Here is a 60,948-nt window from a genome sequence, read left to right on the forward strand (position 1 = left end):
TAAGAAGAGACGAAACGACCATTTGTCTGCAGTGGTCTAGGGTCCCCTGATTGATCAGGGGGCTGGACTAGAAGACCTCCAAGGTCCCTCCCCGCTCTCTTCTGATTGACTGTATCAATCCTTCTTTTTGGGAAGGCAGGGAAGATGCATACAATCGCACACACTCTTAGACACCCACAGACACACGCAGGTGCAACCCACACGTGGTTTTGTGGGAGGGGGGGGGGTCTCCACTAAAAAAAAAAACCACTGACCTTTCCTTGGGCCACCAGCGAGAAAAGGAGAAGGCGGATTCTGCTGGTTTTTCTCTACCTTGTCATTTGTCTCGTTTCATTTATTTTGGTCCTTGGGGGTACTTTTAAATAGATAAAAGCGGATTTTAAAATAAGCGCGCTATTAAAAAAAAAGAAGAAAACAGCTTCTAAAAGCAGCCGTTGCAACAGGGACAAGAAAAGCAGCTAAAAATGTTTCTTTGGGGTAATATAGAAGGGCGGGGGGACTTGGAATGGCTCTCTCCGAGGACAAATCCTGTTGGAATCCAGTGGATTCCCCCCCTGAAGGAGCAGAGGGGCTTCTGACCTGGATGTCAGATTGAGCGATGTTTTAAAAGATTTCCGAATGGAAGGACGCAAACAGCCATGTAGATGGCGGAAGTCAGTCTTCTCCTCTGCTTAGCTCTGGTCACACACGCCCCTCTTTAAAAGATGGAGGAAGTTTGGGGAAGGGGGAGAGGATGGAGAGGAAACGAGCCCTGGGAAGAAGGGGACAGAATCTGGCTAGGGAAGGGGAGAGAGAGATAGGCAGGCAGGCAGGCAGGCAGGCATAGACAGACGGACAGACAGAGACGGGATGGATGGGCAGACAGACAGACAGGTAGACAGAGACAGATGGATAGACAGACAGACAGATGGGTGGATGGGGCGGACAGAGATAGATAGACAGATGATAGGATAGATAGATGGGTGGATGGATGGATGGATAGATAGATAGATAGATAGATAGATAGATAGATAGGCAGGCAGGCAGGCAGGCAGGCATAGACAGACTGACAGACAGACAGAGACAGATGGACAGACAGACAAGCAGGCAGACAGAGACAGATGGATAGGACAGACAGACAGGTAGACAGAGACAGATGGATAGACAGACAAACAGATGGGCGGATGGGCGGACAGAGATAGATAGACAGATGATAGAAAGGATAGATAGATGATAGATAGATAGATAGGCAGGCAGGCAGCATAGACAGACAGACAGACAGAGACAGATGGACAGACAGACAGGGATGGATGGACAGACAGACGAACAGATGGGCGGACAGAGATAGATAGACAGATGATAGAAAGGATAGATGACGGATGGGTGGATGGATAGATAGATAGATAGATAGATAGATAGATAGATAGATAGATGGATGGATAGATAGATAGGCAGGCAGGCAGGCAGGCAGGCATAGACAGACAGACAAGCAGGGTAGACAGAGACAGATAGATAGACAGACAAACAGATGGGCGGTATGGGCGGACAGAAGATAGATAGACAGATGATAGAAAGGATAGATAGATGAAGGATGGGTGGATAGATAGATAGATAGATAGATGATAGATAGATAGATAGATAGATAGATAGATAGATAGATAGATAGATAGATAGTCAGTCAGTCGGAGCAGACGGACAGACAGACAGACAGACAGACAGACAGACAGACAGACAGATAGGTGATAGATAGGTAGATAGAGACCGACAGACACACAGACAAAAAGACAGGAAGGCAGGCAGGCCAACATAGACAGATGGATGGACAGCAGGCAGGCAGGCAGGCACGATAGCGAGAAAGAATTTTTAATTGGCCACGTGTGATTGGACACCCAAGGAATTAGACTCCAGTGCATACAAGCCGCGTGACAGATCGTAGATCATAATTACAATCATTAATCTAAAGGCACAAAACAACAAGTGACAGTCACGCATACCAGGAGGAGAAGGTAGCAGGAAAGATGAAGATAGCAAGACAGTCCTACTACACGGGTAAATATCTTCCGGCCTAAGACAATATGGCTGTTTACAGAATGGATGATGACTGCATTGGTTATATCTGGAGGGTTGCTCACGATATCTTTGTTCTCTGTTTCTTAACCTTAGCAACTCTGTATGGACTTCAACTCCCAGAATTCCCAGTCAGGGAATTCTGGAGTTGAAGTCCTCACATCTCAAAATGGCCACGATTCAGAAGCCCTGCTCTAAACAAACCCAGATGTGTTGGTCACCCAACATGCCATCTCTGGGGAGGGGGCTCCCAAGCCAACATTTCTGAGCCTCCAAAGGCTGCAGAGAGGGGCTCTCTGCTGAAACAAGGGGGGTGGGGGGGGACTGCTGAAGTTCCCCCTCCGTTCTCGGTCACGTGATCAGGTGGGAGGCGGCTTAGAACAGAGCCAGCTTCACCACTCTGAGCTGGTGCCCGCCTGGGCGACGCGGCTGGGGATGATGGGAGCTGCAGTCCACAGCAAACGCAGCAAAAATCCTAGTTTCTTTTTCTCCCCCCGCCCCCCTTTCGGGAACCAAGTGCCCACGGCAGTTAGGAAAAGCTGGTTAATGATTCCAGGAGCCAAACCCAGGGATGCCAAGCTGTGCCAAACCAGCTGTGCCAAACGTTGCAGCTGGCTGCTGAAGTTGCCCATCGTTGGGCTAAATGGGTTCGAGGGAGAGGGCAACTATTGACTTTGGGAGGGAAGGGGAGGGAGAGGGGGGAGTGACGTCCCACTCATCCTGTCGGGCAAACAGTGCGAATGATGCCAGCCAGCAGGGAACGAAGAGGCAGCCGAGGGGGGCATCCCTTGCTTCGGTGCCAACTTTCTTACCACTGTTGTTAAGCGATTTGCTGCAGTGGTTGAGTGAATAACCCGGTTGTTAAGTGAATCTGGTTTGGCTTTGCTTGCCGTAAGGTTGACCCCCACCGGACATTGCGACCGTCATAAGTGTGAAAAACGGTCCTGAGTCCATTTTTTCCATTGTAACTTTGAATGGTTACAAAATGAAGTGTTGTAAGGCAAGGACTACCTATATCAAGGAAGCCCAGGGTTAGTTAGAATAACAGAGTTGGAAGGGACCTTGGAGGTCTTCTAGTCCAGCCTCCTGCTCAGACAGAAAACCCTACACCACTTCAGACAAACGGTTGTCCAATCTCTTCTTAAAATCTCCAGTGATGGAGCCCTCAAAACTTCTGGTGGCAAGCTGTTCCACTGGTTAATTGTTCACATTGTCAGGAAATTTCTCTTTAGTTCTAGGTTGCTTCTCTCCTTGATGGGTTTCCACCCGTTGCTTCTTGTCCTGCCCTCAGGGGCTTTGGAGAATAGGTGGACCTCCTCTTCTTTAACAGAATAACAAGAGTTGGGAGGGACCTTGGAGGTCTTCTAGTCCAACCCCTGCTCTAGCAGGAAATCCTATATCCCATTTCAGACAAATGGCTGTCCAATCTCTTCTAGAAACTCCCCAGTGATGGAAGATCTACAGCTTCTAGTGGCAAGCTGTTCCACTGGTTAATTGTTCACATTCTCAGGAAATTTCTCCTTAATTCCAGGTTGCTTCTCTCCTTGATAGTGTTTGATAAGTTGTTAATTGAAAAATGGCTGCTGCAGGGACGTTGGCTAGGGGAATTGGGGAGAACAGTCAAGATGGCAGCTGCTGCTCTGTGAACGGAGCCCCCTCTGAAAAGGGGAGCCAGCCAGGGTCCTTGAGTTGCGAATGACCCCCTCCTGAGTTTCCCGTCGTGACTCGCCAAGGTCAACTCATGCAGTGACCGGTCAGCTGAACACGGCTCTGGCCAAGACACACAACACGTGAAGCGTGTGCTGTGGAGGCAAAGTTTGCAACGGAGCCGAGTCAAAGAGAGAAGAAAAACCTCTCTCTCTCGGTTGCCTTTTCATTGGCACAGATGCCCTCCATTTTGCCCTCCGAGACCCCTTGCCTATCTACCCTCCCAGAACCATAGAGTGAGGAAATGGATAGGTTAACATTAAAGATAAAAGACAAAGAAGAAGATACAGAATGTTTTTTTTAAAAACTTGGGATTTGTCTTCTCAATGGTTAGATAATAAAGGCGGAAATTAGAAGTTGGAAGAATATTTTGATTATATAGAGTAATTATACATAATTATAGTAATTATTATTACTATAATTATGTATATGTGAAATGACCCAGACAATACACTGTACACTAAATGCTCATATATGTTAAAGCAAAATGTATAAATAATTTTTTTAAAAAACCCATAGAGTGGGAGGGAGGGAAAGGCACCTCAGAGGTCATCTAGTCTACGGGTGGCAGCTTTAAACTTGTGGACTTTAATTCCCATCTGGCTGGGGAATTCTGGGAATTGAAGTCCACAAAGCTCAAAAGATGCCAAGGATGGACACCCCCCCCCCCCCGATCTACTCCAAAACAGCCCCAGGGACTCTCACTTGCAGCCACAATTGCTACCCTCTCCCCCCAAAAAGACCTCTCCCATACCCCTGTATCTTTTTTTCTAGATTCAAGTGCCTGGGAAAGTCGAGAGTAATTCTCCCAAGCCCAGTTTGCGGGGTGGGGGGTGGGGGTGGGGTGGGAGACAGTCACCTGGTTGCCATATTCATTTATTATTTATTTATCTGTTTGTTAAATTGACTTGTCGTCTACCTCGCTGGGCTGCTTACAGTAAGGAAAAGGAAGGAAAATGAGAAGGCTGGTAAAACAGAACAGACGTAAAAATAACCAGACGATATACAACGACAAAGGAACACGGCCAGAATAAATACATCGATGTGATAACCAGAAAGGTGGATGCGTGGAGAGCAGAGGACGAGTGAGGGGGAGGGGAAAGTCGGCCTTCACACTTCCCCAAGTCCGGGGGTCTCCACGGACCATCAACTACCTCGTAATACACCCTAAGTATCTTCTGGAACAATTTGTTGTGAATCCTGGCACAGAGATTTTTAGGGAGTTGCAGGCTGTTTTTAGAGGTCTAGAAGGGCAGGAGTGAGAATGGCGATACCCACCCGGAAAAATGTTCTGTTTGTGCGGCGGCAGCCAAAAAAGCCAAGGCAATCCTAAATTGCATTAACAGAGGGATACAGCCAAGATCAAGGGAGGTACTAATACCCCTCTATAAAGCCTTAGTAAGACCACACCCAGAGTCCTGCACCCAGTTTTGGTCACCACACTATAAAAAACAGGCTGAGATTTTAGAAAAAGTTGCAGAGAAGAGCAACCAGGATGATGAGGGGACTGGAGGCTAAAACATGCGATGGACGGTTGCAGGAACTGGGCCTGGCTGGTCTAGGGAAGAGAAGGACAAGGGGAGACATGATAGCAGTGTTCCAGTATTTGAGGGGCTGCCCCAGAGAGGAGGAAGGGGGTCAAGCTATTTTCCAAAGCACCTGAAGGTCAGACAAGGAATAATGGGTGGAAACTGATCAAGGAGAGATTCAACCTGGAAATAAGGAGAAACTTCCTTAACAGTGAGGTCAATTAACCAGTGGAACAGCTTGCCACCAGAAGTTGTGGGAGCTCCAACACTGGAAGTTTTTAAGAAGAGACTGGACAAGCCACTTGTCAGAAATGATCTGCTTGAGCAGGGGGTTGGACTAGAAGATCTCCAAGATCCCTTCCCACTCTCCTATTCTATATTGTTAACCCTGTGCATTGGCTTATTATTACCTGTTAATCTGCAGCTGTCCATGGAGGCTCCATTCAGCTGACCAGATGAAGCTTAAAGGAAATTAAATTCCCGGTCCTTGCAGTTTTCAAGCATCTCCATTCCCTCTATCCCCTCCCCCCCACCTGGGGAAGTTGCTTCACGCTATGCAGGATGGGACCATACAGTACACAGGTATTCCTCATTTTTTATTTTTTTTTAATTTGATTTATATGCCGCCCTTCTCCGGAGACTCAGGGCGGCTTACAATGCGTTAAGCAATAGCCTTCATACTTTTGTATATTTATACAAAGTCAGCTTATTGCCCCCCACAATCTGGGTCCTCATTTCACCTACCTTAGAAAGGATGGAAGGCTGAGTCAACCTTGAGCCTTGGAGAGATTCGAACCAGCAGAAATTGCAGGCAGCTGTGTTAATAACAGGGTGCACTAAACCCTTGTACTATCAAGGCTCTTATTATTTAACAACGCTACTGGAATTTCGGTTGCTAAATGAAGCAGCCATTAGGCAAAGCAGCACACAAGACTGCACCACAGGCAGTCCTCGGCTGAACGACAGCTTGTTTAGTGACTGTTACAACGGCACGTGAAAAAGTGACTTATGATAGTTTTTCACACCGTTGCAGCCTTCCTACGATCATGTATCAAAATTCACTACTAGGCCACTGACTCATATTGCCCCGGAGTCACGCAATCCCCTTTTGCAACCTTCTTCTGATGAGCCAAGTCAAGAGAGAAACCGGATTCACTATGCAAACATTTTACTCCCTTCCCAAGAGTGGTTCTCCCCGGTTCGGGCAAATCGGTAGCGGCAGGGTTGGAGGCTCCGCCCACCCGCCCGGACATCATCAAATATGCTTTGCACATGTGCAGATGTGGCACGTGTGTGAGTGAAGCAGTAGCAAAGATTAAGTGAAACCGACCCCTGCTTCAGAACCGCAGTGATTCACTTAACAACGGTAGCAAGAAAGGTGGCAAAATGGAGCAAAGATCGACCACCATCTTGCTTAGTAACAGACATTTTGGGCTCAGTTGCGGTCATTAAATCGAGGACTACTTCTACTTAGCAAGTTGTGGGAAATGGGGGGCAGTTGTGACAGTCCCATTTTCTTCAGCTTCATCTGGTCAGCTAAACGGAGCCTCCATGGACAGCTGCAATTTACCAGATATGGCCAGCAAGAAGAAGCCAAGCCCCAGAGTTAAAACAATATAGAATAGGAGAGTGGGAAGGGACCTTGGAGATCTTCTAGTCCAACCCCCTGCTCAAGCAGGAGACTCTATAGTACCATTTCAGACAAATGGCTGTCCAATCTCTTCTTAAAAGCCTCCAGGGATGGAGTGCCCATGACTTCTGGTGGCAAGCAGTTCCACTGGTGAATTGCCCTCACTGTTAGGAAGTTTCTCCTCAATTCCAGGTTGCTTCTCTCCTGATTAATGTCTATGGAGATGTTCAATCATCCAGGTTCCGGTTACATTTTTTTTTTTAATTTTGATTTATATGCCGCCCTTCTCCGGAGACTCAGGGCGGCTTACAATGTGCTAAGCAATAGCCTTCATCCTTTTGATTATTTATATAAAGTCAGCTTATTGCCCCCACAAACTGGGGTCCTCATTTCACCTACCTTAGAAAGGATGGAAGGCTGAGTCAATCTTTTGCTTAACGCATTGTAAGCCGCCCTGAGTCTCTGGAGAAGGGCGGCATATAAATCAAATTTAAAAAAAAAAAAAAAAAAACTTGAGCCTGGCGAGATTCGAACTTAAAGTAATTGCAGACACCTGGTGTTAATCACAATCCTATCAGTCTACTGAGCCACCAGGCCCTTGAACCACACAAGAAGCTTACTTGGTTTTTAACCAGGTTAGTTTTTTTTGCGCCCCTAGCACGAGACAGCCAGCCTGGTATAGAAGCTCTGTGCTATGGATCCTTTGTTTTGTGAACTCAACCAATGGTGGTTTATTTAATAAACGGTAGTTTAGTGTGTCGGGTGAAAGCTGTGGCTTTTGCACATCCTGTGTCACACAACCCCCATTGTGGTTCGTTCGGCTAAAACTTTTTGAAGCGCGACTGACATTTTTTGACTTATCCCTTTTTTCCCAAGAAGCTGCAAAAGAAGTCCCTTGGGAGTTGGGGCGGCATAGAAATGCGACAAAATAAATAAATAATAAATAAATGCAAGCATCTGGGCGTCCACCAGAGGGCGTCCAACCCTCTATGCCGCCAGCCCTCTAGTGGTGGCCTGGAGTCCTGCAGCCCAGATTTGCCAATCCCTGTGTACAGGAGACCAGAAGGAAGGAACACTGCCTCCATTCAGCGGGCCACAGGATGACGTGAGCCCAGCCTGCCGCATGTGGCAACCACACGGTCTGTTCAAGCTCATTCTGTCGTGAACTTTTACACAGTGACCTTCTGGGTCAAACGTGGGAAGGAATGACAGGCGCCAAGGCCAAAAAGAAGAGAAACAATCTGAAGGGCTCATGCTGTTCTCCGTGAAAAACCCCCCTCCTCCCAAAAACATCAATCTTAGCGCGGAGTTGTCCAAAGTTGGAAACAGTGTCCGGGCTCCTAAAGGCTCCTTAACGGTTAGAGCGTTGACTAAATTCCGTAGCCGAAATCGGAGATGGTGGCTTTTGGGGGGGGTGGGGGGTGGAGAGGGTGTCCTTTCGTTTTTTTTTGCAAAAAGAGAAACCATCCAGTCTTGACCCAGGAATCCTCCAAACTTTGTGGAGCGGAGAAGGAGGAGCTAGGTGGGAAAATAGGACAGTGTTGGCCTACTTTGCAGAGTTGGTGGGAAAGCTTGTGAAACCATTGTTGACTTAAGTCCTGCGGAGTTGTGAAATCGGCCCCCACGATCTTCCTGGGAAGTGTTAAGCCACACTCCCTAAGCCACAAATCTTAACAAAACAGAAGAGAAGAGGAGAGGAGAGGAGAGGAGAGAGGAGAGGAGAGGAGAGGAGAGGAGAGGAGAAGAGAAGAGAAGAGAAGAGAAGAGAAGAGAAGAGAAGGAAATTCTCTCATTGATTCCAGGTTGCTTCTCTCCTTGATTAGTGTCCATCCGTTGCTTCTTGTCCTGCCTTTCTTGATGAATAAACCATCATTCTAATAGGAAACTGGATGGTTGAGCCAGTCCAATTCAGTTGCATGTGGGAATCCTGCCATTTGGAAGCAAATCTTGGTTTCTGTGTATGCCAAGAGGTATTTCTTTGAATTTAGCCTGGATTTTTTTTAAAAAAAAATCTTCTGTTCCATCATGTCAAATTCTAAGTAGACGGTCTGGATAAGTCCCTGCAGTTTTCTTGGCAAAGTTTTTTTCTTTTAGACATGGAATGCCATTGCTTTCCCCAAAGGTGCTTTTTCAAGAGGTAAGATGTTTCGCTTCTCCTCCAGGATTCAGAACTGAAGAAGCTTCTTGGAGGAGAAGCGAAATGTCTTCAAAGAAAACAAAAACCCAGAAATTCCAGTTGCCTCTTGAAAAAGCTCTTTTGCAACAACCAGAACCTGGATGGCTGAGAATCTCCATAGACATTTGCCATTGCTTCCTTCCCGGGGCTGAAAGGGAATGACTGGCCCAAAGTCACCCATCTGGGATTGTGCCTAAGGCAGAACTAGAACCCAGGGTCTGACGATTGCTGAGGTCTTCCCCAAGACTGAAAGTGTGGCCAAACAATGACGACGGGTGTGTGTGTGTGTGTGTGTATGGGTGTGGCTTTCTGGATTGTGTACGGTGAATATAGCCAGGGATTTGGGCTGTAGGTCTATTTATATAGAGTGACGACAAACCGGGTTCCGATCAGCTCTGACGCTCAGTGCAACAACACTATGATTCCTGCTTTGGTTGAGGGAGATCAGGCCCCCCAAGGGAGACCCTGAACTGCATGTGCAAAACACAATTCCCACAAGGTGTGATGCCTAGACAGGAACCACGCCCTGGCTTCGAACACCTGATTCAGGTGACATGCTAACCCAGGGACCGGATTCCTGTGATGCTCAGAGATAACAGAACAGAATAACAAGAGCCGGAAGGGACCTTGTAGGTCATCTAGTCCAACCCCCTTCCCCCCAAGCAGGAGACCCTACCCCATTTCTGACAGGTGGCAGTCCAGTCTCTTCTTGACAGCTTCCAGGGATGAAGCTCCCACAACCTCTGAAGGGAACTTCTGTTCCATGGGTTGATTGTTCTCACGGTCAGAAAAATTTATCCTTATTTCCAGGTTGAATCTCTCCTTGATCAGTTTCCATCCATTATTCCTTGTCTGGCCTTCAGGGGCTTTGGAAAATAGCTTGACCCCCTTCCTCCTCTCTGGGGCAGCCCCTCAAATATTGGAAGATGGCTATCCTGTCTCCCTTGGTCCTTCTCTTCACTAGACCAGCCAGGCCCAGTTCCTGCAACCGTTCATCGCATGTTTTAGCCTCCAGTCCCCCAATCATCCTGGTTGCTCTTCTCTGCACTTTTTCTAGAGTCTCAGCATCTTTTTTTACAGCATGGCGACCAAAATTGGACGCAGTATTCTAGGTGTGACCTTACTAAGGCTTTATAGAGTAATGTTAGTACCTCCCTTGATCTTGATTGTATCCCTCTGATAATGCAATTTAGGATTGCCTTGGCTTTTTTGGCTGCCGCTGCACACAGCTGGCTCCTATTTAGCTGGTTGTCCACAAAGACTCCCAGATCCCTCTCACAGTCGCTGCTATTAAGCCTGGTTTCCCCCAGTTTATATGTGTACTTTTGGCTTTTCTTGCCTAAGTGTAAGACTTGACTTTTCTCTACGTTGAATTTCATTTGTTAGAGAGGGCCCAGGGTTCAACTCTGCCCATCTTGATCCTGAGCCTATATTCTAAGGTGTTAGCTATTCCTGCCAGTTTAGTATCATCTGCAAACTGAGCTTCATTGTCTGAGGAACCCAGAACCTCCAACTGGCTGGGGAATTCTGGGAGTCGAAATTCACCCGTTTTAAAGTTGCCGAGATTGAGAAAAACTGGCCAAGATTAATCAACCCATTGTCTGACATGATACAGGATTTCCTGCAGGGGGTTGGACTAGAAGACCTCCAAGGTCCCTTCCGACTCCATTATTCTGTTCTGTTCGACCATATGATGGAGTCCTATTTATACCACACGCTACTGACACTGGATGGATTCACCCCGTATGACTTATGACCATTTTTCACACTTATGACCGTTGCAACCATCGTCACATGATCAAAATTCGGACGCTTGGCAACAGACCCATAGTTATGACGGTTGTAGTGTCCCTGGGGTCGTCCGATCCACTTTTGCGACCTTCTGACAAGCAAAATCAATGTGTGACTAGTTTCACCACGGCATTGATTCGCTTAACAACGGTGGCAAAACTCACTTAGCAACTGTCTCGCTTAGCAACTGAAACTTGGGCTCCATTGTGGTCGTCAATTCCTGCAATTATGGCAGCCGCCCAGCAGGAGGAGTCTGGGGAGGTCCCTTTTTTTTAGGGATTCAAATTTTATTCAAAGACAGGAGTTGCTACTACTCAGGAAAGTTTTGCCCTTGATTAAGATGGATGGTTGTAGAAGGTGATCCCAGGTGAGAATGTTAAGCAACAAGAGGACAGCTAGGAAGCAATGGCTGGAGGTGCCAGAAGAGTACCTGCAGAGAAAGGGACGGAGGGAGGACTAGGGGGCGAGTCAGTTTAACAAAGCTTCAGCTCTCTTTTCTCTCGTCTTCAATGCAAACGTCCTACCTTCTTTTCCCAAAAGTGTTTCCGAGAAAACCACCCAGTTCAGAGAGCACCAAGGACCCCCAAAAACAGATCATCAGACCCTCGTGCATCACCTACCCTCTTCCCCGGGGCCACCCGAAGGTCATGGCTCTCTCGGTGTTTCAGCCGAGGAGGAAACCCAGCTCCAGGCCCTCAAAACGATCATGGAATCAAAGTCTTAGTACCACGCTTTATAAATCCCGAGTAAGGCCACACCTGGAGTACGGCATCCAGTTTTGGTCCCCACATTACAAAAAAGACGTTGAGACTTTGGAAAAAGTGCAGAGAAGAGCAACTAAGATGATTAAAGGCCTGGAGAGTAAAACGTAGGAAGGACGGTTGCAGGGACTGGGTCTGGCCAGTCTAGAGAAAAGAAAGACCAGGAGGGGACATGATAGCAGGATTTCAAGTATTTGAGGGGCTGCCCCCAAAGAAGAGGGTGGGTCAGCCTATTTTCCAAAGCACCCGAAGGCAGGACAAGAAGCAACAGATGGAAACAAGTCAAGGAGAGAAGCAACCTGGAAGTAAGGAGAAACTGCCTAACAGCGAGGACAATTAGCCAGGGGAACAGCTTGCCACTAGAAGTTGTGGGTGCTTCATCCCTGGAGGTTTTTAAGAAGAGGCTGGACAGCCACTTGCCTGGAAGGGCAGGGATGGCGAACCTTTGCAGCACCGAGTGCCGAAAAGGCTCAGCCGATCGTCGCGCACTACATCCGCCCCATAAACCCGGAAGAGGAACGGGCGATGCCGCGCGTCGCCAGGCGACCTGGCTCCGTCTGCCACTTCAGGCACGTGTGCCATCACGGGTATAGGGTCTCCTGCTTGAGCAGGGGGCTGGACTAGAAGACCTCGAAGGTCCCTACTCTACTATGTCCTGCTCCATCCCTGGAGGTTTTTAAGAAGAGCCGGAACAGTCCTTTGTCTGGATATAAGGAAGGTCTTCTGATTGATTGATTGACTGATTGATTGATTGAAGTGGGAGCCTGGGGCGACCTCGGGCCCTTCCCCATCCTAGCCGAAGCGCAAGGGCGCAGAGCAGCCGGAGGCGAGGCGGGAGAGAGAGTCAGGGCGACCGCGGGTTTTGCGCGCGCTCTTCCGGGCACTGCCCTCTCCGGAGGAAGCCTTTCTTTGGCTGCCAGAGGGAGAGGCGCACGCGGGGGGAGGGGGGGGCGGGGGGGGGCGGCGTCTATAAAAGGGGGGCGCGCCGGCCAGCCTCCTCTCCAAAGCGGGCGCAGGCGGCGAGGGCTGCGCGCTGGGCTCCGGCTCCGTCTCCGTCTCGCTCGCTCTCGCTGTGCCTGCCTGGCTGCGTGCGTGCCGCGATGCCTTCCCGGGCGCCTCTGCTGGCGTGGGCTGGTGCTGGCGGGGCTGGGGGCGGCCGGCTGGGCTGCTCCGGCCGGGCGGCGGGAGCGGGCCCCGAAGGCGGCTTCGTGGGAGGAGGTGAACGTGCTGGCGCACGGGCCTGCTGCAGCTGGGCCACGGGCTCCGCGAGCACGTCGAGCGGCTGGGCGGGCAGCTGCGGGACCTGAGCGGCCGCTTGGCCGCGCACAACGCTTCGCTGGCCGGGCTGGAGCGCTCGGCGGCCGAGCAGAGGGAGCGGCTGGCCCGAGCCCACAGCCTCTTCGACGGCCGCTTGGCGCGGGCTGGAGGCGAGGCTGGCCGACGGGACGGACCAGGCGGGAGCCCAGAAACAGCAGCGGCCCCGCGGCGGAGGAACAGGACTCGCTGCAGGTGCGTCCCGGGGTGGTCGGAGGGGCCGAGCAGGCGCTCTGCACGAGGGCAGGGGTCCCCTTTGTCTGGGGGGGGGGAGGCGCTGCGGCATTCACCTGAGCAAAGGGGCTGGACTAGAAGACCTCCAAGGTCCCTTCCATCTCTCTTCTCTTCTCTTCTTCTTCTCTTCTCTTCTCTTCTCTTCTCTTCTCTTCTCTCTCTTTCTCTTCTCTTCTCTTCTCTTCCCTTCCCTTCCCTTCCCTTCTCCTCTCCTCTCCTCTCCTCTCCTCTTCTCCTCTTCCCTTCCCTTCCCTTCCCTTCCCTCCCCTTGTTCTTCTCTTCTCTTCCTCTCTCTTCTTCCTCTTCTCTTCTCTTCTCTTCTCTTCTCTTCTCTTCTCTCTCTTCTCTTCTCCTCTCCTCTCCTCTCCTCTCCTCTCCTCTCCTCTCCTCCTCTCCTCTCCTCTCCTCTCCTCCCCTTCCCTTCCCTTCCCATCTCTTCCTATCTTCTCTTCTCTTCTCTTCTCTTCTCTTCTCTTCTCTTCTCTTCTCTTCTCTTCTCTTCCCTTCCCTTCCCTTCCCTTCCCTTCCCTTCCTTCCCTTCCCATATTCTCTTCTCTTCTCTTCTCTTCTCTTCTCTTCTCTTCTCTTCTCTTCTCTTCTCTTCTCTTCTCTCTTCTCTTCTCTTCTCGTCTCTTCTCATCTCTCCTCTCCTCTCCTCTCCTCTCCTCTCCTCTCCCCTTCCAGCTTGATTCTGAATCTGATCCCGCCTTTCAGAGCTCCGAGTGGTCCCGAAGGACGGGCAGGGCGGGAGGCTGGGGTGGGTCGGAGGGGCCGAGCAGGCGCTCTGCACGAGGGCAGAGGTCCCCTTTGTCTGCGGGCGGAGGCACTGCCGCCTCCCTTCCCCGGCCGATCTCCTTGCTTGAGCAAGGGGGCTGGACTAGAAGACCTCCAAGGTCCCCTTTCCAGCTCGATTCCAATGACCCCCGCCTTTCAGAGAGCAGAGCAGTCCCGAAGGATGGGCAGGCAGGCGGGCGGGGCGCGCCCCTTCTCCTTATTCCCCTGGACTCGTTTTCCCTTCCTTGGCGAGCGGGGGCGGGCTCCAGCATCTTCCCGGGAACGGACTGGGCCAGGAGGGACCTACCCCCGGGGTTGTGCCCAGCAGCTGTATTCAAGCCGAGACCAGCCCGGCTCGGAGTCCCTGACGGCTTAAAAAAACACGCTAAAGCGCTCGGGGGGAAAGTTGGGCGCCAGGCAAACCTTGTGCGTAAAAACGCTTTTGGGGTTGGGGTCCGAAAGCCGACCTGGAGGTGTGCAAAGAGGGGACACACACACACACACACACACACACACACACACACACACACACACGGGCCGTGCGAATTCCCCTCGCGGAAACTCAGACCTTTGACTTGGTGGTCCTGTTGTGCGCGAGACGCCCCCCTCCCCAAATCCCTTCCTCCAGCTTTTCTCCACGCTCCCCGAGTTGCGCAAAGCGATCCCCGAAGTGAAACGGCCGCTGCGCTCGGCGGTGCGTCCGGAGCTGCGCTTTGAGGTTGACTCCGGTGGGTTTCTCTCCTCCACCCCCACCCCCACCCCCCAGATAGGGTGGTGGCCCAGCTCGGATACTTTTCTAGAACGGCTAGTTGGGTTCTTGGTTTTGTTGTTGTTGTTGTTGTTTTGTTTCAGCTCACCACTCTCCTCCTACACACACACACACACACACACACACACACACACCACACACAGAAGGACTAACCGCCTCTCTTCCTTTGTCTGTTAGAACCTGGTCAGGCGCCAGAACCTGAGGATGGAGGAACTCCTGCAGAAGATCAAACAGCAGCAATTTCGGATGGAGAAACAGAACCTGCAAATTAAGAGTCTTCAGAGCAAGGTATGGGGAAGCGGGCTGAACCCCCATTTTTCAGGAGGGCAAGTGGAGGCATCACCTGTGGGAGGGGGTGTGCCAGGGAGGCAGGGTGAAGGTGAGGGAGGGCTGTGGGTGGGAGTGGGAGTTGAATGGGAAAGGGGTCTTAGAAGGATGAGATAAGATGCTAAACTAAGCTAAGCTAAAGTTTATTCTCGTTTTTTTTTTTTTTTAACCGCAAGCACCCCTGCCCACATTAAAAAGGAAATTCTGCTGCTTCTGGAGCGGCTCTCTTGGGTGGGTGGAATTAGGTTTTGGAGTCTCCTGCTTCCTGAAAGGGCAGTGGCCCATGGGCCGTGGGGGGCGGGAGGCATTTTGGGGAGGGGGAAATGCTGAATGAGGATTGAAGGGACGGCAGGTGAAATTCAGCCGGAGGAGGTTGGAGAAAACCTTCCAGAAATGTCAGACGGAAAAGAAACTCCCTATCAGCTCAGAACGTGTGCTTGACGGCTGGGGATAATGGGGGATGTGGTATGCGGCATTTCCAGAGGGTTCCAGCAAGTATGCGGAGGCTTTGTTAGGCTGACAGCGTGGCAACAACCACTGTGCCCCCCCTCCCCTTTAATTATTTTTCTCCAACTAAGAGGGGGAAGGGTCTCAGCTCTTCCCAGATCCCCCCCTAATTCTGTAGCTACCTAACTTTTTTGGGGGGCGAGGGAAAGGGGGGGCTCCTACCAGGGGCCACATAGATGCACTTCCCCATCCCTGTTTTTCTTGCAAACCTTTTGATTCCAAATACAAAGGTGTCTATTTTTTAAAAAGCAAAAAAGAAAGAAAAGGCCAGAGAATCCTAAAATTGGAAAGGGACTATGGAGGTCATCTAGTCTCACCCTTGTTCCTTACGAAGAATCTGGTTTTAGGTTTAGGCTACGCCAGGTGGCACCTGATTGGCTTTTTGGACGATGGATTAAAAGCACTGTTTCTCCAGTGAGGTGGTTGGGATTTTTTTTTTTTTTTTTTTAGATGGGTGGACTTCAAAGCGCCCAGAATTCCCAGGCGGCCGGCTGAGGAATTCTGGGAGTTGAAGTGCAACCCGTCTTAAAACTCCGACTTCAAGGGTTCCCTCGGTTGCCCTTCTTCTATTTGCAGTTTAACCGATTGGGACACCTTGAGGCAGAGCCTCACAAATGTGAGAATTTCCACATTTCCATATGCCTGAAGATTGAACATTAACCTGTCCTTTGATCTTTTTTTTTTTTTTTTAATTTGATTTATATGCCGCCCTTCTCCGGAGACTCAGGGCGGCTTACAATGCGTTAAGCAATAGCCTTCATACTTTTGTATATACCTGCTTAGTAGGCTTTGGCCCCCCCCCAAGCGGTGTTCTTTTTTTATACAAAGTCAGCTTATTGCCCCCACAATCCGGGTCCTCATTTTACCTACCTCGAAAGGATGGAAGGCTGAGTCAAACCTTGAGCCTGGTGAGATTCGAACTTACAGTAATTGCAGGCAGCTGGTGTTAATCACAATGCTATCAGTCTGCTGAGCCACCAGGCTCTTTATCTGCTGGATATTCCCCTCTTTTCCAGGCTCACTTTAAAAAATATATATATTATAATTTGGCGAAACAGCTTAGAGCACTGATGGCTAACCTTTTTGCCGTTGAGTGCCAAAAGTGGGGGTTGCGCGGGGGGGGTCACACGTGTATGTGCCCACACCCATAATTCAATGCCCCCCCGCACCTGCCCACACCCATAATTCAATGCCCCCCCGCACCCCACCCCCCTACGCATGCGTGCGCGACTCCCGCGTGACCCCCCGCTTTTGGCACGCGATGGGAAAAAGGTTACTGGTGGGCCCGGTAGGCCTGTTTTTCGCCCTCCCCAGGCACCAGAGGATTTCTTGGAGCCCGAGGAGGGCGAAAACGTCCTTCTCCACCCCTACGGAGGCCCTCCAGAGGCCGGAAACGGTCACAGTGTCCCCTGGGATTGTGCGATTCCTCTTTTTGTGACCACCTGACCAGCAAAGTCCATGGGGAAGGAAGCCAGAATCACTTAACAAACCAGGTTACCAATTTAACGACGTTTCACTTAACATGGCAGGAAAAGTCGTAGAAGGGGGGCAAAACTCACTTAACGAAGGTCTCCTTTGCAGCAGAAATGTCGGGCTTAATAGCAGTCATAAGTCGAGGAATCCCTGTCTAAGGGTGTAGCTTTTCTAAGGCAGTTTGAGGCCCACCAGGAAAGGCAAACGGGGCCAGCCTTCATTTATTTATTTTGTATCCCACCTTTATTATTTTTGCATAATAACTCAAGGCAATGAACATCCAAACCTCCTCCTCCTTTCCCCACCACAACCATATGTGGCCCAAAGTCACCCAGCCAGCTTTCATGGTTAGGCTGGGACTAGAACTCACCGTCTCCTAGAGATTGGCCCAAAGTCACCTAGCTGTTAAGGTTAAAGGGGGGACTAGAATTCAGAGCCAAATTGGCCCAAAGTCACCCAGCCAGCTTTCATGGTTAAGGTGACTGGACTAGAACTCACATTTCCTAGAGATTGGCCCAAAGACACCTAGCTGTCTTTCCTGGTTAAACTGGGACTAGAACTCACGGTTTCCTAGTGATTGGTCCAAAGACATCCAGTTGACTTTCATGCCTAAGGTGGGACTAGAACTCACCGTCTCCTAGAGATTGGCCCAAGGTCACCTAGCTGTCTTTCCTGGTTAAACGGACTAGAACTCACTGTCTCCTAGAGATTGGCCCAAGGTCACCTAGCTGTTTTTCCTGGTTAAACGGACTAGAACTCACCGTCTCCTGGTGATTGGTCCAAAGACACCCAGTTGGCTTTCGTGCCTAAGGTGGGACTAGAACTCACCGTCTCCTAGAGATTGGCCCAAGGTCACCTAGCTGTTTTTCCTGGTTAAACTGGGACTAGAACTCAGTGTCTCCTGGTGATTGGTCCAAAGACACCCAGTTGGCTTTCGTGCCTAAGGTGGGACTAGAACTCACCGCCTCCTAGTGATTGGCCTAAAGTCACCCAGCCGGCTTCCTTGACTAAGGTGGCACTAGAATTCCCGGTGCTTTAACCACTAGGCCAAACCGGTTCCCATGGATGAGAGTCTATGCCTGCCCTCTTCCTTCCCTTTGAAAATAAGCCCATCTCTCTTATCCCCACTTCTCCTTTCCCTCCCTCCCTCCGTCCCCCACCTCCCCAATTCCCAGGTCAACACCCTCATCCCGTTGCAACGCAGCGAAAAGGAGCCGCAGGGCCCTCGGTGGAGAGTGACCGTCCCGCGAAGTGCAGGCGACCGAGCCGCCAATCAGACCCAGACGGCCAAATCGCGGACACTGGAAAGTTCAAGTGAGTAAATCAACCATCTCGGCTGTATTCTCTCTCTCTTTTTTTCCCCTTTGTTTTTCCCATCTGGGGTTTGGAGGGGAATTTTTTTTTTTTTTTTCGTTCCTTTTGCACAAGGACGGATTCTTTTGGATCGGCCGTTCCGGAGGCAGGAAGCCAAGGACTTTAGCAGCTGCAAACAACCTGTCGGTATTACAACATTTTTTCAGGTTGGCACGAAAACAGCTGGGCCGAATTCAAAAGTTCAGTTCATTTCGATGAATCATGGCTAGCTCGGCTCTCGGCTTGCGGGTGCCCTGAAATTTGCAAAAAAAAAAAAAAAAAAAATCAGAAAGGGGCGGATGGACAGCTCGCACGTCCACAATTCAGCCCAACGTTTCCGTTGCTAAGCGAGACACCGTGTGGGCGAAACAATTGGGAAATAACAACAGCAACAAAAAGAATTGGGATGGCATAAATATTTGCCCTCGAGCCTCAGGCCCAGTTTTCACCCAGGAAGAGACGCTTACAAAGTCATGAGGACTAGCGTCCTTTTCAGTTCTTCTCCTCAGTGCTGGAAGCAGCTGTCATTCATGACACGGGGGTGTCTCCGTGTGGGCAAAAAAGTTGTTGGGTGTAGGTGGTCCTCACCGTACAACCACAACTGAGCCCAACATTTCTGAGACAGTGGTTCATTGACCGTTTCCTCATTTTGCGACCTTTTTGCCACAGTCGTTAAGTGAACCAGTGCAGTTGCCAAGCTAGTCACACGGTCGTTCGGTGCATCCGACTTCCCCATCTTCCGACTTCGCTTGTCAGAAGGTTGCAAAAGGGGATCTCGCGACCCCCATGCAATCCAGGACACTGCGACGGTCACTAAGTGAAGTGTTGTAAGTCGAGGACTTACCTGTACCCTGAGTGCGGGAGAGAAGCCGGTGAAAGGCGTCTCCCCATCTAACCTAGAAAAATAACTTTTTCAAAACTTGCAAAATTTGAGATTCCCAGAATTCTTAAGGTTGCCAAGTTTGGAAAACTGCTGGATTTGAGCTCATCAGGAAGGGCTGGGTAAGACGGGGCTCTTCGCCCACCTTGCCAAATGGAGCCTCCTCCTTCAGAGGCAGTCTATCCCTGAGGAAGAGAGAGCGGAGAATGCTCTGGAGCCCAACAGATCCTGTGGCTTCCTTTTTTTTTTTCCTTTTCTTTTAAAGGCATCGCGTGATTGACGGATTCCCCCAAACACTGGAAAGTTAGTGGTGTCCATCACTGGTGTGTGCCAGCCCGTTGTGCAAAGCGCGCGCACCCAAATTAAAAACCCCACAGAAACTGGCTTGGTGCTGACATCCACCTGGCTTCAGGCGTGACCTTTCTGAGTTCTCCATCTGTGCGTGCTCAGGAACCCTCTTCCTCTCCTTTGCTTCCTTCAAGCTTTCCACCACGGGTGCCCAACTTCGGCAAACGAAAGATTTGTGGGCTTCAGCTCCACAAGGCAAAAAAAAAATTGTGTCCAATCACACTCGGCCAATCAAGAATTCTATTCTATAGCCCGGCTGACTGGGGAATTCTGGGACTTGAAGCCCATAAATCTCGCAAGTTGCCAAAGTTTGAAGATCCCCGCTTGCTACCCAAAATGTTGCCTCCGCCAACAGCAGCTGCCCTCCGGACGCCCCTTGAAGAGACTCCGGGTTTCTCTCTTGGGGGCTGGCTTGGTCTTCTCCCTCCAGATGTGCAGGGAGGGCCCCTCCCAGATTCCCCGGCCCAAACATCTGGAGGCTGCCGGTTAGCGAAAGCGAAAGGCCCCTCCCTTTCCCCCGTTGAGCGCCGTGGGGTGGCCGCTTGCCAAGTATGTCAGAGGTTGAGCCGGAAGGCTTGCCAGTCCGGGAGCGGCGGGGTTAATGGCTGGCGTGCCATGGGGAAAAGGGGGGGGGCTCATGGGGGGCTGGGAAGCGAAAGAGAAGGCTGGCCTCTCGCCAAGTAGGGGAAAGGCCGATCTCCCCCTCCTCCCCGTTCCTGCTCTGGGTTTCCAAAATATGCAGAAAGCAGAGCCAGAAATCCTTCAATTCCCCCCAGGAAGGGCAGAGAGGCTGGCTTGCCTTTGCCCCCCCCCCCAAAAAAAAAACACCAAGAAAATGTGCCCCCCCCCCAACACACCCCTCCCAGCCAGCCTGAATTTGAGGTTTTGGCTCCAACTGCAGGAAAGGCTGCTCTTCCTGGCTAATGGCGGAATACAGATTTTTCCTACTTAGGGAAGCAGACTTGCCAGAAGAATCCTAGATTCGCAGAATAACAGAGCGGGAAGGGTCCTTGGAGGTCTTCTAGTCTGACCCCCTGCTTAAGAGGCGACCCTACACCACTTCAGACAAATGGTTATCCAACCTCTTCTTAAAAACTCCCAGTGTTGGAGCATCCACAACTTCTGGAGGCAAGGAGTTCCACTGATGAATTGTCAGGAAGTTTCTCCTTAATTCTAGGTTATTGTCCCCACTTTGCTTAGAGGCCATCTTTTTGGGGTGGGGGTGGGCGGGGGAGATAGCTTGGAGAGGGCCAATCCAAAATTTCACCCCATAAGAAAGTCCATAATCCCCACTGAGCTAAAAAAGGCTTAGAAACCAAGCGCAGATCTATTGGGGGATAATTAACCCGTTGGGCAGCCAGGTGTCAGGGCAGTCTACCTGACAGCCTCGAGTTCAGGCTGTCACAGTTTGCAAGGGGCACCGTCGGATCCAGGGTAATTGGCGGGGGTGGGGGCAGCTCAGGCTTGGTTGCCGGAAGGGTCTAAGAGAGGGGAACTGGGGTTTTGTAGATAAACTGGGTTGGAATTGGGGTGGGGGGCCGTGGGCAGGATCCCAGCACAGAACAAGACGATGAGTTAACCGTGAAAGGATGGTGGAGATTTTTCCCAGAACGGGCGTTGGTCAGCCCGGAGGAACTGGGACTCACGCCGATGACAAAGGCTTGGGATGCCAGGGGGGGTCTGTGCATTTGCCCCCCCTCCTTACGCACACCCACGTACGGCCCCTGACCCCTTACAAAGACGGGTTAAAACCCACAGGGCATTTAAGCTTTTCCCCCCAATGTTTTGGGTGGGTTATTTTTTTTTGCTGAGCCCCCGCTAGGTCAAATCGGTTAGTCAAAAGGAGGCTCCCTGAGTCTGCTGTGGACGATGGGAGCCGGGTTCTAGCACATCGAGAAGAGAGCGATGGATGAGGGGGGCGCGGATTGGATGCCCAACGAGTGGCGTCTCGCCAGCATGGCACCGTAGCCCCCGACACTGTTAAAACTGGGTTAGATTTCGTGCGCCGTTGTTCGCCTCTGATCTTGTCTCTGAAAAGAAACATCTGGATGATCTCTGGGTCTCTCTCGAAAGCCCCGAAGTGGGCACGACGGGGGTGGGGGGCATTTTGACCTGTTTCAGACTCCCCTCTGGCCTCGCACCGTCCTCTGACTTAAACCGACGCTCTCATTGGCCCTTTTGGAGGGAAGCTAAGAGAGGAGCGGGCCTCGTACTCCTGCGCCCATGGGGGAAACTGAGGCAGGAGAAAAAAAGAGCTGAGTCCTTGCTCTTGGGGTGTAGGTGGTCCTCGACGTCCGGCCAGGAATTGAGCCCAACATTTCTGAAGCCAAGCGAGGCTGGGTTCGTTGAACGTTTCCTCATTTTGCAACCTTCTTGCCGCGGATGTTAAGTGAATCGATACAGTCGGCAAGCTAGCATCACGCGTCGTTCAGTGAATCCGGCTTCCCCATTGACTCTTTGCTGGTCAGAAGGTCATAAAAAGGGGATCCCGTAACACTGCCATCCAGGACACTGCGACGGTCACTAAGTGAACTGTCGTAAGTCGAGGACTACCTGTAGCTTGAGTGTGGGAGGGAAGGTGGTGACGGGCGTCTCTTCCTGTGGGTGCCGGTGGGCAAGGGCACCCTTGGTTGCGCGGAGACGGTAGACTGCTTCTGTAGAGAGAGGCTCCTTCGAATTGTCCTGCCCACTGGCCTTTGATTGGCTGGAGACGGGGGTGGTGGTGGTCTGCTCCGCTCTTTATTGAAGGGAGACCCTCGGGGATCCTTGGCCCTTGTCCCATCTCCCGTCCCTCTTTCTTTCCTGGGAAACCCAAAGGCGGCGAAGAAGACGATTTGAATGGCTGCTAGTCCTCAAGAATTCCGGCGCTAGTCCTCAAGAATTTGGCGCAAGGTTGGCCTGGCTCAAATTTTCCCAGGCCTGTCCTTGATCCAACTCTTCTCCTCCTTCCCCCCCCACGTGTGTGTATGTGTGTGTCTGCTTGCAGCCTCCTGCACAAGTCACGTCCCTTGCCAGCTGAATGATGCAAGCCGGCCCCTCCCTCCCTCCCTCCCTCTCTCTGGAGGAGGGGCAGGAGGAGGAATTGGGGGAAAGTTCATGTTTACACTCCAGGGTCCGTTTCCCCCCCCCCTCCCTCCCTCCCTCCCTCCACAGCCCGCCCTGTTCTCTGGCATCCTGCCCCGGGCAGCTGTTTCCAGAATCTCCGCTAAATTTATCCGAGTCTGGGAGGAAGGAGGCCTCTCCCCCTGCCTGCCTGCCACCCCCAGCCCTCCCCCTCCCCTGCAATTCCGAGGATGCTGATTCCCCCCACCCCACCCCTTGTGCAAGGGCCAAGAACAGCCCCTCTCTTTGTCTGGGGCTGCAATTCCCCCCCCCATCTGCCCTGGGCAAAGTTCCCCTCCATCCTGCCACGTCCCTCCCTCTCACCCTTCTGACTCCGTGGCCCGCCCTGGCTGTCCCTGGCAGCTGCTGAGCTGGCCCCAAGCAAAGTCCAGCCGTGGCCTCTGTGTGTGTGTGTGTGTGTCTCCCAAATCAGACTTTTCACACACCCTCTGGTGGCATGTCTCGCATGCCCAGGGTATGAACGAGCAGGACGTTTCTGAGCATGTGCAGAGGGCTTTGGATGCAGACCCAGGTGGCCATTGGTTGACTAGGGAGGGTGCTTTGGGGCAGCTTTCAGCCCGGCTCAGCTGAATGCTTCTGGCCAAGCGGGAAACTGGCACCCATGCTCAGTTTTACCCATAGAAGGGACGTTTTATGACCCAGTTAAGTAACCTCATCAGTGCTAGAAGGAGAAAGAGAGGAGGAGAAGGAGGAGGATTGTGGACTTGAGGGTCTCTGAGCTGGATGGTTTCCTCGCAGACGTTTTCTGACCCAACTGAGGAACATCATCAGTGCTGGAAGGGAAGGAGGAGGAGGAAGTCTGTTGCATCTTCGGTGCTCTCTGAGCGTGGTAGTTTTCTTGCAGACGTCTCGTGACCCAGCTAGGTAACATCATCAGTGCTAGGATGCTAGCTGAGGTTACCCAGCTGGGCGATGAAAGGCCTGCCAGGAAACCACAAAGCTCCGAGAGCACCAAGGACCCCTTCTCTCTCGCTGTGGCAACTTCCGCACCCGGCTTTCTTTCCCCCCAAAAAAAGGTTGCTCAGCCTTTTCCAGCACAGCCGGACATCTGGATGGCATCTGGTTGAGGAAGGTGGAGCTCAAGCTTGGTTCTCCCGCCGTCTTTTGAAGTCCGATGCCCAGCCTCACTTCTGCTCTTTCGCCGGAACAGGGAAGGGAGCAAGGCAGCCCCGTCTCTGAGGGGGAGGCCCAGGGAAGGGTGGGGGGGGGGTCCTTGCACCCCCTCCCCCCCATGTTCACTTTCGTCAGTTGTGACAAACCCCCCACAGGACGATCAGCTGAATCCCCGGAACTCACACAGGACGGGCCTCCCTTTCCTTGCAGCAGCCCACCTCGCCTGGTTCCTCCGTCTTTCTTAGTCATCGTGGCAAGAGATTTGGAACAGGCCTGCTCTGGTCTCGGCCTTTTGCAAGTGTGTGAATGTGTGTGTGACACAGAGAGAGAGAGAATGAGAAAGAACGAGAGAGAGAGAGAGAGAGTGAGAGAGGAAGGGGCAGAGAGAATGAGAGAGGAAGAGGGAGAGAATGGGAAAGAATGGGAAAGAATGAGAAAGAAAGAATGAGAGAATGAGAGAGGGAGAGGGAGAGAGAATGAGAGGAAGAGGGAGAGAATGAGAAAGAATGAGAGAATGAGAGAGAATTAGAGAATGAGAGAGGAAGGGGCAGAGAGAATGAGAGGAAGAGGGAGAGAATGGGAAAGAATGAGAAAGAAAGAATGAGAGAGGAAGAGGGAGATAATGAGAAAGAATGAGAAAATGAGAGAGAATTAAAGAATGAGAGAGGAAGAGGGAGAGAATGAGAGAGGGAGAGAATGAGAAAGAACGAGAGAGAGAGAGAGAGGAAGAGGGAGAGAATGAGAAAGAATGAGAGAAAGAGAGAATTAGAGAATGAGAGAGGAAGGGGCAGAGAGAATGAGAGAGGAAAAGGGAGAGAATGGGAAAGAATGAGAAAGAAAGAATGAGAGAATGAGAGAAAGAGGAAGAGGGAGATAATGAGAAAGAATGAGAAAATGAGAGAGAATTAAAGAATGAGAGAGGAAGAGGGAGAGAATGAGAGAGGGAGAGAATGAGAAAGAACGAGAGAGAGAGAGAGAGAGGAAGAGGGAGAGAATGAGAAAGAATGAGAGAAAGAGAGAGAATTAAAGAATGAGAGAGGAAGAGGGAGAGAATGAGAAAGAACGAGAGAGAGAGAATGAGAGAGGGAGAGAATGAGAGAGAATGAATGAGAAAATGAGAGAGAATTAGAGAGGAAGAGGGAGAGAGAATGAGAATTTAATTTAATTTAATTAATTAAATTTATATGCCGCCCCTCTCCGAAGACTCAGGACGGCTCACAATACATTTAAAAAATCATTATAAAAAGACATTGACATTGAAAGAGAGAAAGAGAGATATTGAGAGAGAATGACAAATAAGAAAGTGAGAGAGAGGAGAGAATGACAGAGAATGAGAGCGAGGAAACGAGAGAATGATAGATAAGAGATTTTGAGAGAAAATAAGAGGGAGAATGAGAGAAAATGACACAGGGAGAGAGAATGAGAGATATATAATCTCCCTCCCTCTCTCTCTCCTCCTTTCCATTGAGTGCCCTCCTGCGTTTCCTCCATCTTGTGGCTGTCCCTTAATGCCTTTGGGCTGGATCCCCCCTCCTGGCTTCTCCGCTGTGTCAGAATGCCAACCCTGTTCGATTGGAAGCCAGATCGTTTTGTCAGCACAGGCCACAAAGCCTCTAGGAAGTCCTTCCGCCCATTCAATGGGGGGTGGGGGGGTGGGGGGGGGACAACGAATCCCTCTGAACTGATTTAACAGGATTGGAAGGGACCTTGGAGGTCTTCTAGTCCGGCCCCCTGCTCAGGCAGGAAACCCTACAATACTTCAGACAAATGATTATCCAACATCTTCATAAAAACTTCCAGTGTTGGAGCATTCACAACTTCTGGAGGCAAGTTGTTCCACTGATTAATTGTTCTAACTTTCAGGAAATTCCTCCTTAGTTCTAAGTTGCTTCTCTCCTTGATGAGTTTCCATCCGTTGCTTCTTCTCCTGCCCTCAGGTGCTTTGGAGAATAGCTTGACTCCCTCTTCTTTGGGGCAGCCCCTGAGATATTGGAAGACTGCTATCATGTCTCCCCTGGTCCTTCTCTTCACTAGACTAGCCATGCCCAGTTCCTGCAACCGTTCTTCATATGTTTTAGCCTCCAGTCCCCTAATCCTCTTGGTTGCTCTTCTCTGCACTCTTTCCAACGTCTCTTTTTAATATCGTGGCAACCAAAACTCGGTGCAAGATTCCAGGTGCGGCCTAACTTCTCCCTTTTAACTTTTTAAATTGTAAATTTTAAATCTGTCTTAAGTATTGCAGGTGTTTTAATTTGTTCCGGGCCAAATTTATTTAATGTGGTTTTATATTGTTCTTTTAAATTTTGTAATCTATGTGTTTTATTTTTTGGCTGTTCACCGCCCTGAGTCCTTCGGGAGTAGGGCGGTATATAAAATTAAATAAATAAATAAATAAATAAATAAATAAATAAATAAATAAATAAATAAATAAATAAATAAATAAACAAGGGATTCTAGAGTTGATACGGAGCGATAACCGGATAACTGGTTTGTTCAACCAGTTGAACGAAATTTCGAGCAGCGTTAGCGCCTGTCTCCTTATCTCAAGATGCCTTTAGCGCCAGATTGCCAGCGATCTTCAATCTCACTCCGTGGGGATGGTGTTAAATAATCACTATTTTAATTTAATTAATATATATATATATATATATATATAATTATTAAATAATTTCGCAGCCCCAACTTTGAGCTTTGAGCTTCAGAGTTATGATTCTGTACATCGATCGATCTCGGGAAACCAATTAAGAGCTAAAGGTGCTGTGTTATCAGGAGCGTTTCCATGGATGCCCATACTGGGGAGGGTGGTGACATTAATTTGTATTTTGGACTCCCATGCTTCCAGCACACGGTGAATCTCGTTTCCTCCTCGTTGCTCCATGAGGCTTCAAAAAGCGATTATTATAATTTTGTAATTGTGCACACTATTCAGGAGTGGCCAAAATTTTGGAAACCTTTTGGGAAAAGTGTATTTTCTAAAACTAGCTGATAACACCACTTTTGTTTGGAGTAGCACCATAAAATTATATATTGGTGGAAAGATATTTTAATCAAGAATGTAATGCCATAACTTTTAGGAAGGATTTGCTATTAGAAATAGCAGTTATAAAGAAGAAAAATGAAATGAGATATACAAAAATGATCCCCATGTCAGTTAATACTTAGTTGGGTAACCTTTAGCATGAATGGACGGCCTTATGATGTCTTCCCGTGGAGGGAACCGAGTCTTTGAGTTCTGCAGCTGTTCTAATGTGAAACCAAGATGGAATGATGGCTTCTATTAACTGGGTTTTATTGCTGACTAACCAGTTTCTTTAGTGGGCTCCATAGCTTTTCAATGGGGTGAAGGTCTGGGCTCTTCCCAGGCCATTCCAGCAGTGGAATAGGATTCTCTTGAAACTCCCCCAAAAAAGTGGTGTTATTAGCCATCAAACCTCAAAAATACACTTTCCCCAAAAGGTTTCCACAATTTTGACCACGACTGTACAAGGAGTCTGTAAAATTATGTCAATGAGCAACATTAAAGTTTGGCCTTTGATTTGCTAACAAATTGATAACAAATTTCTTTCAAAATAAGGCGATTTATTCTAACAATGAAAATATTTCAGCAACGCAAACAGTTCAAAGAAAACGAAGAGGAGCGTTGAGTCTATGATCTTCCCTTTCTGTACAGGTCGTCCTCGACCTAACGACCGCAATAGAGCCCAAAATTTCCGTTGCTAAACCGTACAGTCGTTAAGTGAGTTTTGCCCCATTTTACGACCGTTCTAAATTGTTAAGTGAATCGCTGCCGTTATTAACTTAACAACTCGGTTGTTAAGTGAATCTGGAGTTTGCTTGTCTGTTGAGTTTGCTTGCTGGAAGGTAGCAAAAGGGGATCATGTGACTCCGGGGACACGCAACCGTCATAAATACGAATCAGTTGCTAAGCATCTGAATTTTGATCATGTAACCACGGGGAGGCTACGACGATCATAAGTGTGAAAAAATTTCATGAGTCATTTTTTTTTCCAGTGCTGTTGTAACCTTGAGTGGTCACTAAAATGAACGGCTATAAGTCAAGGACTACCTGTATGTATTCATACTGTCACATTGAGAAAGCTTAAATTTGGATTCTGGCCTTGAGTAGAATTGCAGGCTTCACTTTTTCAGGGCCTGGATTTTTTGGGGTTTTAATATCTGCAGTTGCAAAGGCCTTGTACCTACAGTCCTCGTCATATAACAATTCACTTAGCAACCGTTCAGAGTTACAAAAAGTGACTTTATGATCAATTTTCACACTTCGTTTCCCACTTACAGCATCCTGTGGTCAACGTGATTTACAACTGATTCGCACTTACGACGGTGGTAGCATCCCAGCCTCACCTGATCCCCTTTGGCGACCTCCTGACAGGCGAAGTCCGCGGGGGGGGAAGCCCGATTCACTTAACGGCGGGGTTTCTAATTTAACAACCGTGGCGATTCGCTCCCGTAAAATGGGGCAAAACTCACTGAACACGTCTTCCACTTAGCAACAATAAATTCTGGGCTCCGTGGCGGGCCATAAGTCGAGGACAAGCAAACCAGCCAAGAATATTTCAGCCTTGAAGCTGATCACATCGTGTATCATTCTGTGGTCTATTATAAAAGGTCCTGTCGGACTGCACAACTGGCCCCAAATCCTCCCTCCTTTGCAAGTGAATCTCTTCGGTCCGTAGACCGGCTTCCGTAACACGCGTGTTATTCCATCCTGACGATCATGCTCCCTGCCCTCTCTTGCAGAGCTTCCGGCCGGCTGTCACGACCTCTTCCTCGAGGGGCAGCAGAACAGCGGGGTCTTTGAGATCCAGCCCCCCGGAGCCACGGCTTTCAAAGTCTTCTGCGATATGGGTAAGTTCGGCTGGGGTGCAGAGTCATGGGTTCAAATCTCTGTACAGCCTGCCGGGAGCTGGCTGATTGGAGTTGGAAAGAGAGTGGGGGAAACGTGCGCGATGCTTCCACTGTAAAAAAAAAAAAAAAAAAAAGGCGGAAGGAATAGGAATGGAATATCATAGCATGGAACAGAGAAGAGAAGAGGAATGGAATAGAATAGAATAGATGGAATGGAATGGAATGGAACGGAATGTGTGTGTGTGTGTGTACATACATACATATATACACATACATACACACATACATATATATATATATGTAGCCCTCAACCAATCAGAACACACCTCCACCCAATCAGAACACAGCCAGGCTCCCACCCAATCAGTTCACACCCCCACTGGCAGTTAAAAGGAAGAAACAGCTGCGATCACACATTGCTCCTAGAAGCACGAAGCCGAGAACACCAGCCTGAAGATGACGAATGAGACTTTGTCGAAACGTCACTAAGACACTTCCAATTTTACGCGGGAGAAAACCCGAATAACCAAAGACCTACATACAAACACCCGCGAAAACCTCAGAAAACATATTATATCTATATATCTATATCTGTATCTATATCTATATCTATCTATATTTATATATATACACACGATATGTATGGGTGTAAGTATATATATGTATGTATCAATGGTGAAATGTAAAATTTGCTACTACCGGTTCTGTGGGTGTGGCTTGGTGGTCGTGGGGGTAATGTGACTGGGTGGGCGTGACCAACTTTTTTTTTTTTAAAAAAATAACTTTTAAAACCATTTTTTCTACAACCTCTTCGGCCCCAAAGAGGTTGTAAAAATATGCTTTTAAAAGCCTTTGACGATCCCAGTTGAGCCGCGCGATCATCAGAGGCTTTTTTTTTTTTAACTTTTAAAAGCATTTTTTCGGCCGAAGAGATTGTAGAAAAAATGCTTTTAAAAATAATTTTAAAAAGCCTCTGATGATTGCGTGGCTCAGCTGGGAATTGGGGGGGGGGCAGGGATTTTTGCTACCAGTTCTTCGAACCACCCGCCTCCATTGCTACTGGATCGGGTGATCCGGTCCGAACCGGGAGCATTTCACCCCTGGTATGTATATAGTATGTGTATATGTGTGTTATGTTATGCAGCAGTGTGTGTATGGATAGATATATACCATATTTTTCGGAGTATAAGACGCTCCTTAGTTTTTGAGGAGGAAAATAAGAAACAAGCTGATTGGCAGGTGGATCGGCCTCCCGGAATACCCCCAATCAGCTGTTCCCAAAGGTGAATTTTAGCAACAGGTTCCTTAGTTGTGAGCTCTGTGCCTTGCTTTTTCTTGCTTTTTTTCCTGCCTCTGAAACTTCTGAAACTCCGTTTCAGAAAAAAACTTTTTTTCCTGCCTCTGAAAGCCTCCGAAACAGCTTTAGAAAAAAAGCCTCTGAAGCTCTGTTTGGAGGCTTCTTTTCTGAAGCTTCCTTTTCTGATGCTTTTTTCAGCCTCTGAAACCTCCGTTTGGGAAGCTGGGCGGGATTACTCTCGGAGTATAAGACGCCCCCAGATTTTCACCTTCTTTTTGGGGGAAAAAGGTGCGTCTTATACGCCGAAAAATACGGTATATATTTTCTTTTGAGAGCAGGCAACAGAATTTCATTTTTAATGTGGGCCAGTGTGCTCAGAGTAAAAAATGACAATAAAGGTTATCTTAGCCGATCGTATCTAAACGATGGAAGCTAATTAAGGTGAGAGGCAACGTAGAACTAAGGAGGAAGTTCCTGATAGTGAGAATAGTTAACCAGTGGAACCGCTTGCCACTAGAAGTTGTGGGCGCTCCATCACTGGAGATTCTTAAGAAGAGATTGGACAACCGTTCGTCTGAAATGGGATAGATCTCCTGCTCGAGCAGAGGGTTGGACTAGAAGACCTCCAAGGTCCCTTCCACCCCTAGGATCCTAGCTTCTAATAAAAAGCCATTTAAAAGACGCCACAATCAAATCAGAGAATCGGTTGTCTGTGTTTTGCAGAGTGGGGGTGGGGGGGATTGGATGGAATTTGCACCCAGGGGGGTGGGCAGGGTAAATTGCCCAGAAGCCCAAGCCGGGGACTTGCTCCTTTGGCGGTGCCCTTAGCCCTGCTCTCTCCGTTGGCAGAGGACGGTGGCTGGACTGTGATCCAGAGGCGCTCGGATGGCTCGGTGGATTTTGACCGACTCTGGGACGCTTATAAAGACGGCTTTGGAAATCTGACAGGTGGGTGAATAGAGTGAATCTCCCCCCCCCCAGAATTCCTGCCAGGAGGCTGCTGCCCTGGCAAACGGAGGGGGGCACCAGGTTGGGGAAGCCATCCAGCAGCAGCTCCGAGATTTGTCGATTCTAAGCTTTGAAGCTGCTTTCTAACTGCATCGATTTCCCAAAATTTATTTATCGAGTTAAAACGTTGATAAACTGGCAGTTCTCAACTTACTACCATCCATTTAGTTCAGTTCGAAGTTACGACTTGTGGCTGGTCCTCACACTTGCGACAGGTCCTCACACTTATGACCATTGCTGCATTTCCCCACAGTCACAGGATCAAAATTTGGGCGTTCGGCAACCAGCATCGTCTTTACAATGATGGGGGCCATGGGAGATCGCCATTTGGGACCCTTCCCAGACTGTCCCGACATGCAAAATTACTGAAAGGAGCCAGATTCGCTTAGCGACCCAGGTGTTTCGCATAACAACTACAGTGATTCGCTTAGCAACCGCATCAGAAAAGGGTCATGAAATCTGTGCAATTCACTTAACAACTGTCTCGCTAAGCCATGGAAATTCTTGCCCCATTGTGCTCATAAATCGGTGGGGACTAACAATACAGATAGTCCTCGGTTTATAACAGTTCATTTAGTGACCATTCAGTTACAGCGGCACTGAAAAACGAGACTGAGGACCGGTTTTTTTCACAGCTGCGACCTTTGCAGCATCTCCCCCCCACCCTCCGATCGCGTGATCAAAATTCAGACGCTTCATGTTTATGACCGTTGCCATGTCCCCGAGGTCATAAACGATCCCCTTCCGGCAAGCCAGAATCCATGGATTAAACCAGCTTCACTTAACAACCGGATGACTTAACTTATCCACCGCCAGCGATTCCCTGAACCTCAGGAAAGGTCGCGTAACGGGGGCGAAACTCGACCTAACAACAAATGTCTCACTTATGAGCAGACATTTGGGGCGGCTCCCTTGCGGTCGTAAGTCGAGGACTTCCCTGCATAGCTATCCATCTTGTCAGCAGCTGCCAAACCAAGTTTTTTTTCTCATGTCTCTCTGTTATTTTTTTTTTGTTGTTGTTGTTGTTAGGAGATTTCTGGCTAGGCTTGGAGAAGATGCACCGGATGGTGAAGGAGGAGCGTTATCAGCTGCTGGTCGAGCTGCGAGACTGGGAAGGCAACGCTCAGAGAGCCCACTTCCTCTTCCGGCTGGGCGGGGAGGAGACGGCTTACACCCTCAGCCTCTTGGGACCCATCCGGGGGGAGCTGGAGAGCGCCATGGGGGATTTCCCCCAGCTGCCTTTCTCCACGCGGGATCGCGACCACGATCTGAAGGGCGACACCAATTGCGCCAAGCACCTCTCAGGTCAGTGGAGGCGGACGGAGCAAACACCCCGAAAGCAGGGGGGGGGCTGTTGGCGGTTTGGATGCATTCAGGCGAACTGGTAGTTGCGACCTACCCGCCCGGGCACAATCCCGTCCTATATCACTGTGTTTTTGATGCCACACGCATGTATGGATGGCGCGTGCGAATTACCATGTTTTGTGACGCCTCCCGCCTGCCCGTGCTCACATTTCTGGTTGCTGGATGAACCGCTTGTGACGCCCACCTCTACCCGGAAGTGGGGACAGGGTTTTTTTCAACCCTGTCCCCTTTAAAAGGAGTGGACTTCAACTCCCAGAATTCCCCAAGCAGCTCTGGGGAAGTCAAGGGGGAAGCCAGATTCCCTTAACAACTTTGTTACTGATTTTGCAACTGGGGTGACTTGCTTAACAACGGTGGCAAGAAAGGTCGTAAAAATAGGGCAAAACTCAACAAATGTCTCGCTTAACGGCAGAAATTTTGAAGCTCAGTTGCGTAAGGTCGTAAGTCGAGGACTTACTTTCCCTCTGTAATCTTTCCCTCTGGTCCAGCAATGGAGGTGCTCCCCTGTTGGGGTCTTGGAAGGGCATCCCCCCCCCCAAGTCGGCTTACGTGCCTGGCTGACCCCTGATTTCTGCTTGTTTTCTCCTTGCAGGAGGCTGGTGGTTCAGCTACTGTGGCCACGTCAACCTGAACGGCAAATACTTCCGGTCCATCCCACGGCAGCGGCACGAGAGAAAGCAAGGCATCTTCTGGAAGACCTGGAGAGGGCGCTACTACCCCCTGCGATCCGCTGCCATGAAGATCCGCCCTGCAGAGCCGGACTGGGTGTCCTAAGCCCCCCCTCCCCCCCAAGAGACTGGGCGCGGCCCTTCTTCCTGCCCTGTTCCCGCGAGACGCAGCTGGTCTCCGTCTCTGGAGCCTGGGCAACTGTGCCCCACAGCTGGCAATTGATCGGAGGGTCCCGGGAGGGGGGCCTTCCTATGTAAGGGAGGTGGGTGAACCTGGCCAACTGGGGAAAGAGCGCATGGGCCTGGGGGAAGGCTGCTGGGTTGTGGGGCCAGAGAAATTTGGGAGTCTCCGCCTCTCAGCCTCCTGAGATTGCGGGAACGTCTTTGTGCGCTGACTTAGTGCCCCTCCAAATGCAAAACAGCTGTGGCTTCCTCTCTGCCCCCCCCCCAAAAAAATATATGTGCAAAGGCATTGAGATAGCTATAGGGCTGGGGGAGGCTGGTGAGATGGGGGGGGGAGACCACTCTCCACTGCAAATGTGACCCCAATGTAGGAGGGCATGCAATGCTGGGGCCTCTTTCACGGACCCTCAAAACTGGCCTCCTTGAATTTAATGCGCCCCCCCCTCCCCCATCTCTTTGGATCTCCTTTAGGTCATATTGACTTAAAATGCTCCTGGGTTTCTCTTCCGCAGGACAGTTGTCCGGAGGGGGGAGGGGTCGGTGGTTACGTGTTACGTGTGTTTTTTCGTCTCCTCTTTCCCAATGCATTGTTTTTTTAAAACAAAAAAAACTGGACCATCGCCGAGTGAATATTGTCGTGTAAACGTTACCAAACCGTGTTTCGGATGCTCGCCGTTAAGAGACGAGAGATTTTCCTCTTCGCTTTCTTTTTTTTTTTTTTTTAAATCTTTTTATACTTAGGTGTGTGAGACTTTATGGTCAGTGATGTGTCTTTTGGGCTTTGATGAATAATCATTAAAAACGACGGGATATTTTTTTTTTTTCCTTTTCCATTCGGATTCTTTTTTGGCGGTAATACGGGACGAAAGTGAAGGTTTTCTAGACGGTCCTCGTTTATACGGGCTACCTGGCCGGAAGCTTGTGGATGATACGCGCCGTGGAAAAGATACTTTTTAAGTCTCTGAAATTCAGGATTTGAGCACTGAGAGGCCAGAAGGACATCTAGTCTGTTCCCTTGCTAGAACAAGAGGACAGGATCCCGAGAAAGGAATTGTCTAGAGCAGTGTTTCTCAACCTTGGCCGCTGGACGGTGTGTGGACTTCAACTCCCAGAATTCCCCAGCCAGCAGAGCTGAAGTCCACACATCGTCCAGCGGCCAAGGTTGAGAAACACTGCTCTAGAGTGCACTTTGTCCTCCACTTACAACAGTTCATTTAGTGACCGAAGTTACAACGGCACTGAAGAAAATGATGATGTTCACGCTTATGACTGTTGCAGCGTCCCCATGGCCACATGATCAAAATTCAGATGCTTGGCCACTGGCTCATATTTATGACGGTTGCAGCGTCCCCTTTTGCGACCTTCTGACAAACCAGGTCCGTGGGGAAGCTGGATTCACTTAACAACCGTCTTGCTAACTTAACAACTGCAGCGATTCGCTTAACAACCGGGTTGTTAAGAAATTTTTTTTGGCCTGCATTCTAGTCGTAAGTCGAGGACTACCTGTAGTGTTTCAACAACTTTTAAGATCTGTGAACTCCCAGAATTTCACAACAAGCATTGCAAGCTAAGGAATTCTGGGAGTTGAAGTCCACCCATCTTAAAAGTTGCCGCAATTGCGAAACACAGCTCTAGGTGGATGCATCTCACCCATCAGCAGCCCCAGAAAGGGAAAACGGGTGGTCCCTGAGTAGGGGGCTCCCAGGAACCCCACCCTGGATAATAACAGTGGTTCCCACAAAATGATGTGGACAAATGGTAAGGAGACGTAATTTGCATTTCTCCCACTGAATGTTCTGCCCCGCTACGGACCCCAAAGAACGCAGCACACACAAAGTCTGTACAAACCTTAGTTTGCTAAATTAAATCAGTCTTTTTCAAACAAAGGCTGTTAATTTAACTTTCTTAACAGCCTACAAGAATCCAAAGAATAAATAATCGTAATCTTACTAGGGTTGGCAGAAAGCCCAGAAGCAATTTGCAGGAAACTAAGATCAGGACGCGAAGGAGAGTGAACTAAGTTGTTCCCTGCAAATTGCATCAGTCGTCGTCCTTCCTTTAATAAGCTAGGGGAGTCACCAATTAGCCCCAAGCCTTACTCTCGAGGAGACTTCCTCCTGATGAGCCACTCCGGCCTTTTGGCAGCTCTGCGCTGTGTCACTAACAACCGCAGTTAAGCAAAACTTTTAACAACAAGGTTGCAAAATGGGGCAAAATTCAATTGTCTCACTTGGCAACAGAAATGTTGGGCTCAGTTGTGCTCCTAAATCAGAATAACAGTAACAGAATAATAAAGAGTTGGAAGGGACCTTCAAGGTCATCTAGTCCAACCCCCTGCTCAAGCAGGAGGCCCGCCTACACCAATTCACACGAACAGCTGTCCAATCTCTTCTTAAAAGCCACCGGTGACGGAGCACTCAAGAAACACCTCACTTCAATCAATCGGAATAGAGCTGGAAGGGACCCTGGAGGTCATCTAGTCCAACTCCTCCACCCCCCAACCAAGCAGGAAACCCTATACCCATAATGGCAAACCTATGGCACACATGTGGCACGCAGGGCCATATTGGTGGGCACGCAAGCTTAGCTCCAGCCAGCTGATTTTCGGACCTCCTGGGCCCACCGGAAGTCAGGAAACATGCTGTTTTTGGCCTCTGGAGGGCCTCCGGGGGTGTGGGGAACGCTGTTTTCGCCCTCCCCAGGCTCCCAGAAAGGCTCTGGAGCCTGGGGACAGTGAAAAATGGGCCTACCAGGCCCATAGTGCCATTGTGTGCCAAAAGCGGGGGGAGTGCAGGGGGGTTGTGCGCGCATGCACGGGGCGGGCGGGGCGCATAGAATTAAGGGTGTGGCACACGTGTGCAATCCCCCGCACTCCCCCCACTTTTGGCCCGTGATGGCAAAAAGGTTCGTCATCACTGCCCTATACCATTTCAGACAGCGGGCTGTCCAGCCTCTTCTTAAAAGCCTCCAGCGATGGAGCAGTTGAAGTCTACCTGTATTTGCTTTGAATCCTGCAGTCCCAGGGCTGATGGTACAGTTGGGGTTGAGGGACTGGATCTGAATAAGGATCCAATTTTATCCAAAGCAACTTTGTTTATTCAGCTGAACTCTCCTGACTGACTCATCACTGGAATAAAAAGAAATGGATGAATCTGTTTAATGTAAATTGAGCTCTTAACTGGGAAGGATTACAGGCCGCAAGAGCTACGTTACAGGCGGCTGAAATCCCATTGAAGTCAACCTGCCGATTACATTACTAAGTTTTACCAGCCATGTCTTAATGGCTAGCTTTGCAGAATACATGAAGCCAAAATGTGCTTTGCTCGTTAATACGTTAATATTTTGCACACATCCAAGCTCTTGTCATCTTGACTTTTTTAAAAAACTGGACTTTTATCTCGCAGCATATAGGCACATCACATCCAATTTACCATTTAAAGCGTGAAAAAAATGGCAGCATAAAAACATCTTAACAGCCTCGGGGGGAAAATATGATCTTTCCAGGCCTTTTTAAATTTTAACAAGCGAAATCTGGGACTGTCGTGGAAAATGCAGTTAATTATTATTAACCCTCCGATGATGGGACTTTAGACTGACCTGAAATCAAACTGACCAAGGGACCGAGATGAAAATTATTGCAAATTATTTTGGGCTGAGTCATGCAAACCCTGTAGACACTCTGTGATGCTTTGGTAAGGCCACACTTAGAATACTGTGTCCAGTTTTGGTTGCCATGCTGTAAAAAAAGACATTGAGACCCTGGAAAGAGTGCAGAGAAGAGCAAGCAGGATGATGTGGGGACTGGAGGCTAAAACATACGAAGAACAGTTGCAGGAACTGGGCCTGGCTGGTCTAGTGAAGAGAAGGACCAGGGGAGACAGGAGAGCAGTCTTTCAATATTTGAGGGGCTGCCACAGAGAGGAGGAAGGGGGTCAAGCTATTCTCTAAAGCACCCGAAGGCCAGACAAGGAATAATGGATGGAAACTGAACAAGGACAGATTCAACCTGGAATTAAGTAGATAGTGCGAACAATTAACCAGTGGAACAGCTTTCCTTCAGAAGTAGTGAATGCTCCAACACTTCCACAAACATTTGTCTGAAATGGTATAGGGTTTTCTGCCTGAGCAGGGGGCTGGACTAGAAGACCTCCAGGGTCCCTTCCAACTATTCTATTCTATTCTATTCTATTCTATTCTATTCTATTCTATTCTATTCTATTCTATTCTATTCTACTCTACTCTATTCCCTATTCTATTCTATTCTATTCTATTCTATTCTATTCTATTCTACTCTACTCAATTCTATTCTACTCTATTCCTTATTCTATTCTATTCTATTCTACTCTACTCCCTATTCTATTCTATTCTATTCTATTCTATTCTATTCTACTCTACTCTACTCTATTCCTTATTCTATTCTATTCTATTCTATTCTATTCTACTCTACTCTACTCAATTCTATTCTACTCTACTCTACTCCCTATTCTATTCTATTCTATTCTATTCTACTCTACTCTACTCTACTCTATTCCTTATTCTATTCTATTCTATTCTATTCTATTCTATTCTATTCTATTCTACTCAATTCTATTCTACTCTATTCCTTATTCTATTCTATTCTACTCTACTCTACTCTACTCCCTATTCTATTCTATTCTACTCTACTCTATTCTATTCTACTCTACTCAATTCTATTCTACTCTACTCTACTCTACTCCCTATTCTATTCTATTCTATTCTATTCTATTCTATTCTATTCTATTCTATTCTATTCTACTCTACTCTATTCCTTATTCTATTCTATTCTATTCTATTCTATTCTATTCTATTCTATTCTATTCTATTCTACTCTACTCAATTCTATTCTACTCTATTCCTTATTCTATTCTATTCTATTCTACTCTACTCCCTATTCTATTCTATTCTATTCTATTCTATTCTATTCTATTCTATTCTATTCTATTCTATTCTATTCTACTCTACTCAATTCTATTCTACTCTACTCTACTCCCTATTCTATTTTATTCTATTCTATTCTACTCTACTCTACTCTATTCCTTATTCTATTCCATTCCATTCCATTCCATTCCATTCTTATACTCTCCTCTCCTCTCCTCTCCTCTATTCTATTCTATTCTATTCTATTCTATTCTATTCTATTCTATTCTACTCTATTCTACTCTACTCTATTCCTTATTCTATTCTATTCTACTCTATTCTACTCTACTCTATTTCTTATTCTATTCTATTCTATTCTATTCTATTCTATTCTACTCTACTCTACTCTACTCTATTCCTTATTCTATTCTATTCTATTCTATTCTATTCTACTCTACTCTACTCAATTCTATTCTACTCTATTCCTTATTCTATTCTATTCTACTCTACTCTACTCCCTATTCTATTCTATTCTATTCTATTCTACTCTACTCTATTCCTTATTCTATTCTATTCTATTCTATTCTATTCTATTCTATTCTACTCAATTCTATTCTACTCTACTCTACTCCCTATTCTATTCTATTCTATTCTATTCTACTCTACTCTACTCTATTCCTTATTCTATTCTATTCTATTCTATTCTATTCTATTCTATTCTATTCTATTCTATTCTATTCTACTCTATTCCTTATTCTATTCTATTCTATTCTATTCTATTCTATTCTATTCTATTCTACTCTACTCAATTCTATTCTACTCTATTCCTTATTCTATTCTATTCTACTCTACTCTACTCTACTCCCTATTCTATTCTATTCTACTCTATTCTATTCTATTCTACTCTACTCAATTCTATTCTACTCTACTCTACTCCCTATTCTATTCTATTCTATTCTATTCTATTCTATTCTATTCTATTCTACTCTACTCTATTCCTTATTCTATTCTATTCTATTCTACTCTACTCTACTCAATTCTATTCTACTCTATTCCTTATTCTATTCTATTCTACTCTACTCTACTCCCTATTCTATTCTATTCTATTCTATTCTATTCTATTCTATTCTACTCTACTCTACTCAATTCTATTCTACTCTACTCTACTCCCTATTCTATTCTATTCTATACTATTCTATTCTATTCTATTCTACTCTACTCTATTCCTTATTCTATTCTATTCTATTCTACTCTATTCCCTATTCTATTCTATTCTATTCTATTCTATTCTATTCTATTCTATTCTATTCTATTCTACTCTACTCAATTCTATTCTACTCTATTCCTTATTCTATTCTATTCTACTCTACTCTACTCCCTATTCTATTCTATTCTACTCTATTCTATTCTATTCTATTCTATTCTATTCTATTCTATTCTATTCTATTCTATTCTATTCTACTCTACTCAATTCTATTCTACTCTACTCTACTCCCTATTCTATTCTATTCTATTCTATTCTATTCTATTCTACTCTACTCTATTCCTTATTCTATTCTATTCTATTCTATTCTATTCTATTCTACTCTACTCAATTCTATTCTACTCTATTCCTTATTCTATTCTATTCTATTCTACTCTACTCCCTATTCTATTCTATTCTATTCTATTCTATTCTATGCTATGCTATGCTATTCTATTCTACTCTACTCTACTCTATCCCTTATTCTATTCTATTCTATTCTATTCTATTCTATTCTATTCTATTCTATTCTATTCTATTCTATTCTATTCTATTGTATTCTACTCAATTCTATTCTACTCTACTCTACTCCCTATTCTATTTTATTCTATTCTATTCTACTCTACTCTACTCTACTCTACTCTACTCTACTCTACTCTACTCCTTATTCTATTCCATTCCATTCCATTCCATTCCATTCTTATACTCTCCTCTCCTCTCCTCTCCTCTCCTCTATTCTATTCTATTCTATTCTATTCTATTCTATTCTATTCCATTCCATTCCATTCCATTCTTATACTCTCCTCTCCTCTCCTAGAACCCGCTTGAAAACTGGACAGGCACAAAGAGACGCTTCTTGGGATCAAGGGTGCCACGGCTCCCTCTGGTGGACCTTCCACAACTTGAGTTTCTTTTGTCATGGAATTGTTTACACCTCAGGAGAAGGAAGGACTCCCTGGAGAAGAACCCAATGCTGGGAAGGATGGAAGGCAAAAGAAGAAGAAGGGGACGACGGAGAACGAGGTGGCTGGATGGAGTCACTGAAGCAGTCAGCGGGAGCTTAAATGGACTCTGGGGGATGGTAGAGGACAGGAAGGCCTGGAGGAACGTGGTCCATGGGGGTCGCAATGGGTCGGACACGACTTCGCAACTAACAACAACAACAACAAAAGTCCAATGAAAAGAAGGACTAGGGGTAACATGAGAGCAGTCTTCCAATATCTGAGGGGCTCCTATGAAGACGAGGGGGGGGGTCAATCTATATTCCAAAGCACCAAAAGGCAAGGTAAGAAATAAAGAATTAAAAATAAACATCTTCCTCCCCCCGCCCCTCCGTCCTTACCACTTTCTATAGAGGGACGATGGAGAGCATCCTGTCACATTGCATTACTGTCTGGTTTGGAAGCATTCCTGCTTCAGGCAGGCAGGCAGTGCAGTGAGTGGTGAGGACAGCAGAAAAGATCATTGGCAGTTCAGTCCCTCCTATGCAGGACGTGGCATATAAGCGATGCTTGAACAGAGTCCGCAGAATTATCAGGGACCCAACGCATCCTCTCCACAACCTGTTTTCCTTGTTTCCTTCTGGGAGGGGGCTTCGTGGCATCCGAAGCAGACCATCCGGATTCACCCCACAGTTTTCTTTCATATAGCATCAACCTTGTGAACTCTCAACTTTCCTCTTTCCGCTATGTATTCCAAATGGACAGTGATTTATATATGTGTATGTGTATATATATACATACACATATATTGCTCCTAGAAGCACGAAGCCGAAAACACCAGCCTGAAGATGACAAATGAGACTTCGTCAAAACGTCACCAAGACACTTCCAATTTTACGCGGGAGAAAACCTGAATAACCAAAGACCTACATACAAACACCCGCGAAAACCTCAGAAAACATACATATATACATATATACATAAATACAGTGGCAATGCAATGGAATCGAATGGGATGGGATGGAATAGGAATAGGAATAGAAATAGGAATAGAATAGAATTTATTGTTTTATTTATTTATTTATTTATTGGTTCGATTTATATGCTGCCCTTCTCTGGAGACTCAGGGCGTCTTACAATGCATTAAGCAATAGCCTCCATACTTTTGTATATACCTTCTTAGTAGGGCTTTCGGCCCCCCCAAGCGGTGTTCTTCTTTTTTTTATACAAAGTCAGCTTATTGCCCCCACAATCTGGGTCCTCATTTTATCTACCTTAGAAAGGATGGAAGGCTGAGTCAACCTTGAGCCTGGTGAGATTCGAACTCGCAGTAATTGCAGGCAGCTGGTGCTACTTAACAGCACTTTAGTCTGCTGCGCCACCAAGGCTCAGCAAGAATAGAATAGAATAGAATAGAATAGAATAGAATAGAATAGAATAGGAGAACGAAATGAATAGAACAGAACAGAATAGAATAGAATCTGGAAGGGACCCTGGAGGTCGTCTAGTCCAGCCCCCTGCTCAAGCAGAAAACCTATACCATTTTAGACAAATGACTGTCTAGTCTCTTCTTAAAAACATCCAGGGATGGACGCCTATGACCGTGATGGCGAACCTATAGCCAGAGGTCGCAAGCAGAGCCCTCTCTGTGGGCACGTGTGTCATTGCAAGCTGCCCTTCTGGTTCGGCCAGCTGATCTTCACGTGTGCCGGAGCCCTGGAAACCTGAAGACCAGGCGGCTGCGCACTAGGTGCTGAAAAGATTCGCCATCACTGGCCTATGAATTCTGGTGGCAAGTTGTTCCACTGGTTAATTGTCCTCACTGTCGGGAAATTTCTCCTTAATTCCAGGATGCTTCTTTCCTTGATTAGTTTCCACCCATTGTCTCTTGTCCTGCCTTCTGGTTCTTCGGAGAATAATTTGACCCCCTCTTCTTTAGGACAGCCCCTCAAATATTGAAATACTGCTATCATGTCACCCCGAATTCTTCTTTTCTCTAGCCAGACCCAAATCCTGCAGCTGTTCTTCATATGCTTTATTATACCTATATGTGTGTGTGTGTATCCGTATATATGTGTAGATAGATAGATGATCGATTCTATTTTATTCTGTTCTGTTCTGTTCTGAAAATATCGAAACCACAAAGGAAGTAGACAAAAAAGCAAAAGGCACCCACTACAATTAGACTAAAAAGAAAGTAAAAAAAAAAAGTTTTCTAGTGAAAGTATACATTCTCCCTTTTCTCCCCCTTCCATATCCACATCCGGTAGCCACCTTTAAATACTTAAACTTTGCACCAATTTTCTGTAACAGTTCCAGATGTTGGAATCTGAGATGCATCCAAGGGAGCCAATTCCAGCGTGAATGTGACTGATGTCCAGAGATCCGGATGGGATGGCCCCTGCCCTCACCCTCCTGGCGTTTCACAAAGACTGTTCAAAGTTACACTGGCACAGAAAAAAGTGATTTACAGCTGCTTTTCACACTTACAACTGTTGCAGCTTTCCCCTGGTCATGCCTTTTTGTCTCTGTCTCTCTTTTCTGTCTACCTGTCTGTCTGTCTATCATCTATCTATCTTGTCTGTCTATCTATCTCTACCCTCTATCTGTCTATCTATCATATGTATATATTGATTTATTATTTATTTATTAGTCATATTTCTATGCCGCCCACTCTCCGAGGACTGTGGGCGGCTTACACCAAAGACAGTATACTGAATAGCATATTGCCCCCCAACAATCTGGGTCCTCATTTTACCCACCTTGGAAGGATGGAAGGTTGAGTCAACCTTGAGCCGATGAGATTTGATCCGCTGATCTGCTGAACCAGCAGTCAGCTGAAGTAGCTGCAGTACTGCACTGCGCCACCTCAGCTCGATTTATCCATCCATTATCTATCTGTCATATTGATCTGTCTGTCCTATCTATCTGATCTATTTATCTATCATCTACCCACCCATCCATAACCTATCTATCTTGTCTATCTTATCTATCTCTATCATGTCTAACTATCTGTCTTTCTATCTCTATCATGTCTGTCTATCTATCTATCTCTATCATCTGTCTAACTATCTATATCTATCTATCTCTATCATGTCTGTCTGTCTGTCTGTCTGTCTATCTATCTATCTATCTTGTCTATCTATCTTATCTATCTATATCATGTCTATCTCTATCATGTCTAATTATCTGTCTTTCTATCTATATCATGTTTATCTATCTATCTATCTCTATCATGTCTGTCTGTCTGTCTATCTATCTATCTTGTCTATCTATTTTATCTATCTATATCATGTCTATCTCTATCATGTCTAATTATCTGTCTTTCTATCTATATCATGTTTATCTATCTCTCTCTCTCTATCATGTCTGTCTGTCTATCTATCTATCTATCTATCTATCTTGTCTATCTATCTTATCTATATATATGTCTATCTCTATCATGTCTGTCTATCTATCTCTATCATCTGTCTAACTATCTATCTCTATCTATCTCTATCATGTCTGTCTGTCTGTCTGTCTGTCTATCTATCTATCTTGTCTATCTATTTTATCTATCTCTATCATGTCTAATTATCTGTCTTTCTATCTATATCATGTTTATCTATCTATGTCTATCTTATCTATCTCTATCGTCTGTCTAACTATGTCTGTCTATCTATCTGTCTATCTGTCTGTCTATCTATCTATCTTCTTATGTATATATTGATTTATCCATCCATTATTTATCTGTCATATTGATCTGTCTGTCTGTCTCTATCCATTATGTTACGCATATATTGATCTATTAATCCATTTATTATCTGTCGTCCGTCCATCCATCCATCATCTGTCATCCATCTGTTATGTATATATTGATCTATCCATCCATCCATCATGTCTCTCCGCCCGTCCGTCTGTCCGTCGTCTCTATCTATTATGTACTATCTATTGATCTATCCATTCACCTGTTATCTGTCAATCATCCATCCATCCAGATCTCTCTCTTGAGGGGGTCGGGCCCGCCTCCTTTTTGAACCTGCAGACGGCCAGAGGCCCCGCCCCCTCCACCCTCTCTCTCTCTCTCTCTCTCTCTCTCTCTCTCTCTCTCTCTCTCTCTCCCACTCCCGCCTCGCGCCCTTTGCGGCCCGCCGATTGGTCCCCGCCGCGTCTCGCGCTGGCCGAGGACTGGCGGGCCCGCCGGGGCCTTGTCCCGCCTCCCGGGGCGCGAGCGCCGCCTCCGATAAGCGGAGCGGGCTGTCTCTCTCTCTCTCTCTCTCTCTCTCGCCTCGTCGGCGTCATCTCCGCGCCGGCCCCGCCCTTCGCCTGCCTGACGGGAGCGAGTGAGGGGAGTGAAATCCTGTCAGGCAGGGCTGGCGCGGATCGCTCCGGCTCGGCTCGGCCTGCCTTCTCCTCCTCCTCCTCCTCCTCGAGCGGGACGGGCCCAGCGCCGCCATGGGCACCCGCGACGACGAGTACGACTATCTCTTCAAAGGTGGGCCTGAGGCGGCGGGAAGGACGGAGCGAGGGAGGGAGGGGGAGGGGAGAAGACGACCCTCCTGAGGGTCTCCCCCGGGAACCCCTCCCCGCCTCAGCTCAGGCCTCTCGGGGCCCCTTCAAAGAAATTGGGGGTGGGGGGGCCTGAAAGAAAGGGAGGCTTCCCCCTCAAAGACCCCGTTCCCCCCCTCCCCATTTGAGGAGGGGGCGCCCTTTCCCCCTCCGCCCCCCTCCGCAAGGGCCGGTTGGAAGCCCCCCTGCCCTTCCCCCCTCCCCCGCCGAAGGGTCTCCAGTGAAGCCTCCCCCCTTCCGTGGCCCTTTCCAAGCAACCCCCAATCGCCCCCCCCCTCTTATAAAAGAACCAAAAATAACGCAGAAAATGCCAGGAACGCCATTTCAAGGCAGCCCTGTTTAAAAATAAGGGGGGGGTGGGGGGTGGGGGTCGCTCCTTCCTTTGGGTTTTTGCCCCCAATGTGGGGTGGGGGGTGGGGATCAAACCCACCCAGGGTCTCTGGGGAAAAACGTGGCAATAATGAATCTGATGAAGAATTCATTGATTTTATTCAATTTGTTAGCTGCTCTGTCTGGCCGGGGGAGGAGTGGGCAGGGGAATTAAAAGTCTCTCATTGTGTGGGTGGTTTTAGGGTCTTCCAAAAGGATAAAACTATGCCAATAATAATAATAATAATAATAATAATAATAATAATAATAATATTAATAATTATAATAACAACAACAACTACTTTATTGTCATTGTACGTGTATACACAGTATACCCATATAACAAAATTCACTTAACACCCAAAGACCGGGTCCAACACACATAACAATCCCCAAACACACCCCCACCCACCACTATTCCCCACCCCTAAACCACCTAAGCATCCTCACAACAGACCAAGTTGTGTGGATGTTGGGCTGTATAGGCAGACCGATGCCTATAGGATTGGAATATAGTCCTGTAAAAAAAAGTTTACATTGTCAATCATTAACTGTTATTGTTGGATTTGAGAAGCCGATGGGGATGTTTAGGAGGGTCTTCCTTTGGGTTTTGACCTGACCGGACAGGGGATCAAAGAACCCACCAGGGAATCAATCGGTGGGGAGGTGAATCTAATGAATTACTATTTTATTTTATGCAATGTAATAGCTGCCCATCTGGCCACAGGGTAAAGTTTGTAATTCTGGGCGGTTTACGGTATTGGGAAAAAAAAATAAAACTATACTAAAGGCATATATAATTCGAATAAAAGAGTGTAAAAAGTATACATTGTTAGTAATTAGTGTTGTTGAATTTGAGAAGCCGATGGGGATGCTTAGGAGGGTCTTCCTTTGGGTTTTGGCCCGAAGGGTGAGGGTCAAACCCGCCGGGGAATCGGTGGCAAGATGAATCTAATGAAATTATTTATTTTGTTAAATTTGTTAGCCGCTCATCTTGCCACAGGATGACTAATAACTAACTCTCTAACTGTGGGTGGTTCAAAAGGATAGAACTATATAACATGCATATATAATTTGAATAAAAGAGTGTAAAAAGTATAAATTGTTAGTAATGATTAGTGCTATTGGATTTGAGAAGCCGATGGGTGGCCGCCTGAATCTGAATAGATGTTTAGGAGGTTTTTCTTTTGGGTTTTGGCCTGTCAGTCGGGGGTCAAACCTGCCCAGGATCGCTGGGAATCGGTGGCAATAATGAATGTAATGAATTATTTTTTTAAAAAAAAATTTGTTAGCCATCCATCTTGCCACAGGGTAAAATAACTCTGTAATTCTGGGCGTCTTAGGGTGTTCAAAAGAATAAAATTATGGAACATGCATTCATAATTTGAATAAAATACTGTCAAAGTATCAATTGTTAACAATTATTAGTAGTGTCCCAAAGGTGCTTTTTCAAGAGGCAACTGGACTTTCTGGTTTTTCTTTGGAGACGTTTGGCTTCTCATCAGCTGAAGAAGCTTCTTGGATGGGAAGCAAAACGTCTTCAAAGAGAAAACCAGAAAGTCCAGTTGCCTCCTGAAAAAGCACCTTTGGGACAACCAGGACCTGGATGGCTGACAATCTCCGTAGGCAATTATTAGTATTATTACATTTCAGAAGATGGGTGGGTGGTCTTCTGAATGGACTTCTGGGTGGGGGGTTGCGCCTACTGTGCTCCCTTCAGGTGAAGGGGAAACCCAGCTCTGTCAATCCTCCTTTTCATGTTTAATGTTCTGTGTTCCGAATGTTTTGTAATGTTCGGTTGGTGTTATATGGCTATTTTATGATGTTGGAAGTCAATCAGAGGGGCTTGATAGGGAGACGGGTGGCCCATAAATTTAATAATAATACTGGGCAACCCCTCTTCTTTAATCAGTGGAAGGACTTGCTTCCAGAAATGGTGAGTTTTCTTCACCTTTAAGAAAAGACTGGACGGCTGTTTGTCTAGAATGGTCTCGGGCTTGGACTAGAAGATCTCCAAGGTCCCTTCCAACCCTCCTTCTTCTGTATTCTTTCAGGAGTGTCTTCTCTGTCAAAAATGGGATGGACGCTTTCTGTAGGTCTTTGTTGTCCCCTTGCTTTCTTGGCTGTGTGTGTCCGTATGTCCCATGATGTGTAACAGAACAGAGCCATTGATAAGCTTATGTGATGCTCACACTAGAGCTGGCTGGGCTTAAAAGGGGGGGGTGGGAGATTGTCAGATTATTTCCTGTGAGTGTATTTGAGGGTCTAGAGATTCAGAGGCTACCAGCATTGGGGTGCAGTAATAATCCAATCACATTTGAGTTGAGAGGGCCTTGGTGCTCTCTGAGCTTGCTTGTTTTCTTTTGGACGTTTCATTACTGTAACTGGATCTAATGAACTAATGAAACATCTGCAAGAAAACAAGCACCAAGGACCCCTCATTTTAACCCTGAGCTGCAAATATTCTCCCTTATTGGTACATTTGAGTTGCAATTAGCATCATGGAGCTGGACTGTCAGTCAACTGATGCTGACCTAGAGAATAGATGGATCTCAGGCTTCGAATTTAGGCTGTAGTTCTCTAACTTTGTTAGCATGAAGAGGTAACTTAAGCTAGTAATGAAATTCAGCAAACAAAAAAACAGACAAACACTCCTAGAGCCCCAATATCAGGTGACCGTGGAGTCCAGTGTTTTAGGTATGTTTGCTGATTCCTGTGAAAGTGGTCCACAATTGAAGAGCAGCCCACTCCCGTGTCTCAAAGTTGCTGTTTTCTTAAAAAAGGCAACTGGACTGTTTTTTTCCTTGAGGAAGAAGAAGAAAGAAATGTTTCGCTTCTCATCCAAGAAACTTCATCAGTTCTTATTGGATGTTGCTGCTGATGGATGTTGCTGCTTCCTTCTCTTTAGGGCTATCTATTTGTTGAAGTTGTGGAAAGTCACTGTAAAAAGCAAGTGACTACTCAGGTGACCCTGAGGACACAGCTAAACCTCCAAGTGCCTCAAGGATCCTCTAAAAGGATGCAAAGGACCAGCTGTCTGCAAGGTGTATAAATCCTTCCATTCCCCACCATCCAATCAGAGCTGAAGAAGCTTCTTGGATGAGAAGCTAAACATCTTCCAAGAAAAACCAGAAAGTCCAGTTGCCCCTTGAAAAAAAGCATCTCTGGGACAACCATGACCCAGATGAGAATCTCTAGAGACTGGCAGAAAGCAAATAGAATGTGAGAATGGGCACAGAAAGTAACAGTTGGAAACTAAAGGGAAATCAAAACTCAGAGAAGATGAATCTTTTTACCCGCTAAGTTAATAAGTGGACGCAGGAAGCATAATTGTATGCTAAGCTGGGATTTCTCTACAGACTGTTGCCAGTGTAACAGTACTAGTGGTTAGTGGGCTAGTGGTTAAAGCACCAAGCTACGGTAAAAACTAGGAGATGGCGAGTTCTAGTTCTGCTTTTGCCATGAAAGCCGGCTGGGTGATTTTGGGCCAGTTGATGTCTCTCGGCCCAACCCACCTCACAGGGTTGTAGGTTTGGGGAAAAGAAGAGGAGGAAGGAGTATTTGGTATGTTCTCCGTCGTTATTTATGAAAATAATAAAGGGTGATAAGTTTTTTAAAAACATTTGCATTGGACATAGCCATTGATGCTTATGCTTAAGTTATTTATTTTTGTTTAAATATCTTTAGCATTTTAATTCTGCCTGCGTGTTTCATGGATGAAAGCATTGTTGTTAGACTATTCTGTTCAGAAACTTCTAAGAGTTTCTGTTATCTTCATAGTCCAGATAAAGTGACTTTTGAAATCGTAGATATCATACATTGTGGTCTGTGGCCTTTAGACTTGAACAGTCTAACTGTTCTTACCAGATCTCCCAACATACCAAGTAGCACAAAAATCTGGTATCGGGAGGCAAATGCATAAGGTAGCTCTAAGAATATTGTTACATTAGAAATTAGCTTCCCTTACAGTTTTCATTGACAGAACTAGTCTAAGTGCGTGGAAGCATCTAGTAACTTCAGGAAATCTTTACAAAAAGGGTAAACAAAGTTGGATCTGATTAGTATTTGGATGGGAGACCACCAAAAATGCAGAGTGATGGAAAGTTGGAAGTATCCTGGAAAAAGGCAGCCACAAATCACTTCTCTACTGGGGCCAAGAACAGAAAATGGAATCTCCTGGAAGTCCCTAGTAATTGAGCTTGACTGAAGGAAATTTGGGATGGCCCGGAGGAGAAGTGGAATAGAAAAGGTAGCAATCAGCCATTGAAAGTGATAGGAGGGAGCAGAAAAGCAGGACAATCAACCACAGTTTGAAGGCTTCCTCTTAACCACACCGTCCTTTTGTGTGTAATTTGCCAATGGTGCCTTTTGCCCTCGCTCCCTTCCTTTCTGCCTTCCTCACATTTCCAGGTGATGAATGAATGAATACTGATGGAATGTTGTCTTTTCCTGCCCTGGCAGTGGTGCTGATTGGAGACTCCGGTGTGGGGAAGAGTAACCTCTTATCCCGTTTCACACGGAATGAATTCAACCTGGAGAGCAAAAGCACCATTGGAGTGGAGTTTGCCACCAGAAGCATCCAGGTGGATGGGAAGACGATAAAGGCCCAGATCTGGGATACGGCAGGCCAGGAGCGCTATCGTGCCATCACCTCTGCGTAAGGCTTGAAAGGCAGTTTGGGGGGGGGGGCGGCTAGTAGGTGGCTAACAGGAGTGGGTGGGTGGGGTATTAAGATCATTCATGGAAATTTAGGGTTCCCTTATGGTTGTACTTCAAGGATGTACAACCATAAGGGAACCCTAAATTTCCATTGCTGAACTGAAACAGTTGTTAAGTGAATCACCGCAGTTCAGTTAGTAACACGGCTGTTAAGGGTATCTGGCTTCCCCATGGACCTTGCATGCCAGAAAGTCACAAAAAGTGAACGCATCACCCTGGGAAACTGCCACTGTCATAAACCCATGCCACTTTCCAAGCATTTGGATTTTGATAATGTGACCTTGGGGATGCTCCAATGGTCGTAAGTGTGAAAACTAGTCATAAGTCACTTTTTTCCTGCCCCGTTGTAACTTTGAACCGTCCCTAAACAAAGGGTTGTAAGTGGAGGATTTTCTGGACGTGCTCTTACAAGATTTTAGGATGCCCATTTGGTGAATACTCTTGGCTACAAGATTGTAAACGGGCCACTTGGCAGTTTGTGCTGTGGTCAAGAGGTTGTGATAGTGTTTGGCTTTCAGTTTGCGTAATACTCTTTAAAATAATTTCAGCTACTACCGTGGTGCCGTCGGGGCCCTTCTGGTTTATGACATTGCCAAGCACCTGACCTACGAGAACGTGGAGCGTTGGCTGAAGGAGCTGCGGGATCACGCAGACAATAACATTGTCATCATGTTGGTGGGGAACAAGAGCGACCTGCGCCACCTGAGAGCTGTGCCGACGGACGAGGCCCGTGCTTTCGCAGGTTTGGCCCATTGGCTTCTTTTAGCAATTTAACATTTTTGTACAAAATACGCAAAATACAAAGTACGAAAGTAAATAGGAAAGCAATGCGGGGGAAGAGGGGGAAAGAAAAGTGAGGAAGGGTTGGAAAAAAGAAAAAGGAACAAACATTGACTTCCAACTCTCTGTTGCAGTAAAATAAGGCATTAACATCAAACCACAACTTTTTGGTTTTCCGTAATAATATGAACAAGCCATTTCTATAAAGATCTATCGGTAAAAAACCCAAGATCAAAGTTTCATTGTTTTCCATCTCAAGCACAAAGTTCAGAAGCAGTCTGGTCTCCATGTGGAAACAAAAGCACTTATATTCTTTTCCTTAATCAAAATACTCAATTTTGCCATTTCAGCCAACTCCCATCAACTCCTGCAATCATTCGCCCATGGTGGGAATCGAAGTCTTCTTCCATTTTTGGGCGTACAATAGTCTTGCTGCTGTCAACATATATAATGTCAAAGCAGGACAGGTTGCTCTCTAAAAACGTGCTTAGAGATTTTTTGAAATCTCAGGAAGGAAAAAAAAACAACCCACACCTTGCATGCCTTACAAAAGCTTTGTGCAAATTGCTGCAGCATTGCAGGGATTTTGAAGCATCCAAAGTGCATTTGCTGCAGTAAAGTCTAGAACAGTGTTGGCTAACCTTTTTGCCGTGGTGTGCCAAAACCAGGAGGAGTGCGGGGGGGGGGCGCACGTGCATGCCCACACCTATAATTCAATGTACTCCGCCCCCCCGTGCATGCATCTGCGACCCCCCCCCCAGACTCCAGAGGCGAGGGCAAAAATGGACTTCCCCACGCCCCCGGAAGCCCTCCAGAGGCTGGAAATAACCCATTTCCCGACTTTCGGTGGGATTGGAAGGCCCGTTTTTCACTCTCCCCAGGCTCCAGAGGCTTTCTAGGAGCCTGGGGAGAGCAAAAATGGCCTCCCCCCCCGGAGGCCCTCCAGAGGCCGAAAACAGCCCATTTCCCAACTTCCAGTGTGCCCAGAAGTCCCGAAAATCAGCTGGCCAGGAGCGCTGATTTCATGAAAATCAGTGCAGTGGAGCTGAGCTAGGGCAATGCTCAGGTGCCCAGATATGGCTCCGTGTGCCACCGGTTCGCCATCGCGGGTCTAGAATAAGAATATGTCCCTAGCAAGAGAACTCTCAGGAACGATAGCATCCACTGTTCAGGAACTACTGCACCCTGCTGCCCCTGGAAAACCAGGGAATTCCCCAAGCATCTTTTGGCCCATTGTTGCATTCTGGACCAGCTGTAGCTTCCAAGTGGTCTCCGAGGGCAGCCCCATGTACAATGCATTGTAACAGTCCACATGCACAAGGCAACTAAACTACAAATGATCATAAGAAGAGCCTCTAAGCAGGAAGTTGGAAACGCCAAAGGCGCTTGAGCATAAACAAAATACTGTGTTGAACTTGCCGAGCCTTAATATATCTTAGAATAAGTACGCTTTTGTGTTTACCCTTGCCAGGAGGCAGCATCACACTCTGCAATCCTTCAAAGTTACAATGGCCACTATGGGACAAAGTGGGTTAGACACTCTTGCCTCAAATTCAGCCTCGATCTTTATGCCATGGTGGTTGAGACTTATTATAATTGTAGTTTAAGTTATGAATCCGGGGGCAGAGTGTGGAAAGCTGATTGAACGTCACTGTGTCAAATCGCACTGAGCCCCATGGGCTAAAATGGGGGTGGGTTTTATGGGTTTTTCTGCTGTAAGATTTTAAAACATTACAGGCCACCTGGAGTCACCTCTGTGTGAGTTGGGCAGCCAGGTTTAATAAATAAAACGCTTCTCGTGTTCCAGTTTGACGAACAAATTTTGATTCTTCTTCGCTTTAGTTAGCAAAACTAAGCCAGTTTGAAAACATGATGAAACTTTGTTCTTCACAATCAAAGCTAGCTACAAACATCAACTCTTCTTTGTTTAAAACTGAAGAAATAGAACTGTCTGGTCCTCTCCTGGATTGGAAGAGAGGCATCAGACTAGGTGCTAAACCCAGCTGGTCATGCTGGTTATGTATAATCCAGACTAGAATTAATTTTCCCTTCAGTTAACTAATCTTTTAGGGGAAAATCCTGTTAACCATTAAACCAGCCTTCCCCAGTTTGAGTGCTCCTCTATGCACAAAGTAGCCATTAAGATTGAAATGATATTTTAACTCTTTTCGTCTTGCAGAAAAAAACAATCTCTCGTTCATTGAAACTTCAGCACTTGACTCAACAAATGTAGAAGAAGCCTTCAAGAACATCCTTACAGGTAAAGGAACCCAAACTCTCCTCTGCCCTTCAGGTGCGGCCGCTGCCCCGCTTGGGTACCAGAGTTTGAATTTGGTGATTGTATATTGTGGTTCCTGTCACTCATCTCCATCTGGCAAAGGCCTAATTGATTGACAGGGAAGGAATTGAGTGGCGGTTTGTAGGGTGGGCTTGTTGGAATGAGGTCTTCTCAAGAAGGTGCTGCCCGATTGAGACTTGAATGGCATCCAGGCCTAGAGTGTGCTTCTTGCCAAGTTTAGCCTCATTACATCTTGTTTACAATGTTCTCTCTTCTGTTGGATAAAATACGATTCACGCAAATGTTTAGGATCAGCTCCCGGTCCAACTAAATGGCAAGTAGAAAACTAGATACTGAAGGATAGAGTTGATTTGCTATACTAGATTTTCAAAAACCAAATTAACCCTCCATTTAGTATAATGGGATAAAGAGGAGAACGTGTCTTAAATCCAAATGGAACATCAAGCATGTGTAAAGTGGAGAATGATTCTTAACATTTGATACAGATAGTCCTTGACTTACGACTGATTGTTTAGTGACTGTTCAACATTAAGAGCCATGGTGGCATAGTGGTTAGAATGCAGTATTGCAGGGTGACTCTGCCCACAGCCAGGAGTTTGATCCTGAACGGCTCCAGGTTGACTCAGCTTTCCATCCTTCTGAGGTCGCTAAATGAGCCAAATTGTTGGGGGCCAGAGGCTGACTCTGTAAGCTGCTTAGAGCGGGCTATAAAGCACTGTGAAGCGGTACGTAGGTCTAAGTGCTATTGACTTATAACTGGACCTTGTTCTTATGGATGTTGCAGCTTCCCTCTGGTCATGTAATTGTAGTTCAAGTGGCACCTGTCATGGGGGGGGGGGACAGAGAGTTGGCAATGTTGGGGACCTTCCGTAGCAGCCCCGGTTTCTTGGGAAAATTAATGGTCCACCCCTGGAGTAGGGGGAGAGTGGTGCCTTGGGTTACTGCTGCTTTCTATACACAGCTGTTGAGGCAGGTGTGGGAACCACTCACAGGAAAGTAGAGTCAGTATCTGAAACCAGTTCCATCCTCCTGCTCCTCAGCCTTAATCCCAGGGAACCAGATGCTTAGGGCCCCTGGCTTCCACCTTTTGTTGGGTAGGCCCAGATGGTGGCGCTGCCCTCTCAGGAGGAAACTCCCCTTGGGAGCACCAAACCCAGGGCAGGGAAGCAGGGTGACAGTCGGTATCCAAGAAGCCTGAGTGGCTTTCAGAGGCGGCTGCGCTGGAGGTAAACACCTGTGAGATCCTGTGGTTGAAGCCGTGGACTCCAGGGAGCCAAGAGCTTTGTGCTACGGCAACATCCCTCCTCATGCTGCTTGACTCCGTTGCAGTTTTGGCAGTGTGATTCCCGAGGCCCATCATCCTTGAAGGCGTCAACCTGCCCTCATGTGGCCTCCAGTCTAGTAGCCTAGGAGTGGGGGGCCACCTTAGCAACAGTGAACCTAACCCTGGTTTTTTGCAGTTTGGGTTCTTCCTGCTTAGGGTCTCTTTGTTTTGACCCAGCTCCCAAACACAACAAGCCCTCTGTAGTTAAATCAATGATTCCTTTATATAGGAGCACCAGCAGCCCCGGCAGAAAGTCTGTCTCTCTGATAGCAGGCTAACAAGTCTGTCCGGCAGGGAGATGAATAGTTGTCTGCCACACCTATTCATCTCCGGCCCCTGCCTTTTATCCCCAGAGCTAGGGTGGGGCTTCGCTAGCAGCGGTAGCTCCTCCGTCCTAAGGACCAGCCCATAGATTTCCGCTGCTCTCCTTTCCTCTGCCTTCTGTGCATCCGCACGTCAGGCACTGGACCCAGCTGTTCCTCCTCTTCCTCATCCTCCACCTCCAGACCTGGGGGCTGAACCAGGAGCACAACTCGGGTGACTGGGTCACAGCAAATGCTGAGCAGGTGATTAAATCTCGCAACATGCTGGATCCAACCGTATATTTTCGTAACCCGGGATCGTGTCATCCCAGCCTGCATGTTATGGGGTGGGTCACCCTCACCGTGGCGTCTTCACCAATTGCTTATGGGTCCATAAGAATTCTGTATCCTCATCAGAGTCACTCTCCTTTGCAGAAATTTATCGCATCGTGTCCCAGAAACAGATCGCAGACCGGTCTGCTCACGACGAGTCTCCGGGAAACAACGTGGTGGACATCAGCGTGCCTCCCACCACCGACGGACAGAAATCCAATAAACTCCAGTGCTGCCAGAACCTGTGACCTCCCTCGGCCGCTGCCCGTCCTTCTCCTCCTCGGTCTGTTCTTCAGCCGGAGACGCGTGCGCATTTCCTCGGTCCTTGCCCTTTGCTGACCCCCCTTTCCTCCCTTCCGTTTTAGAGCATTCTCAAAAGAGGGCTAACCTCCCCTTCCCTGTGACTGGTGATGAATGTAATGCTGGGGGGAGGTGGGAGGGGGGCTGTCTTTGAAATCCCACCACGAGCCAGGAAATGTTCTCTTGTGTGTGCGTGCTCGCTCGTGTGGGCCTCATTTAGAAGAACGGAAAGGATGGGTGCTTGAGGGCAAGAGCGCGTTTTCGTTGTTTTTTTGTCGCCATTCAGGCTGCTTGGCAGGCACAGAAGAACTCTTAAATCAAGGAGAATCCACTCTTTTCTGGCTTCTCAGAAAAGACCGCCTTGGCGGGCGGTTTTCTGTCCTGTGGGCGTGTACACTGCACACTCACACCTGGAAACGCATCGATGGCTCCGTGACTCGTTCGCCTTCCTCTCTCGGGTCTCAAGTGCAAGTGGCTTTGGGAGCATAGCTTTCCTCGTTTTATTAGCTCTCAGACCAGCCCACTTCTTTCTCTTGGATCTCTCCCCCTTGCCCCCCATCCCTGCTTTCAGTTTGGGACAATGAAGTCTGTCTGTGCGCAGTGATCTCGGCCTTCTCCCGAGCCACCACCGGAGCTGCGCGCACGTCCTGAGAACCAGCTTGGAGAAGTCACTCTGGCATGACACTAACAAAATTTAATATATAAAGTACCAGCCGAAGGCTTTCCGGATCCCCTTTTTTTTACCATAGGAATGCTTCCTCATGTATCTCCGAGATTCCATGCCTGCATGTCGCTTTCTTCCCCAGGTAGTCCCTGCCCTTCCCCCGCCCCCCGTTCCCCTCCCCCTTCCCTTCGGATTGAGTGTGAAGCAATATTTTTCATGCCATGTACATAACTTGCACTGGTAAGGTTGTTCAAGGGAATAGTTTTAGAGAATCAGATATTTGATAGCTCCTTTTCTTCTGTTTTGTAACAGTTTGAGCATCTTGGAGTTTGTATTATCTCTTTTTAGGTCACTTGCAGTTTCTTTCTTATCTTAATATGCAGGCCTCTCGATTCACTCCTCCCTCCCTCCCTCCCTCCCTCCATCCATCCATCTATCTTACCTTCTCTCTCCTCTTATTCCCTTGAGGATTTAGGTTCGTCCCCCCACCCAGATACATTTGGTGCACTGAAAATCTAACATTGGGCAAGGTAAAAACATTGTGTACCCCTAATTATAATATTTGCTGGCAAAGCATCATTTGCAAGAAAGGATCTTGATTCCACCGAACCTGATTCCGCTAATTTTTTTTTTTAAAAAAATGTTTGCTGTTCAGCTTTTGAAGGGAGGATGAAAAGAGCTGATGGAGCTTGGATTTCTAAATAATCACAGCAGCCTCTGGCCAAGAGGCAGTTATTGCTGGGGAGGTAGCCGCACTGTGCACGTGTTTTGCCAGCAGAACGGGACAGCTGCCATTAGCTTCTTTTTTCCTGGTTGGACAAAAATTACTTTGGAGGGTAATTTCGACATTCCTCTGACTCCCTCGCCTAGATCTCAAACAGCACATTTTTTTTTTTTTTTTTTTTTTGCCAGTTAACAAATTTTTTAAAAGGCCCATTTTGCAGTTGGAATGTTTTAACCTCTGATCTATTGAGAAAAGCCCTTTAAGGGAAGCCTGGGAAGGAAGGAAGGAAGGAAGGAAGGAAGGAAGGAAGGAAGGAAGGAAGGAAGGAAGGAAGGAAGGAAGGAAGGAAGGAAGGAAGGAAGGAAGGAAGGAAGGAAGGAAGGAAGGAAGGAAGGAAGGAAGGAAGGAAGGAAGGAAGGAAGGAAGGAAGGAAGGAAGGAAGGAAGGAAGGAAGGAAGGAAGGAAGGAAGGAAGGAAGGAAGGAAGGAAGGAAGGAAGGAAGGAAGGAAGGAAGGAAGGAAGGAAGGAAGGAAGGAAGCTGTTGTTCCCCTGCCAGCTGATCTCCGGAATGGAGTTGGCCTTTCCCTGGGCCTGGCAGCCTGCTTTCCGAGTGGGGTTTGCTGAGTCAGAATGCATGCAAGAAAACAAGAGCGTTTCTTTTGGAGCCTGGCCATTTTATCCTTCTTCGGATGCCGAAGGGATGCTGCCGTCTGCCCCAAAGCCACAAAAATCGACGTCACCGTGGCTCGGAGAGGCGGTTTGTTTTGATGGAAGTTCTGGAGGCAGGCTGGCTGCTCGGGCCTCCTTCCTTATTTTGGTTATTTCTGAACCGTTTTGTGTTTTTTGGAAGCGTTGCATGCGAGGCACTTCTGGCTGGCGCCGGTTTCTGTCGTCTCGGTGGCCTTTTTTCTGTCACATCCGCACGTTCTGAAGCATTTCCTCTGACTTACGGCAGTCCAGGGTGCAGATTCAGCTGTTACATAACCAGCAGAGCAAATTTAGTTCCCTGGGAATAAGCAAACAGCCACCCACGTTACAGGCGGCGGCGGGGGGGTGGGGTCGGTTTGGATCTCCTCTTCCAGGCTGTATTTGGATGGGTAGCCTGCCCAGCATGGCCTTCCTTCAAGTGATCCTGGCAGGCTCAGTTGGTCTACTCATTATAGGACCTGAATGGCCTTTCCCGTGTTGGACCCCAGACCCTGGAAAATTGTCCTAGTAAATCAAATCTCCGTCAAATTTAAAGGCTGTCGTGTTTCTCGGACCCTCTGCTCCCCCTTAAATTGCACCCAAATCTAGCTTTGGAAAGAGCAGCCGGATTCCTCCTTTCCCAGTCAATCTGAAATGACACTCCCACCCCCTTTCGTTTTTGGTCTTTGGTTCTGGAGGCATTTCTCTCAAAAGGAACCGAGGAATAATTTCATGGAAAGGAAAAAAAAAAAAAAACCCAGCTTCTGTAAGGATGAAGGGAGGGAGGGAAGCAGAACAGGAAGTGTTGGAAGAAATGCCCCCCTCCCCAATTTGTAGAACCTCAAGCAGTCCTTGCGAGGTGGGCAAGTTATCAGCCCATACACTTATGTGTTTGCGTTCGAAATAACAGCTCTGGACAGCAGCCTAACTAAGTTGAACAGGAGGAACATGGACGCCTCCAATTCTCTTTTATTGCTCCTTAGCCTTGGCCCAAGTTGGCTCTTCTTCTCTGCTCCTCGCTTCTTTGACTTGCTGTTGCCCCTCCTGCTGCTGGCACCCTAGGGGCTGAAGACCCTTGGGGCCAAGGAAGAGGAGAAGAAACCTGGGCAGGGCTGAACGTCCAGGCCCCGTTCCCCTCCTGGGCATGGATGGCCTGCTCCCCCACCCCACCCCCTCACCTCCCTTGCCTGCCTTGCGAGCGAGGAATGTTGCTATAAGGATCTTTGGCACTTGGCAACGGGGAGACCAAACCCCTTTGAGGCATCTCTGCCTTCAGCAGCACCCAAGCTTAGAGAGAGAGAGGTTTCTCCTTCTCCCTCTCTGGGAAAAACCACAACCTTTAGACAAGGGGTCTAAAGGAGGACAGCGTGGCCGTTCTGGCTTGGGGCATGGCACATGGGCTCTGCCTCTCTCTCTCTCTCCCCACCTCAAAAACACTGGGGCTTGGAATCAGCCACCGAGTGCTGGCAAAATTCTGGCAAGGATATGAAATTTCTTCCCTCGCCTGGTTTTGAAGCCTCCTGGGGCCTGTTGAATCTCCGGAGGTGGTCGGGGGACGGAGGAGTCCGAGGGATGTTGTGTTTGTATGTGGCTTTTTTTTTCTCCTGCCCCCCCCCCCCCAACTTTCATGGCTTCCTGCAGATTCTTTGTTAAGTGCAATTCCCCTTGTAAATAACTCCCCTCGGATTTTGTGCATGGTTATTCTGTATTGTGGATATATAAAGACTGCCAAACCAAATAGCCACGGTGCGTGCCGTTTTTTGTTTTCCTGAGAAATAGGTCCTTGCGCCTGGGTAAACTTTCAGCTGGGGTGGGAGGGAGGGAGGGAGAAGAAAAGCAGGTTAGATTCCTGAAAAAGAAATCTCATCCAAGCTTTTTTTCTTTTGGTTTTCGATGAGCACTGGGCGGGGGGGGGGGGGGGTCTGTTTTCTGTAGAAGCCTAAACTGTGCTTAACGCTGGCAGATTAAAAAAAAAAAAATACCCAAACCACATTATGCCTTGGCATGTTGTATGAACTGGACAGTCACTTCAGTTTGGATGCTGCTGCCTGACACTCTGTGGAGCTGATGGTATCCGCGGGAGGGCAGTCAGTACAGTAACTATGATTTGCATGGCTTGGGCCACCATTTGCTCTCACCGTGGCCATAAAGTTCTGGATCATATCCTAAGAGGTCCTAAATGAACCCCTTTCCCCTACATAGTTGACTTCGTTAATTTAGCTAAGCCAGCCACTGAGGCTTTTCCAGGCTTCAGAGCCAACCCTGGGGGTTTTGGCTTAATGACCCCCCAAACATCCATATTGAGCCTGGTCTCTGCAATCAGTTTATGGGTCAACCGTGCAAATCTTGGGAAGTTGGGATAAATAATTCAGTCGGGGATCAATGTGTTGTTTGAACTGTTTTTGGCCAGGAGGGTCCTTCATTGACTCAGAATGTGGAGAGGTCCCTTGAGGGCCATGTAGTCCAACTCTCCTCTGTGGGTGAAAAGAACCGTGACCAACAGCAGCTTAGCCATGCACACGGCTGTATTTGAAGAAAGGAAGTCCAACTGATCGCCTCTCGGGAGCCTGCTCTTAAAAATCCAGATGTTTCGGTTGCTTCTGGCTTTGCGTTGTGTTGCAGCTTCACTGTTGCCGTGACTTTTATTTATTAAATTTATACGCCGCGTGTCTCAATGCGGAGTGACTCTGACTTTCTATGAATCCAGCTGTGTTGGCTTAGAATGTGTTCATAGGACCCCCGTGGCTTGCTCAAACTCTGGTTACGGCATAAGCCAGCATACATTTGTTGATGGCGGTCTATTTTCTCTTGGGACCAGCATGGTCCTCCATGGTCAGCAAAGCATTACGGTCTTTCCACAGGCAGGGAATCTGATTCCTTAAGCAGCTGGCTTCCATACCGCACATTAAACCAAAACGCAATTCTTGGCACTTGTTTATAAATGACAGTTTAAAATTTGATGTCTGATGTGAATCCAGCCAATGGCAGTTTATTCATTACAGTTGACTAAGCAAACTATGTTTTGTCAGCGGCTGTACATTAACCCAGAGGGATACATTTCTATATGGAGTGGGGTCACAGAGTAGACTAATATACTAGCAGGACTAATAGACTAGCATTCTTATAATTGACAACAGTATATATAAGAAATTAATAACTCGATTTGTCATGTTGAGGGTGCCTTAACTGACTTGAGATCAAATATCGTGCATTCCTAAGTTAAGGCCAGTTCCAAGATATTAATTTCTTAAATGTAATCCATTGTCATGCCTAGCCAATGTAAGAAATGCAGAGATAATGGAAAATTGGAAATCAGAATTGATTGCCACTGTCATTAGGATATATCCATGCCAAGGCCAGGAATCTAAATAAAGTGAAGACAACTGAATTGGAACCAAAGCAATGTTTCTCAGTCTTGACGAATTTAAGACACAGGACAGTCACTCGTCTCCGGACAGTCATTTGTCTGAGATGGTATAGGTTCTCCTGCATGAGCAGGGGGCTGGACTAGAAGACCTCCAAAGTCCCTTCCATATTCCTATTCCTATTCTACTCTACCTTACCCTACCCTACCCTCTATTCTACTCTGCTCTAC

At 47.5% G+C, this 60,948-nt stretch overlaps 2 protein-coding genes across 2 annotated transcripts; both read left to right on the forward strand.

Annotated features, from left to right (window-relative positions):
• Positions 1–12,740: 12,740 nt before the first annotated feature.
• Positions 12,741–34,044, forward strand: ANGPTL4 (angiopoietin like 4). The gene is given in 11 exon segments (XM_070931928.1): positions 12,741–12,770; positions 12,772–12,876; positions 12,878–13,060; positions 13,062–13,106; positions 13,108–13,149; positions 14,909–15,019; positions 18,214–18,352; positions 28,614–28,721; positions 30,868–30,966; positions 32,056–32,331; positions 32,984–34,044. Coding segments are annotated over 11 exon segments (1,320 nt in total). The 3' UTR covers positions 33,166–34,044.
• A 10,562-nt stretch (positions 34,045–44,606) lies between these two features.
• Positions 44,607–56,998, forward strand: RAB11B (RAB11B, member RAS oncogene family). The gene is made up of 5 exons (XM_070944745.1): positions 44,607–44,778; positions 49,683–49,878; positions 50,489–50,682; positions 52,900–52,980; positions 55,081–56,998. The coding sequence occupies exons 1-5, from the start codon at positions 44,739–44,741 to the stop codon at positions 55,224–55,226; spliced, it is 657 nt and encodes a 218-aa protein (XP_070800846.1). The 5' UTR covers positions 44,607–44,738; the 3' UTR covers positions 55,227–56,998.
• Positions 56,999–60,948: the final 3,950 nt, after the last annotated feature.

Source organism: Pituophis catenifer, unplaced genomic scaffold (genome assembly GCF_029215685.1).
Source record: "Pituophis catenifer annectens isolate HBS135680 unplaced genomic scaffold, rPitCat1.0.hap2 SCAF_1, whole genome shotgun sequence".
Classification (NCBI taxonomy): Eukaryota; Metazoa; Chordata; class Lepidosauria; order Squamata; family Colubridae; genus Pituophis; species Pituophis catenifer.

Excerpts from the sequence above, each read along its gene's own strand:
- RAB11B (XM_070944745.1), top strand. The coding sequence starts at position 44,739 with ATGGGCACCCGCGACGACGAGTACGACTATCTCTTCAAAG. Across the intron at positions 44,779-49,682 it reads GTACGACTATCTCTTCAAAG|TGGTGCTGATTGGAGACTCC; the intron begins GTGGGCCTGAGG and ends CTGCCCTGGCAG. Across the intron at positions 49,879-50,488 it reads TATCGTGCCATCACCTCTGC|CTACTACCGTGGTGCCGTCG; the intron begins GTAAGGCTTGAA and ends AAATAATTTCAG.